Source organism: Harpia harpyja, chromosome Z (genome assembly GCF_026419915.1).
Source record: "Harpia harpyja isolate bHarHar1 chromosome Z, bHarHar1 primary haplotype, whole genome shotgun sequence".
Lineage (NCBI taxonomy): Eukaryota > Metazoa > Chordata > Aves > Accipitriformes > Accipitridae > Harpia > Harpia harpyja.
The window spans coordinates 12604310-12676398 of NC_068969.1; the positions used below are offsets into that span (position 1 = coordinate 12604310).

A 72089-nucleotide genomic window follows, 5' to 3' on the forward strand; every position below is an offset into this window, starting at 1 on the left:
CCAGCAGACTTCTGGAAATGCAGACCGGGCAGTGAAAAAGCTCTGAACCTGCTTTGATCTTTTGCAATTGAAAGCCGAGGTGGCTACAACTGCTGGGGCCATTGGGTTGTGTAGGGATGGAAAAGGCAAGATCCAGAACCACCAGTGAGCCCAGGCTTTGGGCCTTGCCATATGTGCGATGTTGTTCAGTGTCCCTTTACCTGTGTAACTACTCCAGCAGCTGTGATCCCGGGCTGGGTATGGCAGCAAGTAGCCAGACCTTCAGTGTCCTAACAGGAGAGAGTGAAAAGTCTGGAGAAATTGGGAGCCAGAGAGGGTGCAGAAACGATGGGTATCTCCTGGTGGGACAGAGAACTGAGCCAAACCTGCGCTTTCCTCCCATTTTCTTCTGGGCAGCAATGAACTTCTGCTACAATGTGCATTTTCCCCTGTTGCTATGGAGTGATGGTTCTGCTCAGTTTTCACATTCAGAACATCAAAGAAGATGGAGATGGAAAAGGTTTTGCAACAGTCTATTAGATTATGTATTTCCTCCCGTTACCTCTACAGGCCCCCCAATATTGTTTAATGATAATTATTGTGCTCCTGAAATTGCTGAAGCTTAATTACCATCTACTTGGTAATCATGTTGTGAGATACACCAATACTTTATAAGGCCATCATTTATGAACTAGAGGTACTTGCTGTTAAACATCAGGGCTACTTCAGACAGTCATTACCAACATAACACAGCAATTGCTCTCGCCTGAGCCTAAAGGCCATCATTGTTGTTACATTCAGAAGCAAACTGGCCCAAACTCTGAAGTTGGATCCAGTTTTAACTTTAAGTGTGCTAGAAATGCTTAGACCTGGGCATTTAGCATAGACCACAAAACAAAGATGGGATCCCCTTTCTGGAGTCAGAGGTGGCTCTCCTCCACAGGCAGGAGCATTCAGAGAACATGGCACCCATCCCTGCACCCTGGGCAGTCACTGTTTGCTCCCAACTACTGGCAAATGTCTTGAACCTCCATTCTCTTAAACTCCTCCTGAGGGAAAGAGAAATGGCCAGTTCTCACTTGCAGATCAGATGGATGCATAGGATATTTATTTACTCATCTTCAATGTCCCAAATGTCTGCCCTCACGCAGACTGTCCTTCCAGCCACAAGCCAGTCTGCTCACAGCTCCTCAGTGTTTCACCCAGATGCGCCAATGGAAAACACGCTTTACCTTAGAGGCTAAGCTCTCCTCTTCTTCCCAAGCTTAGGGAGGCAAAACCTATTCCTGTTCTAAATCCAGCATTGATCAGTAGCTGGGACTTAATCATCCTGTCCCTCCACTCCCCTGCCCAAGTTATTCACTCTTGCTATGCCACTATTAAGTCCACGACAGAGGCAATAGGTGCACTTTTCAGCCCCCACGAAGCAAGAGCTCAATGCTCCCTTTTTGCTTTCCATGTTCCAGTTTCATGTGTAGTAGTGATAATCTCTGTCGCTTTGTTGGATCCTCACAATAAATGGCTTCTCAGATTGATTAAAACTTCTCCACTTGGCTCGGGCTGTGCATCGATTTTAGCTGCTGCTTCTTGCTTTGTGTACAGCACATCATAGAAATCAGAGATGGAAAAGACCTATTAGGTATCAACTTAAATGTCTGAGTCTCCCCACCTCCATTCAGTCCCTCGGGGGCTGGCAGGAGATTATTCATTACAATGTCTTTGTGGCAACTTTTTCCAATCCCTTCTCAAATGGCCCAGGGACTGTGCCTGCCAGTCCTTCCCATGCAAGACCCAGCCACATCTAATTATGGTACTGCCATTAGCAGGGAAGCTAGCTCCCTGGTTCCTGGCCCGTTGCTCCTCTCTGCTCAGTACAGAATGTCTCTCTGGAGCCCTCTAAATAAAGATGCTTCCTTGGGGCTCTCTCATCTCAAAGGAAGACACAAATAAGCCAGGCTTTGAAGTTAATGGGTGTTTCTCTTACTCTCAAGCAGGATGCCTAGGTTCATATAAAGAACATCGCTACCCTCCCTTTCCTTTTACACTAGCCTTTTGAGAGCCAGTTTTCCTGCAGAGGTGAATGAGTGGGTTTAGAGGGTTTATCCTTGTTGAAGATGGGACTGTTGACACCAATCCACCCTCCAATCTTGATTTCACCAGAGCAATTCCTCTCTGATGCTGTCTGATTGCAGGTATTTCCATTATCTGAATACTTGGGAGCTTGAACCCTTTTAAACCACTGACTTAAAGGTTGTTCTCCTATTTTCTGCCTTCCAGCCTGATCCTCGGCCACTTCAGCAGGATGGACCTCTCAGAGGAGTCACAGGGACTCTTAAGAGGGAAGCAGGGTGGGCTGTGCCTCTGTGCTGACCATATCTTATCACGCACACTCACATCAGAGACCTCCCTGCAGCCTATTAATTTATGGGGGAATACTTTCAAGCATAGTGTAATAGGATAGGAGAAGTAATCCTACAGAAGAAGTCAATAAACATCTGCTGGTTTAGTTTCCCAAGACAGCTCACAGGATGGTTGGCATTGTGCAGAGAGGACTGCAGTGCATGGCTGGGAGCAGGAGGTGCGGGTGGGGCATCCAGTTGTTGGCTGCACAATAAACCCCATTCTTTGACTAAAAGGCAGGAAGAAGGGATAAGGCAGCTGGCAGACAACTTTTACACCTCCCTATTCCCCAAAGTGTTGAGCAGCTCTTGGCTTGGCCCAGAATATTTTCCATGTCTATTGCCAGCAATGTGCAGAACAATGGAGAAACATCCCTTGTTTTCTGTTTCTCTTTTGAAAAAATAAAGAGTTTCTGTGGACACATTAAATGGGCTGGATTCAGCCAGCACAAATTCCACCCAAGCTCCATTATCTCATGTTACCCACCGGCTGGCTCTAAGCCTGCAGAGGCACGTAGCCAAGAGAAAACAGGCACTGGCTGTGTCCACATCAGGGGGGACAAGTATCTTCTGCAGTGAGACCTACATCCCTGACTGTTCACCTTGGAGATCTACCAGAAGCAACTGTGGCTCCTGCACAGCCTGGGACCCAGGTTTCCTTCCTAAGGACAGTGTGGTGCTGGGATGAGGGGGGCACCAGGCTGGCTCTGGATGTGGATTCAGGAGGCGGCTGGGGTCTACCCTCAAGATCAGGCTCACGGAGAGCACTGCAGAGCCACAGAGACTGGGGTGGATGTGGGATAGAGAGAGAAAACCAGTTCAGTGGTGTAACCAATTTGTACAAGGAGAAGCAATTCCCTAGAAAGGCAAGGGGCTGTGGTTGGAGAGATAGCAGGCAAGCATTCTCCCAAGGCTATTTATTCATCTTATTTCCAGACTAATACTCAGACCTTCATGCTTGCTGTGCTTGCTGCCTTTCTGAAGTCAGCTCTATTAAAATCAGTGCTTGTGTGTATTGAAATAGAAGAGGGGGAGGGGAGGGGGAGGGGAATGGTCATATTTTTTTTGTGGGCATACTTTGTGTTTCACCCGCACCCACTGCCCTTACTATTGCAACCCTTCCCTCTAAAATCCTGCCACACTAAGTTGCTCAAAGCCCTAAGCACCATAGCCAATTCCTTCACATGAAAACTACACCAGCTTCAACAAAGGTAGCAGACCTGAATGAATGGATGAATGAATGTGCACCATTCTTTGCTTTACCAGGGACAGTTGCAGAACCAGCTCCAGCCATTTAAAAAGCCTCTTTGCAGCTGCTGAGAAGGGAGTTCTCAGTGCATTTGAGGAGGGGCTAGTAATGCTGCCTGCCTTCAGCTCCCCTGTGCTGGTAAGCTGCACACAAAAGCAATGTGAACCCAGGAAAAGCATAGGTTTGGCAGACACTTCAACAGAATTCCTGGCCGTTTGCTCCGCTGTGCCAACATGAGAGCAAAACCTTTCCTTATCTCACAGTGCATGGATTTGTGTGTGTGCTATGAAACCACTGTGTTCAGGTGCAGCCCATTATTGCTTGAAAAGTTTGAAGTTTGGTAAAATTTCCTCAAGCCTTTCTTTTAGGCCATGTCTACATAGCTTAGTTAGAAATTGGGCTGTTGGCTGGTAACTTGTTTACTGATGATAGTTTCCACAAACAACTACAGATTTTACAAGTATTCTTATCATTTCAGAAACACCCACCCTGTTCCCCATTAGATATTTCCACCTCCGGCTATACAAAGGGTTGATATGATGCTCAGCACAACAGAGGGTGGTGAAATTGCTGGTGAGGAGAGAGGATTGAGCCAACCAGGGCATGCAAGGTGGAAATGAGAGAGACTTTGGGGCGGATCGGCCATTGACAAAATGGGGTGGACGCTTCTGGTAGGTGGTGGGAGCTGGGAATCATTTTTGTTCACTGTTCTTTCTTTTCATTAGCTACAGGCTACACCCACATGAGAAAAATCAATAAATTAGACTGCATCTGGGAGATAGGAGACTTGGTAGCTCTGCCAGTCACTGGCTGGCTGTGTGACCCAAGGCACTCAGCCATAACAAATTTCTCTTCTGCTTTCCTATAAGAAAGAAGGCAGAGGGAGGCTATAAAGCATGTTGGGATCTACAGATGAAAAACAGTAGCAGATCAGAGCTGGACTTGGTCTCTCTGATAATACATCAACAATGATTATAGTTACTTCAAAGGTTTTCTACTGGTTCACAGACAATCTTAATTTTTGTTTGCCTCTTTTTTCATCATTTGTCCAAAATAACTTTCTTTTAGATAGTGGTGTTTCCACCCAAGTAATTTTCTAGCTTTGTATTGTGTTTTCTTAAGTAGGTTTAAAAAAAAAAAGAAATGCCATTGTTACCTACCTGGCTTATTGGGAGAGTTGGAAATTTTAGATTCACTGCACAGATTCCCTGTCCCAAAGGTATCTGGTTATTGACAGCAGTAGGGTTATCATCTTTACTGGGAGCCTCTGATGTTACTTCTCTCCTGTTTCAATCGTTTCCCTAAAGAGCTTTAGACTCCTCTTCTCCCACCCAGCTCCTCAAGGGCTCTGCTCTCCTTTTCCCCCATCCTTGTCCTCTCCCTTTTACAGTCTTAGGGCCAAGAGACTAAGCCACACTCAAACTCAAATTTTAGATATTTTAGCAGCTGAGCTACAAGACATTCCCACCAAAGGTTTGCACATTAAGACTTCGCTGAGATTTTTCCCAGTGTGTGTGAATTTATATCAGACCATACCCTTCCACCAACCCCTGTCAAAACTTGAAGTCTACTCTCCAAAATCATGGGGAATAAGAGCCTGGGTTTGAGATTGGTTTTGGGTTTGCATTCAAATCCACACACAGGCCCCAGTTCTCGCTGTGTCAAGATAGTTACCATCCTGTGGTGGACACCACACAGATAAATCGGTGAGGCCCCTTCCTAGGATTGAAGAGCATTAATAAACCTTTATGCCTCTATGAGATCTTCAGGTGGAGCATGATATATATATAAAGTGAGAAGACTTGTTCCAACAGCTAATACAGACAGAGCGTGTAGGAAAAGTTGTTGAAGGTCTGTGTTTGATCTTCAGTAATAAGTACAGAAGAGTACTTTTCTCCTAGCTGGACCTAGCGCTACTTTCATGAAATTCAGTTCATTACAGTTTAGATATGAAGACCTACTGGAAGATCAAATTTTGCATATAATGCCCTAGTCTGACAGTAATGTATTTGACATATAGTTAAACCAAAAGGTTAAGGAAAAGCTCCAATTTCTAGGTAACCATTCAGCAATAAAAATAATAATTTAGTGGGTTTGGACAGGGTATTTTTTCCTTTTCATTCACTTGGCTCTAAAGCAGCCTCAGCTTAAGAAATTAAATTTGACAGGCGATTAGTCCATAATGTGGTGCAATCACTTCTGCTATTTGAAGGAAAAATTGAAAACAGACTAGATGTTTAACTTTGAAATGTCTGTTTCAGATGTGATGGGCAGGAACTTTAGGTTTTTGGCATCAAGAGATAGGTGACTTGCAGAACAGGCTGATCCCATGCCCACAGGCAAGATAGGCTAGGTGAGGCTAGCAGTGAATATACAGAGGTAACCAGCATGGGTTTGCTTTACCTACTGGGAAGTTTATTGGTATTTCACTGTTTGGTAAGTGAACTCACATTCTTCAGAATAGATGACAAAGTTCAAGTCTCCCACTTTTATTATTCTGTAGTAAGTTGTTCTTCTGCCCCAAATGTTTATTTTACAGCACAGTCTGAGATGGGCATGTGGGGAATTAGATCTTGAATTGTGGCTTATATACGTGTTCCCAAACTGCTCCATTACAAGTTTGAAGTTTGCATCTGAGCTCCTGTGCCTATGAATTAAAAAGGGAAGTGATGGAGGTAGCTACAAAATTATTTCAGACTTGCTTTCCAGGTATCCTGCTGCTTTGGAGTATTGCTCTGCTGGCTGTGAAATGCCCTTGCTGCAATGCAGAATTGACACCACAGGCTGCAGAGAGCCATCCCCAACACATCCCAGTCTCTCTTTTCTCTCTGTCCCTTTTCTCGTGGGCAAATGATTTTTGCACTCTGTTTCTTGATGACTGTAATTCACAGAGAAATTCCTCAGCACCACATATATTTGTGAATGGGGAAATGTGGTGCACTGCGTGTGATGAGGAAGACAGGGTGTCTTCTGGCACAGGGATTAAACATGGTGCAATAAAACATTCGTTCGCAGCAAGGACTGTTCACAGGGTAGTGGGGACAAAGAGATCCCAGAGCACCCAGCTCTCCTGCTGGACTCCTGGGCTATTTTTAAAGGCTTCAGCCATGGATATTCACCCTCAGACTGGGAATTCGTGGTTCAGATGTCAGATGAATCTTCCCAGCCAAATCAGACAAAGGCTTAGGTGTGGATGCGGCCCAGTTAGCTTCATGAAGCGTGAGTTGGCCTGTTGGGAAGAGCAGCCAGTGCTCTCCACTGCAAAGGCTTTCTGTGAAGCAATATGAAGCTGTTTTCAATGTAAAGTCATCCATCAGGAGCACTTCTGGGGAAGTTCAGGTCAGGGAAGCATCAAATGGCAACCAGCACATGTGATATCTTTCGTCACATGGATGAAATCCATGAACTTGGAGAGAGCTCAACAGTAACAACACCCCTTATCTTTTAAATGAGTAGAGCTCTTATCACTTCAGACACTCAGGCCAAGTAGAAGCTGGACTGGATCTTCACTTCTCAGAGTTTTCCGAGTTTCCTCCCTTTTGGCTGGAAAACACCCAGGAAGGGAGACAAGAGCTTTTCACTGTGCTAGGACCAAATCCAGATAGGAGCAGCAGGGACTATTTTATTGCTTTCAGTCAAAAATTGTCCCTCCCTGCTCTGCTGTCTGTGCAACAGGCTAAAAGCAGCCTGCAGTCTCCAGTGCCCTCCTGGAGCGACTGCATTGCTGTGCATAGAAATATTCTCTATCTATAGCATTAATTCCTCGCTGCATAGAAAAGAGAGTATTTCATGTTTGGTATAAATTGTTAACTTAGTGACAATCTGGATATAGTTAACAGCCTGGGATAAGTCAGGATTTTTTTCTTCCCTTGCCAGCTTTCACTAGGAAACACTGATAACACTAAGGGCCTTTCTTATCATTTGTATTTTGACAAACCCATTTTGTGTGCTCCTCAAACGCCACTTCTGAGTTGTTAACCCATCTCAGGCAGTCGATGCAACAACAGTAGGGAAAAGATAAACATACTGATACTCACTGCCGAGGTAAATCCCCTCTATCCCCACATGTCCAGCCCCCACCCAGGCCCCAGCTCATACCTCCAGCCCCCTTTGCAGTTGCCTCTTCAGCTGAAGGGTGCAAAGGAAGCCCAGCTGCAAAGCATGCAAAAACACATTCAGGATGCAAACTTAGATGTGTTCTTCTGCTGATCAGCTCCAAGAAAGATTGAACCTCTGCCTTCATTGGTCATAGTGGGATGAGACAGTCAAAGCCTTATTCTCCGTAGGCTGGATCATGTAAGCAAAGGTTCATCCACACATGGCGCTGCCACCCCACACAGCTGGCAGGAACTGGACTGCTGCCAAAAAGCTTTGCACTACTTAGGAAGAGAAAAGGAGGTGCAGGCTAGGCTTTGCTTGGCTATGGTTACAAACACCAGCTCTAAATTATCTACGTACCTCACCTGTGAGAGAATAGGTTCCTGACAGAGGCAGGAGCAGATATGGTTCACCTGTAGACCCCAGGGTACCCACCCAACACCTGAGTCCCAACCACCTGTATGAGAAAGCATAAATTAACCTCATTTTCCAGCTGGACCTGTCCTAAGGTGCCCTTGCAGGGGACATTGTACCTTGAGCAGATTGATGCTCCTATTAGACAGATGGGAAGTGAGGGGACAGTCTGATGAGCTCTTTAACTTTTACTGACTTCCCTACACCAATCTCTTAGCTATTTTAATTTCCCTTTGAAGGCAATAAAGGGAGGGCTTTTCGCTCACCAGGCTCATCTGAAATATCTCAGTGAAGTGACTGATTCTCTGTCTTAATATTCTCTGTGACTGCTGGTTCTGGTGGCTAGTTTCTGACTTCCATGCCTCTTGGGTTTCTTTCTTTTTAGTAAATGTGAGTGTTTCTTGGTTATTTTTTGTGCTTGTTTCTCCTCTAGCACAACAGACAGACAGATGGCTGTGACTATTTTGCTAGGCCAAAGCATTCTTGGCTGGATTCCCCCGATGAGTAATGTGGTGATAACTTAGTGGTGTTTCCTTGCTACTCCAATGGTAAGCAGGGAGAGAAAATAAGAGGGATTTATGAAGGGGTAGAGGAAGGGAAAAGTCAGATAATGACAAGGTTGGGGAAATATTAACAGCAAGGAAGACTTTTGGCAGGGTTTTTCCTTGAGTATCCTCAGCTGGGCTCATCCTAGCTTCTGGGAAGTTTTAAAACAATGGGGCGGGGGAAGGAAACAACACTCAGCAGACAAACATGTCCAGAATTTTCTTTCTTTTTACAAATGTCATTAAAAATTGGGAATGTAAAAGCAGCTAGAGATGACATTTCAAAGGGGGCTGGGGGTGGAGAGAAACTGCAAGGTAAACAGGACAGTTTCTATCTTCCCCCTACCTCCAGCCTGTGTGCAGGGAAAGATAACAGCAGCAGGAGAAAGCAAAGTCTGCCATGGAATTTAGCTCTTCTTTTTTCCCTTGTAACAGGGAGAGAGGGAGAGACTGCATGTGTTTCTGAGGCATCTCTGTCTGCTTTGAACCTTATCAACAGGGACTGTGCAATGCAGTTTCTCTGTCTCCCTCTCTTCTTCTAACTTTTGAAGCAAAACACTTACGTGCAAGGAATGTCAGAGCATCTGACAGCCAGAAAGATAGAGGAGAAAGCCAAGGAGTAGGGAGGAGGGGTCTATTGGTTCCCCTCCTCCTCCTCTTTTTTTATTTTCTTTCTCTGTTTTCTTTCTTTGATTAAAGAAAGGAGGAAAGAAGAGAACAGTGTAGAGATGTCTTCCCCACCCCTCCCTCAAGAAGTCTCAAGAGCATGGCCTGTGTTGAGTCAAGCAGATTGTTAAGGGAGAATGGCTGTCAATGGGATCTCAAAGATGCAATTCTTTTTTTAGGAATAAAGGAAAGAGAAAAGGCCTCTTGTCATGGCTGTTCGCTGTTTATGAAATGTTTTGCCTGTGTGAGACCTACAGGGAATCTGGGAGTGTGCTGAACCTGTTGATCTCCCACATTCCCTTTGGAAGGGATCGCTTGCCATGGACATTTGCAAGTAGAGACAGACCCTGTATGCATCACTGCTCACTGTTTTTCAGGTTTATATACTCTATTAATAGGTGTTCAGATAGGTTCCTTAATGTGGCAGATAGGTGTAAAATAGGCAAGGAAGGAGAGGTTAGATTTTGCAGGGGAGCCGTAAGATGGTGGGCACATCTGAAAGGCAGGCCAGAAATAGGAGTTTAGAGTAGGAGTTGAGCTATGCTGAAAATCTGGTCCAGCGCTTCTATTAAAGAAAGGATTCTTGGTATCTTGCACGACGCTTTCATTGTGCCCTGGCAGAGGTTGAATGAGTTAGGCAGAGGTTCAAATCAAAATCCCAGACCTGTACTTGGAAGAAGCTTGGAGCCAGATCTGAGCTTTTGCAGATGGTCCCTCTATATATAATGAGGTCAATCAAAACATCTGATCTCAATACCCTTGAACTTCTGGAGGGGGCATGAGTTTGAGCCCAGGAATATGGGATCATCTGGACTGTGCAGTGGTCTCTGCCAATTGCTTTTCTTTCCTGGCAGGCTTGATGGGTCCCAGCTGTACTGCTGAGTCTCCTTTAGAAGATGCTTTAGGTATAAACCTAAAGAAAAGGAGCCTTTCTGGACAGCCTTCTTTCCCCTAGGTGCTTTGTAACTCATGCTTCTTTACAGGGGAGGAACAAAACATAAAAGGAGTGGATGACTTGTTGAGCATCTCTTATTTTAATTATTAAAGAGGGGGTGAGAAGCATTGAAAGGACTGCCCTTTCTTGAAGCCCAGTTTCCACATGTGTGAAACTGGGCAATGGAAAGTGCATCTCTTCTGAGTTCAGCCAGGCTCAGGGTCACCAAAAATCCAAACACCTGGTTTTGTTCCTCTTTTAACCTGACAGCTCATTCTGCTCAGGAATTGCTACATGATAATAGTGAGGAAGGTGTAAAAAGTGTCAGGGTTAAATGAGGATTGTGCCTGCGTGAGCGGGTGAAATTGCTGGCACCAGTGGTCCTACAGGTCAGCTGCTACATGATGGGACTGAACATCCAATCTAGTTTATCAGCCATCTCCTGAAAGATGACAAAATATACTACTGGGCTTGCACTGCTGTTATTAGAGAGCAACATGTGTATAGAATAGATAAGACAAGGTAGGAGGAGTTTGAAAGATGAGGAGTATTACTTCCACTAAAACAATGCAACCCTGGAAGATTACAGCCCCCTCCCGTGACAGAGCAGAGAAGGGAAGGAAACTCACATCCAAGATGGTGAGGGAGACACCGTCCACCAGCAGGTTAGCAGAGAAGACATGGATATGGCATGGGTCTCATGGGATTGAAGGCGGGCAGAAGGGGAGATTCGGAGCAAGGGAATGGGGTGGTTGCTGCAGAGTGCCCTATCAGGCAGTGCTTGCTGCGGGCATACAAAAGCAGGTGGCTTCTTTTTTCTGTGGGAAGGAGTGAGAAAAGTGTTTTCAATCCTTCAGTGGGTACTATGCTCCCGTTGGGTCATTTGGAGTCTATTTATGGTATTGCTTACACTGCATCACAGCTTTCAGTCAATCTGTGTCCCCAAATGCTGTTCAGAGAAAACAAAGGAATTCAAGAGCAGAGGGTGTTTGGAGTGACGAAGCGGGAGGGCATGAACTGCATGCTACGTTCAGCTGTGAGACAGCTAGAAATGGAGGGAGGCAGGAATTGGGGAGGGGAAGGACCCGATCAAATGGAGGTGTGTGGGGAGACCAGCTGTTAGGCCAAGATGGAAGGGGAACAAAGCCAGCTCAAGTCCCAGCCAGAGGCTCATCTCAGGCCAGGTTTCGAGAGAAACCCATTTCTCCATTCTGCTTTTTCACCTGGCTCTGCTGCCCTGTGCAGATCTCTGATTGCTCTTGTTTTATTCAGCTGTTCAGGCACATGCATCTGGACTCGGCCTTTGCTGTTAATGATTTGCAGTAGCACAGATGGCTCCTGCTCGAACTGGTACTAATTGGGCTGGTGCCTCGCTCAGCTGCTGTCCCAGCACTCCCCATGCTGCACACACTGCCTTGAGGCGCATAACTTTTCACTGCATCCAAACCCGTCCTCCTCAGAGCAGCAGCCATCAGAGAGTCAGGGCTATCTGACGTCCGTGCTCACTCGGTCACTCCTGGAAGGCTTGCTCCTCCAGCCAGCAAAAATGCTTATCTCCTTGGGAGCAGGGCAGTCTGCGGTCTTCGATTGTGCAGGTGGCAGAGGAACAGAGGAGGCTGCTGCAGCCTGTCCGTGCTCATTACCAGGCTCACCCCTCTCTCTCCAGGGCCAGCCTCTCTCCGGCTGTGGGAGAAGGAAGAATAAAATCCTCTCCCCATTGAGCCCAGACTTCCCATTCACTCTGTTTACTGGGCTGCTCTTTTCTTGGAGGAGGGGTCTAGCAAAAAAAAAAGGTCTAAGAGATGAACACCAGGATGGGGGATCAACAGACTCGAGTAAAGGAAAATACAGGTGCTAGAAATGTCTTTCAAAGAGGAAGAAGGGTAGCAAGTTGCCTACAGATAAATTTAGGATGGCAGTTAGGAGGTTCTGGTCATTAGATCCGCCATGTTATGGCACCACCTCCTTTTCAAAAGATACAGTGAGGTCAAGGGCTTACAGACGTGTTGAATGACCTAGTGTTTTCAGTAACGAGTCTGGGGCTTGATAGTTCAGGAAGCCCTTTCCAATTAAAATCCTCTGAAAACTAACAGTGTGTCAGAAAGGTCCAAGAATATCTTACTAGGAATATCTTTAGATCACATGAAATCCGGATGGGCCTGGAATCCACCATGCCTTGCAGGGCTTTCCACAGGGAGCCTCCACGGAGCAGCTGCTAGGTAAACGCTGCAGTTTAGCATCATGTTGCTTGGAGGTCTGGCTGTGAGCCAGGCTGGCTTTTACCTGGACATAGGCTGGTTGCACACCAGACCGTGTCCATTAAGGTGCACTTGGTATGTTTGCTAGCACAGCAGCTGTCCCCTGCGGTCAGTGTACCTAAAATAGAAGACTTCTTAATCCAGACATACTGTGTATTGTAAATTCAGCAGCATTCCAGGTGCATCTAGGCAGGATGCATCTGCTAAGCGTGGTGCAGTGATTTTAAAAGATCACTAGATTTTGCTTGTGCTAAAACCCATGTGTTCTTTTGCATTTTCTTTTCCCGGTAAGCCAAGTGTAAACAGAAATAATACTTGGGATCTTCTAATTGTTGTAGCAGGTAATCTGTCTGCAAAAGTAATATTTGTGACAGATTTTCTCAGGAAGTGAAAGGGAAAGTACAGAGTCCCCCCTGAAATGAATTGACTCTAGGTGAGGAATTGAAACACTAAATTAATGTGACATCAGGCACTTCAGAATGGCCGTGGATCTACCAAAAAAATAAATAGGGTAAAATTCCTGTAGGACCAATAGAGACCAAACATACCAGATCCAGTGTTACCCAGGACTGTGCGTAACCTAGCTAATATTTACTTTGCTAGCAGCCATGTGTGAAAACAGATTTTTTCACAAGTATTTCAGAATTTGATCCCAGCTGATACCTTGGTTTTTGTGGTGAAAATCATTGTTTACAAAGAAAAATGTCCCCAGGCCTGCAACAGGGAGACAAGTTTTCTGTCTGCAGAAAGTGTTGAAACAAGATACAGAAGCAAACACCAGGGACACTATTCACTACACAAACAAACTCCCCTTCCAACACCTTTGAAAGATGTGGGAGCAGTAACACATGGCAACATGACTCATAATAATACTGCTTACTACGGTGCCTTTCATTGGGAAAATAAAATGAACATGTTAAACGTTTATTTTGCTCTTTATATCAAATTACCTGTTGCTACTTGACTGTTCTGAGCTACAACAAAGACAAAAGCCTTCTTTATACAGTGCAAACAGTGAAGCATCTGACATAATCAAATGATCTCTTACCTGCCCTTGAAGTTTGGGGTTAGTCAGACGGGGCAATGGGAAGAGACTGTCATAGGAGGGGCCCAGGGCACAACTACAGTGATGGAGACATGGGAAGGCTGGAGAGCCTTAGCTCTGAGCGATGCTATGAAATATCCTACCTCTTTCTGCTCCTCTGCTCTCTCCAAAATAGATAACAAGAAACAGAGCAGTCCTACTGAACAGGTCAAATGAGCTTTTGAGTTCTCCCTTTCCCCTGAATCAACAAACCTGCCGTGTGGGTAATTAGTCTGCCAGTCTCATCCTGGTAGCGCTGCCTTTGGAGTGTGACATATTCAAAGAGGTCACAAGCTCATTCTTTCCCCCATCCTCCCTCTACCTTTTTTTTTGTGTCCCTGTTCTTCTGGTTTTTTTAATGATGCCCTCCTCCAGCACAAATTGACTCTGGCGGTAATTTGTCATGTCACCTTCAGTAAAATTTTGAACAAAATTGCAGAAGATTCATGGGGGAGCAAAAGCGCCACATCTTTTATGTATTTCAGATGGTAAAGTATAAATCAAAAAGCCCAGGGACCTGTTTGCAGGGAGGCAACAAGAAAAAAAAACATAAACCATAGTAAGTAAAGTTAGACTGTCTCTGTCTGATCCTGCACTGACAAATCTGGGATTTAATTTTTAATTGTTCAGGGACATATCGTATTTATGTCAGAGTGAATACAGTTGATAAAATGGATCTGAGAGAGACCCAGCCTCCAAGCTCCTCCCATCACACTCCTCTTCCTCACTTATAAGTCAGGGTGAAAGTTAAACCCTAAGGGACATGGTGAAAGGCTTCATGCTGAGAGAGAGGGGCTTGGGGTTAGGACCTGATGTTATAACTGCTTAAAGGGGTTGGTCATTCTTGTCCTTGGAGGAAATGACCTCTCTTGGATGATTTAGGCCTTGTGGTTAAGGGTCTGGAGTAAGTCTGGGTAAATTCAGGTTCAAGTCTCAGCTCTTCTGCAAGCCTTTTTTGTGGGAATGATTCACCTGCTCTGCCTTGACAGTTTGAAGCCATTCTAAAACTGAGCAGTTAAATCCCATCAGAAATGAATGGGAACTGGCTGAGCAGTTTCTTCAAACTCACCTTTGCAGTCTGAGGGCGATGCCTCTCCCAACAAACCTGGGCTGATGCTCACCTTCCCACCATCATTTGCCCTGTTGGTTTTGATAGCAAAAGCTTTGGGAAGGGGATTGCCTCATCCCTCGTTCCCATGCAGCCTCCAGTCCCTGTGACCTTGATGTGTTGTTACAGTAAGAACAACATTAATGAGATGTGAAGGGATGGGGAGGGCTGACCGCACGCAGCCAGTAGGGCATTCGGTCTGTGTGTATTACCTGCCTGTATATCCATATCTGCATTGCATCTGTTGCCTGTAACCAAACAGCTCAAGGATTTTGCAGGCCAGCTGAGTCTGCCTCTGATCCCCTCCTCCACGCCAGGTGATTTTACGTTACAGGCACAAACCATAATATCCTCCTTTTTTTTTTTTTAATGCATGATCGATTTATTTTAAAAGTACACACAGCTATATAGTAGGAGAGATTAAACAACAGTGTAGAAAAGGATCTCCTGTGGGGAAATCTGATTATACCCTTTTAGGGGGGTTTTCTTGTTGAGAGTCAGCCTGCATATTCCCACACTGTACTTGAAGGTCAGTCATTGTCTTATGCTGCTTCCTACAACAAAATTGAGAGGAGTATGATGAGATCTCATAGTCACAAGAGAGCTCATTTGTTCAGCAAATCCAGCCGTGACCCTTTCTAATGTTTTCTTTTCCTTCTTTCCCTCTCTTCTGCTGGCTTGTTTTTAGCTGAATGCTTCCACTAAAACCTCCCTATCAATATTCAGGGATGATTTCTGAAGTTTGGATAAAGTCTATCAAATCCAACAGAGACCAAAGTGCCAGGCATATTTGTAGAGTCTAAACAGCTATCACAGTCTATGGGATCAAAGACTTCGGGTTGCTTCTGCTTCTTCTTCGGTGGGAGAGGTATCATTGTGAATTCTTTATTTTACCAACTACATTTGAATGTGATAGCAAGCTCACATGTGAAGCTCAAACCTGGGTCCAGCTCTGCAAATGTTAGCATTGTAATTTGTCTCCAGGAGTTGGGAGCAGCCCACAGGGAAAATGAGCATGCTGTGCTGTTGCCTGGATTCGGTCCTGATGTCGGTTCAGATGCTGACAGAGAATGGACCCTGCAGCTAATTAAAAGTGCTCTGGTTGCAGGTTTCCTTACAAGTGTCTTCGCCATGTGAAAGGCAGAGCTAAAGCTTTTAAATGTATTTATACATATATGGACATGGAATCTGTGTATGCAGACATTGCAAAATTGTTGGAAGTTTGGAGAGGGAAGACTTTAAATTCACAGGTTTGTAATCTTTCATGATTGTTCTCCAAGCGATATTTCTGTCTGCCTTCTGCTTAATGAATTAGCAAAGCTAAGAGAGTAGCATGAACTTTCAGAAGATATACTTCAGTGCCCCTTATGGCTGATCTGGAAATGATGCTCATTATAGCACTATATGAGCAGGATAGGTAACACAAAGATGTCAGGAAGGGCTGCAGGCTAAAGCAGCTAACCAAAGGTTCCTTTTAAACATTTTATTCATCCCAGGGTTGGCATTAATAGCACCATTAATTTTGTATTTTTATTTAATTTCCAGGGATTGTGCCAAATAAGTACCATGTAGCTTTCCGTGAAAACAGTATCAGGCCACTCTGAGATCTATCAAGATGCCCATGTGCATGACAAATGGGGAGCAAAGGCTGCTTCAGGAGTTTTCCCCTTTCCAGGCTGGGAGGACCAGAGCTCCGGGGACCTGCCAGTGCCTGAGCCGTAGCAAATCTCCCTCCTGCCCATGGCACCAGGCACAGGAGGTGAAGCCTGGGCTGGCATGGGAGCATTTAAGGGAAGGCAAATGAAATTTTTCCATTCCTGGAGGTCACCCACACTCATTCCCCAGTGTGCACTTGCCTATAAAGGACATGGAGCGTGGGCATAGACAGCCAAAATAAACAGTGCTGCACTAAGGGGGATTCTGAAGCTGTTAGTACCAGGCCAGGTTATATGCAGTGGGTCTAACTATCTAAATATATTTACTGGAGGTGAGGGGAATGATGGTGCCAGGAAGGGGGGGATGGGTGGGAAAAATTGTTTCAGTAATTACAATGAAGTGATCGAAAAAGTCCTGGAAACGTGAACCCTGCTTTACACTGCCTCCCTCCCTCTCCCCCCCCAAGTTTCATTAGCTTTTACAAAGGAGCGCTGGGGAGATTATTTATCTTTGATCATTCCGGGATCAATCTGCAAATGTACAAACGCACTTAAAATCAGCATTTGCCAACTGTTAAGCTCCACGTTACACCCTGTTTTTTAAAGGCCTCAGGAAGATGCAAAAGGGAGACAAAGAGGAGATGGATGACTTCAGCAAGGCATTTAAGAAATTGTTTGAAGAGAGCAGCTGCCCCCCATCCTGATTAGCTGTGTAGCTCTCTGTCAGCTTGATTTCAAAAGCAGGTAAGGGTGCAGGAAAGGAGGAGAGAAAAAGACTGCAGAAGGGAGACAGACAGACAGACAGCAGCAGCAATGCTGATTTTTCTCACCCTGTTTATTCAGATGGCTTGTTAGGGACTGTTTTATTCCTGGTGCTGTTTCACACCTTATTTATTTACTTTTCCGTATTTTTGTACCCTTCCTAATTCCACAGGTTCAAGATGCCTGTTTTCCGCAGCCAGCTAATGCTTTCAGAGCAGATAATCTGGGGATTCTCTGTGTTTGATATAGTTACCACACTGCTGCTCAACTCCCATGGTGTGCCTCAAATATTTATTTAAAAAAGAAAAAAAAAACCCAAACCCTCCCCAATCTATTTCCTCCGCAGTCTTCGCTGCTGAAGCTTCTCACGTCACCTTCCATGGGGAACTTGCGGGATGCTGATCTTTTTGTTTATTCATTTACTTTTGGCAGAATCACTCTAACTGCCTCCAAAGAAGAGGGCGAAGACATTTGAGAAAGTAATTTGTAAACATTTATCAAGGCTCTGCCCAGGCGGGCAGGCACAGTCTTTACTTGGGAGCTGCTGTGTGCTGCATGGGTGATGAACAGCCACGTCCCACCCCAGAGCTGGCCGCACTCTGGCGATCCAGCTAATACCTGCATTTTACTTGCCTGGGGCTGCCTCTGTTTTTGCAGAGGACAGGGCAAAGATCCACCTTCAACAAAGGCTTTTTAAAGTGAGACTTATAAAAAGTATGCCAGGAACTTGGTTTCCTTACCTTCAACCAGGGGAGAGAAAACTGAGGAAAATGGCTCCGTATTTGAATTGCTGCTTCTTTATGAATCACTAAATATTGAGCACAAAAATTTGACAATTTGAGAAATTTTCTCTTCCAGGATTTGGGTTTTTCCTTCCTGACTGACTGAAAGGTGTGCTTAAAAATTAGACATATTACCATGCATCTTACAATGGCCAGGACAATTCTGGAAAACAGACCTTTTCCCAGTATTGGAAGGAAGGCTCCAGGACACTATGCCACCCCAGATTTTAGGAATGGCATATGAGACAAGGAACTGTGTGTCTCTTGCCTAGGACACTGTTATTTCCCCTGTCCCACCCCCTCCAAGACACAGCCCCTGGTAGCATGGTTGCTTCCAGAACAGGAGCAGAAAACAGGCTTCTGCCTCCAACCTGTGCGGACATTGATGTGAGACCCAGTACAAAGGCATAGTTCTTGTTCCCTGGAGAGGATGAGGTTGCTTTTTAGATTTATTAGCCTGGATATACTTTCCCGGCTAGGTTTGCTTGCTCTCCCTCCTGCACAAGCTCTTGGAAAACAGCGTTTTCCAAGCAGCAACTCCCAGACCTGCAGAGATTCCCTTGGCTGGCGTGGGCAGCACACAAGCTCTGCTCAGAGAGTCTCCTCCGTGGTAGTTTAAGCTCTCTTTGCACTGTCCTGCCATCCCTCTGCTAGAAAATGGGTCTGAACCCACAGGACATCGGCCATGCACCTGTGATTGCTTTTTCCTGCTGGTCTCGAAGAGAAAAAAGCATATAGAGAAGCACTGCTGCAGGTAACAGGGACCCCGTGGTTTCCATCAGCTGGTGGCAATGCTGATGACAGGTATAGAAAAGGAAATTATATTTAACAAAAAGGAGTATTGCCTTCTGCATGAGACCTTCCCCCTCTCTTCACTCCCTTTCTGTTTACTGCTGCAGGGATGTAGTGACCGACCGCGCAGCACTGACCTTCCCTCTGCTGCCCGGCTGCTGTGTGGGACTGGAGCAGCCGTGGGGCTGGAGCTGCCGTGGGGCTGGAGCTGCCGTGGGGCTGGCTCTTCTCCCTGTGCAGTGAGAGAGTGAGGCATGTTCCACTGAAGGCACACTTGTGTCCAGTCCCTGTAAGAGGACAACCTCCACTTCTGAGCAGACGGGTAAATTTTATCTCTAGACTCTACAAGAACATCAGGGCGTCTGCCAGAGATTTTCAGCTGATCTCTGTATTCTTGTTTCAATGTTATTACTTTTTTTTTTTCCTTTCTTTACCCCAACTCATTTCACTGGCACTTTTACCAACATTTCCTACATTTTTCAAGACATGATAGTCTGGCTTTCTGATGACCTATCGCAAGACAAAGTTGGGCTGCTTATCAGTGAAAGGTACCTTGTCAACTGACTCAGGAGCAGTGTTATATTTAAATGGAAGCAGATGAAAAGCCATAGGGAATAGAAACGTCCGCTGCAAAGGTATTAAAGAAGAGACTGTTGTGTGAACAGGGATATGGGGGGAGGTGAAGTTGTAGTCTTTAGAGTTAGCTGTGGGCTTAGTGTATAACTTATTCTGTCTAACACTTGCCGTGAAATATCCTAACAATACTCAGGCACTAGTGGTAGCAGAGATATTATCACTTGGGGAGACAACAGAAATGGCCTTATCATTTTGACAATGGCTTTTTTCCCTTATTATCGCTAAGTAACAATATCTCTATTTCACTGCCACTACTCAGCCATTGTTTTTTTGATAAATAGGGTCCTTTTTGTGATTTCTTTTTTCCCCACTTGTATTTTATCCTCTGTGCGTGTGTGCATGTGAGCAGATTTTAAAAAAAGATGTTCCACCTGATGGTACAATATTAAAGACTACACCTCTTAAAAGCCAAGGAAGCTGTCAGAAGGGATATCTACATGAATGTATAGCTTGATTGGTGTCTAAGGGACTTGTGGTGCACCTAGGCTCAAAGAATGTCCATTCTTCCTGTGGGGTCCCCACACCCCTGAATAAAACCTGGGAGTATATAAGAGCTGGAGTGTGTAAGAGATGTAAGGACCCATTTGTCAGTAGGAATGTCATATTGCATTAGAAAATGCCTATAACAAAATCTGCATGCTTTGACGTGCGGTTTGTCCTCAGATGCTCATGTAAAGGCACCATCTCCAGCACAGCTATATCTCTTGCAAATGCAATAGATTGTGTTCTCCTCACTGTGGTCCCAAAATGCCTCAACTGATGGGGCCACATCCCATCTTTCTTCCAGCCCCGTTCCAGACCTGAAAAACCTGCACGGACTGAGCAGCAGTTAGACTGGGTGTATATAGTTCTATTAGATATGGTATATAGTGACGTCTGGATGTATTCACATTTGAGTCAGCTGAACATTTTTCCTCACTTATCCTCTATTCTCTTTCCATTCCTTTCTCATGCCCATCCCTATGGTGTCTGAGCACTGCTGTCTACCTGACTTACCACCATTGTTATGGATCATCATCTGCTGGGCTATGAGTGTGCTCTGCCATTATCCACTCATCATCCACAGGCTCTGTCTGGATACTTCTTTCTGCTGATACCATCGGCTGCCACTGTCTATTCTGCACACAATAGAGAACCTTCCTATCTGAGCCCATTGCTATGGTTACAGGCATCCTGCGGGCGGTGGGATCAACAGGAGCCATAAATGAAGGTACTACTGCGGTATTTGCATAAAGACTCCCTACCTGCTGTGGAACGGCCACGTTCTCCAAAATAACTCCCACGAGTTTCTGTCACTGCCGTTGCAAATTTGTATGGACGGGCTGAGACATCAGGACTCAATTTATGCTTTCTTGGCTTGGACTCATAGGGAGAACACTTTTTATGGAGGAGGAGAGAAAATTTACCTTAGAAGATGACAGTACTCACCTCCCTTAGATATGAAATAATAAGGAGGAAGGTCAGTATTTACTCTCTCCCCACCTTTGCACACCCGGCTTTGCAGAGAGCCTCAAAGCACTTCAACCAGCAACAGGCTAAGCTACTTGTTAGCCCCAAATGCCCAAGCACCAGGGAAGTGAGTCATCTATCATACACATGCTCCATCACTTCCATTGCAGTACTAAATGATGCGCTCAAAACCTGCCACTAAATGGAGAGAAAATGTGACCAGCCTAACTGCTATCAGAAAGTTAAATGCTTAAAATAATGTCACTGGAGGATCGAAGAGGAAAGAACGGGAGGTAAAGTAGGCTATTTTCCTCATCTGTGTTATTTTTTTTCCCCAAACAGAGGAGGCGCATAGTGAAATTAACCTCTACTCCTTTGATTTTTCCCTCTCCCTCTCTCTTGTGCACACACATTCTCTCTCTCTCTTTTAAGGCTTATATATTATGATTTGATGCAGGAGGATTTTTCATTAGCAGATGTGAATAAGGCTTTAATACAAATCAGTCCAGAGAGTCTTTTGACAGGATTTTTAAATAGTGTCCCTTGTCTCCCTGATGCAGCTGCATGCTATCTTGTTCCCATGCTGACCTCTCTGTCTTTCCTCATTAAAGAACAAGTCCAGGCTGCTGAGCCCTCTCTCTTTTTGGAGATCTTCACTGCTTTGTCTCACGCACAGTCACTCCTGCTGCTGACCGACAGCTCCTCACCCCCAGTAATTTCTGCACTGCATTAATTTCTCATTAATCTACATCATGATTTATGAGTCTGAAATGATGGAAGACTTCTAGAGGAGCGCTTCTCATTTGGCCTGCTGGCTTTTCTCCCTTGCCCCTTCACCTGCCTTCTTCAAAAGCAAATAGGCCTCTTCTCCCACACTGCCTGTCTGCAGAGCATTGTTTCTGCAGATGGTCCAAACGGGGAGAAACAGGTTAAGCATGGTGCTTTCTTGCTGCTTTCCTTATAAATGATTTGAGCAAATAAATGCTAGGGAGAAAAAGGACCCACTTTCCTTTTCTAAAGACCTTTAGTAGCTGCTCTCCAAGTCTGTGACTGTGCTGTGGCTCTGACTGCTGCTGAATTTGGTAGCCCCAGGGGGTTGCTGCCAAAGCCTCTGTGGAGTTTGGAGAGGTTTCAGCATGGAAACCTTCAACCACCCTCCAGGGATCAATCGCATTAGGAAGAGGGATGGTGACTCCTGGCAGTGCAGAGAGCTGGACCTTCAGGCCACGGGTGGATGAACCGCTGGACAATTTGAGGGCACGTTGCTATAAGGCTGTTTTAGTCTAGTTCAGGGCAATGGGGAAAAGAGTAAATCTGCACACTCCCTGTACTTATTTCATGGGACTCTGTAATAGCCCTGCATCAAAATTATCTTTCCTTCTGTTTTCATGAGTATGTGTAAAAGAGAATGGAAAATTACTCAGTTTTAGTAAGTCATCAGCACTTTGTGTGCTTCCCCCAAACCCCTGAATTTGTAGAATTTGAGGCTATAAATAGAAACGGGATTTCCTCTTCTCTTCTGGTTATTGGTACACTGCTCTGGTCCTCAGGAGAGTCAGAAAACACAAAGAGGTGAAAAATGTTTTGTTTAGCAGACAAGAGAAGAAAATGCTGAATGCACTGGGCAAGACTGAATAAATGCAGCATATGGTTATGGCAGCAGTGGGAAAGTGAATAAAGGAGTCAGGAGGGATGGAAGAAGCAATGGGTGGAGGTTGATTACAAAATCCTTTGTGCTCTGCCTTGACTCCTCTGGTCCACTGCTCAGTAAAGTCAATGGAAATATTGCTATTGACTTCCTGGCAGTGCATTCAAGTTTCAGACAATTAAGCCATGCTAAATTTCAGACAGAAATACTTCTCACAACACAATAGCCCAGGAATCATAAGCCTGATGATCCCACCAAAAAAGAATAAAAACTACCTGAACTTTTCCATTGCAGGAAGAGGTTTACTTTCAAGTAAGTTTAGGAAAAGAGGATTTGTCTTGAATCTTTATTTTCCTGGTGTCTTCCAAAATCACGATATTCACAAATTGATGCAGATCTTCTCACATACAGCGTGTGAAGCTGGTTCTAGCTCTCAGTCTGCCAGCCTGCCAAAGAGATGATTTACAAAAGCAGTGGTGACCAGGCCTCGCAATAAAGCTTAGTTGCTACTGCATGAATATGTAGATGAATATGTAGTTACTCTGACAGCAACAGGGAAAGCTGTTTCTTTGGGGGCTGGAAATAGAAGGGGGAAATTGCTCAGCTTTTTAGCCATTGTTTTAAATTGATATTTAGAAGAGCAATTTCTGTGCTGCTTGGAAAAGAGGAGAGTGAAAAAGAAAGAACTTTGTGTAAAAATCTTTCCGATTCTACTTTGTTAATCTTTTAAATCTTTTGAATTTGGGTAGCATGGCTCAAAAGGGAAAATCAGAAATTGTCTCTATGTAAATAGAGCTTTTACAGAGAGCACAAAAGCTTGGGGTGGGAAGAGGGTAAAAATATTTTAATAGGTAACCTTTTATTCGGCAAAATATGTATTACTTCCTATTATGATAAACAGTTGGCATATTTGAGATGAAAATGTTTATACATATACATTACAATTACATATTCATTTGACTTTATATTACATACACAACTCAATTTGAATAAATGTCTGAAGCCAAAGGAATAAATTAGGATTGGTGCCGAGTGCTTTCTTTGCCCTTCCCCATTGTGTTTGCAAGATTTGCATTTTATAGTTGCACATTAACAAATATGCATATTTCATTATGGTTTTGGATTAAAAGGTTATCATCTCCGTTACCCATTAGTAATAAACAAACACAGGCTTTCCATGTGAATTTATCCCTGGCTCAGCTGTTTGCTGATTAGGTTGTTGTCGCTGGGTTTCCTTGTTTTCTCCTTGTGGAGAATCCCTAAAGCGGTTTCTAAAGTGCTTATTGTCCTCTGGGGAGCAGTGAATGAGAAAAGGAGGCAGGCGAAGAAGAGCCAGAGGCATCCTAAGGTGGTGAAAAGACAGGAAGGTAGGGCCAGGACCAATTTGCAGTCAGGTTAGGAGCTTAGTTTCGTCCCCACAGTCCAAGCCCTGTGGCAAAAAAAGATCCTTGGAAAACCTGGTTGAAGGCTGTGCAGGGTCAGATATCCTCAGAAACCTGCTGATGGGCAGGAAGCAATGAAGTGATCACCCCAGTGTCCAAAAGATGGCAAGTTCAAATCAGGCTGTTCCTCCTGTGCCGGTGTGAGCCAAACCCCCTGAATCTGCACATAGGGAGACCTTGGACCTGGAGAACTTGGCACCTGGCATCAGCTGGGAGGGGGGAAGAAGGCGTCACATTTTTACTGGCACCCACTGGTGTGAACCCCAATGGGGATATGCATGTGGCACATTGTTCCAGCAGACATTCACCCAAGGTTGAAGCAAATTGGACTAAACCTAGCAGCTTGAAGTCTCAGCAGCTCTTGTTCCTTGACAACCTCATCACAGCATCTTAGTTCAACCTGTTTTGCCAAAACCCCCTTATTGATCAGTTCTGTGTTTGCAGGCGCTTGTAGGGTGGAGGTAACAAGGGATCAGGGCTGAAGGATCCCTGGTTGTCCGAGCTGGGGCCCAGGCAGTTATCACCACTCTGGAGTAAACAGCACAGATGCTGGGGGAGATTTTTTTAGAGTAGCTGAATTTTGAGGAGGCTTTGCATTCAGCATCCAAAAAATAGCAAGGACCCATTTCTACAGGCAGCAGGTACAGGAGGCTGCCCTGTGGAGTCAACATTGGAGGAAGGCTGTCACCTCCCAGAAGGGAGCGTCAATGTCTTAAAGCCAGGTGCTATTTGCCAAGCTGATGCTGGGGCTGGATCAGTGTCCTCTTGTAATAGAGCTGTGCATGCCATAGGATTATAGTCTTTGGCTCTAACTATTCACCTACAGCAAATAAGCTCCGCGTGTAAAAGCCAATGGAATTTTAATGGATTTTTATTTTCACTTTATTGGATTTTCCTTTCCTTGTCTTTTTAATACAACTTTGCTAGAGTCAGTGGGTGTGAATGCCTCAAAAGAAGCCATTTGGTTTTATTTTTCCTCTTCTTCAGGGGAAAGGAAAATGAAAAGATTCCGTGGCTCTTCAGCAGAAGAAATAAAAATAGAGAATCCCTGTGGGGCTATCCACACAGCTCCTAGGATTCTACTTCGGGGTCGTCTGATGTGCCCTGCTGTTGTCACCTTGGTGCTGCTGCCCTCTGTTTACTCCCTAACCCTCTCTGCAGGTCCTTTGCTGTCCCAGACCTGCTTTCCAGGTGGCATCGTGAGCATAATTGCCCAAAGCTGTCCCCTGCTTAGGTCAGGTCTGGACACTCCTTACCAATGCCCTTGAGGATCCCTTTCCAACTGCTAAAACAAGGAGCCCCGCTTGCTGGTGTTTCTGAGCAGTCACCCCATGCTGGCACACCAGCCCGGTGTGCACTCTACAGACTTCCACGCAGCTCATTGCAATCCTAACACCTTCCAAGTTTTCAGCTCTGTTCCCTGCGGAGAGAGAACCACCTCTCTGATCTACCCAGAAGCAGGGCAACACCCGTCCTCATGTATTGTCTATTCATTAAATCCCAGTTTAGCTTATGCCCAAAATGCAGATTTTTATTTTGCTAAGGCAGAAACATTGGATCAGTTTTCCTTCCATTCTTCCTGATCCTCCCTGCACCCATCATGAGCATCCACTGCTTCCTCCCAGCTCTCGGTCTAGGTGGCAGCTCCAACATGGGAGTAAGCTCTGGGACAGCAGATGTATCTCTCCTGCTGCAGGAACTGCCGATCTTTCTCGGAGGCAGTGCTTTGATGAGCTGCCTGCTCTTTTCCATCCCTGCTATCCCACCTGGAAGCAGGTCTATGATGATAAGCCAACCAAGTGAAAGAATACTAAAGGTCAAGGTGATAGTAGAGCATGTTAACAAAATTTGCTCACTAAAATGGGATTTTAATAATTCTAATGCTCAGAACAAAGGTTGCAAGGAAGGTTGGCAGTACCACAGTGGGAGACTAGATTGCCCCAGCAATTCAAATGGGATAAAGACCTTTTTGCATTCAGCTCCCTAAGTCATTTCCAAATTGACACTAACCGCCATCCGTCAGCACCAAAGGGTGTTTGGGGTGGCCTGTGGAAAGTCTATCAGGGTTCTTACATTGGGGTCCCACCAAAAAATTGTCTCACACACTGCTTTTGCATGTGTAGCCTTAGCAGAGAGATCAGTGCTTGATCTGTCGGTCCTTGAAGGATTTTTTTTCAGCTGCTACACTGCCAAGCTATTTGTGATAGTGATGTGATGTCTGTGATAAGTACACAGCAGTCTCCTACAAAACGGTCTGAAGGTGGTAATTCAGTTCACCTAGGCCACCAAACAACCATCAGATAATTGTAAATTTGGAGTGGAACTAAATAAGCTATGCATAGCTGCAAGGCTTCATTTCTAGCTACTAATCCTCTTAAATTATTGAGTCACCCTGTAAACTATTAGCTAAGTATTTTGAAGAAGAGCCACTGCTGTGTGTAGCCTCATGTAACTCTACAGACTTCAGGCAGAATCTAACTCTGTATAGCAATAAATTGATACACTCGCATAACATACCTAAACTTCAAGTTCATGCTTGAAACTCGGAGACCCCATGCAAAACATTGCTGCAGCACTGCAAAGCCGGACATTTTCATGGAACTGAAAAAGCTCAGTGGTTTGCACAGATTATTTCTTTGGACAGGTGCCTTCTAAAGATACTGTCTCTACTTTATGAACATATAAAGCAGCTCTGATCCATAGCAATGAGAAATCTTCTGTAGTCATTTTCTGCAGCAGTTGGCCATTCATAAAGGATTTTTCAGAGCTTTTGCACATGAATGCCATCATGTTGGAGTTGGTCAAATTATCCACTAAAAATTATTTCTGCAAATGATTTAGCTCCTTTAGCAGTTTTCTCTTTGCCAGACTATCTGCAAGCAGATCATGAGTTTTATTAAAGTGTTGATTACTTGCAGTTTCGCAACTGTTCAAACTGTAGTCAGTGCAGCCAAATTTAAATGCTGCTGCATCTACAAATGGCTTGCAATGAGTAAGAGCTATTTCTGATTTACTACTCATGCTGTACATGTGGTCATCCATGTTGCACAGTCTTGTTTCTACTGCTGGGATGGGTGGGAGGGACCTGCTAAAAGGAAAGAATTCCTTTTTATTCAAAAAATGTCTGAGGCATGTGGAAGTGCTCAGCTAATCCATTGTGCGAGTAATAAATAGGAGCTGTTCAAAAAACCTTCAAGTACACTTCCAGGAGGAATACTCCCAGCTACTTAACAGCACCGGTATCTCTGAAGCTCATTTATCCCCACTAATATTCTTGAAATAAACACTCAAGTGTTCATGAATAAACGTACCCTTTCTGACTGATGTGAATCCATTCGTGGCTATACATTATTCCGAATGAATACTGTAATTCACTCTAATTTATACAAGGAAGAGGAAATTGATGGAGGAAATAATGAGATTTGGGGTAATGTAAGCACCGTCAGCAGTCTCGTGAAAGACTATTGTGACATCTTCAGGCTGGAAACCATTTTCTGAGGCTGAGTTGCCCGTGGCTGACACAAGGCTGAAGGCATACTGGCGGCTGTGTCTATCATATGTGGGGGTCATTAGTACTTAGTGCTTATAGCCATAGATGTTGATGATGAACCAATCTGGTGGCAGCCACGCTGGGCAACAGGAGGTGGCATCTCACGTCATACACTTCTGGAGACACCTTCATATCCCTCTAGGAGCTGTGGATGCCTACGGGTGGGATAATATAACTTCTTTTGTGGTGTTCAGTAAGCATCCAGTGCCAAGTCTGACTGTGGCGTGCTGCATTCCTGTTCCAGGTGAGGTGAAGGGTTCCCCACTGCTGCAATATGGCAGAGTAAAATCACCTGGCTTCTTCTTTTTACAGAGACTGTCACACCAAGAGCTCTTTTTTTCTTCCTCTCCATCAGATACTTTGAATAAATCAGATTTTCAAAAGAGTTCAATGCTTTGATTTAAGAATTACAACAGGAGGGAGATATGAAACCACCTCAGAAGTGCTAGGTACTGAACAGCCTCAATCTGACCCTTGGGCTTTAACTTAAAGCGAAGCTCACTTCTTTTTCCTGCTTGAGCCCTCCATGTGTGGCAAGTAACAGAAAAGACACTTTCTGTCCAACAGAACCAGCAACTGAAAAGTGCAAAATATAATAGGCAGAAAGAATTTCTTCATACCAACAAACATTTTCCCGCATGGTAGGAAATGCAGTCAGGCTAGGTAAGATAAAAAAGGAAGGCAAAGAGTGGATAAGCATCAGTCTAATGGTAACAATACAATGTTCTCAGATAATAGAAAGATATGACAGCAAACAGTGAAAGGATGAGCAAGATAGTTCTGAGAAGGTGCAGTAATATACAGAGGATGATATGTCAGGAAAACATCTATGAAGACAGGAGCTATTTCTGGGCCACATAAAGTCAACAGGCTGCTCTGTAACCAAGTCCTTCTTTGGGGACTTCAAAATGTTTTGCACTTATTTGCAGTAATTCTGAATGTTTTTCTCCCTTGCTCAATCACAGGAAAGCAAGCTTAAAACAGAAGAGACGCACAATTGCCCGGCTTCTCTGCCACAGCATCCCTTTCACATTTACCCTCTTGCCACGGGAAGGATGTCAGCTGTGGCTGTACATTTAGGTTTCAGCAGGGCCCCAATGGCATCACCTTGGCAGTGCTGTGCAAGGACAGCGCTGGCCGAAAAGCCAGCAGAAGCTGTGAGCTCTACTGGGCAGCTCCCTGTAAATACACAGTCAAGGATTTACTAGAATTGGATTTGCCCTTTTTCCCCATGCATGATTTGTTCATTCAAGATACTTCTCTTCAGTTTTTGCATAGGTGTAAAACTCTTCCAGAAACTTCAGCTCAGCCAATATCCTGGTGGTACCACACAAAGGTCTATGGGGTGAGATAGTAATAGACAGGAGAAGATGTAAGAGTAAAAAGGGGTTTTGTAAGAGTCAAGTGGGTCATCAACTCCAGCATCCACTTTGCCAAATCGATCCATCTCTGGGTTTGTGTTGTTCTCCACCACGGCTGTTTCCGAGCACCTTTAAGTGGAACTTACTTAATAACAAAAGTACAGGACCCTTTAGACTGCTTGGATTTTTTGCCTATTTTGGGGCAGAAATCTCTGTCGAGGGTAAAGTTTATTGGTCTTTAAGGATGGATTTTCTCTTTCTTTCTTTTTTCTGCCTTTCAGGTACCCAAGCTTTGGGAATAATATGTGCATCGGGGAGGAATCAGCATTCCAAAAATCATTCTTGTACTGGGAAGGCATTTTTCCTCCCTTCCAATCTCTACCATTTAAAAAAACGACATTAAATTGTAACATGAACTTGTATAAGCTGTGATGGAGCAATGCTAATTTCCCAATTTCCACCATGCAGGGGGAGATAAGGGGGCTTGCAATTGCATGTTCATGTTAAAATGATAAGGCACAAGCCTGGCAGCTAGACCTGAAAACCACATGGGGAAGGGGCAGGGGGGGAAAGAAAGAAGCAGCTGCCGACAGGCTCATGTCCTGCTTTCTCTGCTTTTTATTTTTGGAGTACATTGGGATAGCCTTCGATGTTTGCTCTGTTGACACATGTTGGCTGCCCAGGGTAGCTGTAATAGGCCCCTGTGGGAGGTGTATAATTGAGATATACAGGCATTCTGCATATTAACAGTAAGCACTTGTCCTGCCTTGAAAAAAAGCCAAAATAATCTCTCTTCCTTTGCCTTTCCTTTTCTGCCTCTTGCCTCTGGGCAACCACATGGATTGATTTGCTTGAAGGCAGGCAGAGGTGGGGGCAGGTGGCACAGAGCTGCTGGGGTGAGACAGGTGGATGGCTAAAGGGACAGTGGGCTACCAGAGGGGGTTAAAAGAGTGGTAGAGGCATCCAGTTGCTGGAATGACAGTTTAGTATCATATGTCAATTAATGCCATACTTACAGGAATTTTACAATTTGGTGGACGAAGATGACAAACTCCGATGCTGTTTTTCCTTGTCCCTTTTTCACTAACCTGCTTTTTATACTGACCAGAGATGTACCATCACCTCTCCCTATCAGCCAGTGAATCACCTCCTTTTTAATCCACTTACTTCCTAACGCTGCTTGCTCCTATCTCATCCTCCACTCCTGGGCCTTTTGTCTAAGGTGGTGTCATATTTTTCCTGAGCTTTGACCCATTTATGCTGTCCAGGTTCCTTCAGGTTTGAGCACTTCTACAATTTCTAACCCTTCTGGACAAGAAGACCTCATATTATTAAGACATTATTGCTGTTGCAAGCCCAATTGAGAAATTTGGAAGAGCAGAAAATGCAGAACAGCTGCACGGAGACAGGGCAGTGAGGAGGAATACATGCCATAACCAGATATCTTAGAATCAGCATTTTGAGTTGAAGCTGGAAGTTTGGGAAACTTTAGTCAACATCAGTTTATCCATGGTTTTGTCAAAAGCTGGCTGCTGCCTTGCCAGTGCCCATCTCATATGCAGTCCTATTTTAGTAATCTTTTGATCATGCACTGTGCTTTAGGGCATCGCAGCTTGTCTGGGCATAGGTCTTTGCTGAAGATTGGTGTTCTCACACTGCGATTATTTAAGCTGTGGGACCCAGGAGTCCCCCAAGTTCCCTGGGAAGCTCAGTTTGCAAAGGTATGTGGGAAAGGAGGAAACCAGCGTTGGGTGCCCTAAAAGGTCCCCTGCTCTGGATGAGTGGGAGGTCAGGACTGGGAGGGCACAGACCTCAGTGCCCCTCCCCACAGCATGAGCACAGCTACTGCTTGTTGTGATAACACTCAGATATTCAAGCCTCAGTCCTCCAAATCCTCTTTTTGTCTTCGTTCTAGAGAACTGGCTTCCAGTTCCAAATTGCTTTTGACATTTCCTTCACCATTTCCATCTTCTGTCAAAGCCAGACTAGAGTTGCTTTACACCCTATTTTCAATGTCTCGGGGTCCAAGATGAGCTTAAATCTGTAACCATATTGAGCTGGTGGCTTTGTGTTTTTTTGTACTGTATTTGCCAACCTCCATGCTTCCCTGAGCGTAGAGGCTGGCACCAAACCAAACCTCCCTCCAAACGCACTCCGAGTTCATATCTGAGCAATGAGGTCCAAATCAGGATCCAGTTTCCAACACCTGTAGCTTTTCCAGAAGAGATTGCCCAAAATGCCAGGCTGGGTGAGATCTGGATTCTAGCATTGCATCTGAATCCCATCTCAAGGGAAAACAAAACAAAGCAAAGCAACATCTTGTTTCTTGTAAAAATCCCTTGCAAGGAATAAAAACAGCTATGCTTTCCAGGTACTCTAAGACTATTTCTGCTAGGCAATACTTCTCTCTGCAGCCTTTCATTTAATATCACAGCCCCTGCCTGCCTTCCTTCACCAGCCTGATTCATAACTCAAACCACCTATGAAAACATAGTGCATGTTTTTATGATCACCTTGTGTTTTCCAAGATCTGCCCAGGGTGCTTAAAAATAGTCCTGACTCCTCTGTTCAGCCTCATCTCCCAGTTATAATGAGCACACGAAGAGCAGCTGTAATACGGCAATGATGGTGGGTTCCTCCTGTGGGCTGGATGCTCTCATCTGGCCTCTTCAGAGAACACTCTGGCTTGGCAGGGCTTTTGCCAGGGACGCAAATGCATGAAGAAGACAAGCAGCTTGGTGAGGTCATTTCTTGTTGGGCTCTGCCTGCTGCTACAGCGGCTGCTGCTGCTTTCAACTCAGCCTGACAAAATCCTTTGGCTCCTGTATTCCTTCCTGCTCATATAATCTGCAAATTAAAATAGGAAGGTGGTGCAAGAGGGTGAGCAAGGATCTTCAGAGAAATTGGGGGAGCTTTGGACGTGCTTAGGTATACAGACTACTTAGTCCCCATCCAAGGGGCTGAAGGGTGTCCCTTTGCTGTAGGCACTTCATGCCTGTCATGGTGTTTGATGTTCCTAAGAGAGCTACAGATGCTTCAAGGCAGTGCTGGCTATTTGCTCTGTGGGTCTGCATGGTCTCCCTGGGCATGTGATGTGGCAGCCACGTGGTAGAGCTGTTTAAATGTAGTCTTGTGAGAGAGACTCTTCCCACACACCCAGTAAGCTGCCTTTGCCTGGGGTGGGACCAAACCATCCTTCATATTCACCCCTCTGATGTCTGGAGATGTGTTTTCTCACGCTCTTTGCAAGACCTCTCTCTTCTCATTTAAATCCTTGCTTCCACTTCCCAGATTTCTGAGCACAGCAGCATCCTCCTTGGGATGCTGCAGCCCCCTGCCCTTGAGCAGATATCCATGCAGCTTATGGCAGCACCCAGGCATTCATTCAGCTTGCCAGAAGTACACAGCAAAGGCCCTTGAATAGCTTCTTCCAGAGTAATGCCCCTTGGGAGACAAAGTACCAGTTTGTACTCTTATCCCTTGGGTCTCCATAGCGTGTGGGAGATGGGCTCAACTACCATATTTTTTAGCCACAAGGACACTACTGCCAGCCTGGGTGCTGTGAACATACATATCACAGCACAGTACTGCAACAGACTTCCTCAAAATCTCTGTATTTTGCATCTGCAGCAGCCTGAATCTCCCTAACCACCTGCACTAGCTCTTGGAGAACAGCTGGCTCTCCTGCTCTCTGGGGCAAAAGCAACTCCTTGACCATAAAGTGAAAGAACACAAATTTTATTTGGAGGCTGAGGCTTCCTTCCAAATGCGTTGCCTTTGCTGCTGTCCCTGGCCCCTCAAGGGCCTCTCCATGCTCATCGATAGCTACTTACCAACTTCCTTGGACTCCAACAGTTCCCAGCTCAGCCTTAGATAAGCAGCTGCCTCTTCTGGATTTTGGCCCAAGTTTTGTTGATTGCCAGAGCAGGTATCCCTCCAGGGTCTCCTCACCTCCCCATCCAAATTAAGCCTAAACATGCTTTAAGTCTCTCCCCTGGGATTCCTGTTCTTTGCTCTCAGTCTTTGCCTCCTTAAAATGCCTGCCAATGTCTTCAGGCATCTCCTCATGTTTCGAGCAGCTCTGGCTCTGGGCCATGCTGCAGGCTGGCCTGGCAACCCTTGCAGCAAAGTGGCTTCTTATCCTTCCATATGGATTATAATGAGGACCCCCGTCTTGCCCAGGCCCATCCCCTGCCTCTTCTGCCTCCCTGTCCACCACCTTATCGATGGGATAGGACAGAGCCTGCCAAAAGTCATGGCTGTAGAGAGCTGAGACCATCTTGTGGTCCCTGCTTTTGTGCTGCTTATCTTGCTGTCTCAGCTTGTCTTTGCTTCTCACCCCCTCTCTCCTCCCTGTGTTCTGGCTTCTGCAGCAACTGATGGGGAATGACAAAGGGCTACAAACCTGCCAGTGGCATGAAGAGGGTAGGACCGATCAGTTACTTCCTCGAACACTAAATATGCTCAAGACCATCAAATGAAGCTAACAGGAGTCAGGCTCAAAGCAAACAAAAAAGGGGTATTCTTCATGCAACAGGTTGTTTGGCAGTGAAGCTCCCTGTTAAGAGATGTTGTGAGTACTATCAGATAGGTGGGCTTCAGGAGAAACTGGCTAAGGGCATGAAAGAGAGATCACATCTGGCTCAGGATAACCCTGGGGTGAAAACGGCTGGGGGACTATTAAGGGGAAATGTCACATGTACTTATTGTTCCTTAAGCATCTCCTTATTCCCACTGCTAGAGACCAGGTGCTGGGCTAGGGGGAACTGAGCCAGCACAGCTACTCCCAGGCTTCATCTCAGCATCCTGAAATGCTAAAGATACTGCCACTATTACAGCACACCTTTATTAAGTGGCAACTCTGAAAATGAAACCTGCATTGTAGGAAGTGGATATAATCCAAGCGTAATAGTCTTTCTACTTGCCCTGGAACAGACTTGGCCAAATCCAACCTGCAGAGACTCCCCACTTCCAAACTGTCCCACCATCACCCAGTTCTCAAGAGTGGCTTGTGGTCAGGGAGCTGTAAGCAGCCAGCGGAGCACTGGACTTTCAGGAGTCAAATAGCAATGAGAAGGCAGTAACAGCAATGCAGCATTTCTTCTAGAACCAAAACCATATTTGCGTGCTAAGAAGAAGAAAACCCTGTAAGTCTAAATGTAGCAGTGCCATCTGCTGACCTATGCAATAACAGGAACGTAAGCCTCTAAAAGTCAGGACCTACAGAAGGAGTGTATCCATCCTTCCCTTCGTAGCTAGTGTGCAGAGCCTAATCCTTGCAAAACACCCATGGATTTGGGGGTTTGGCTCTAGGAGCTCTGTCATCAGGGCATAAAAGGATCAGATCCTCAGCTGGTGTGAACTGGCAGGGGTCTCCTGAAAGAGCATGTATTTTATGGCAGACAGTGCTGTGCTCCCCCTGCACATGCAGTAGTGGCCCTGCATGCTGCAGCACTGAAAGAATCCCTAGCAGCTCTGAGCGCACTTCCTTAAAAAGTGGAGGGATTTGTATCCTCCAGTCTGTCCTGGGAGCTTTGTGCTGTTTAGTTTAGATATTGCATTTTCTTCGTGTTCTGTTTTGGATAGACCAAGGGTTTCTTTTGTTGTTGTTGATGATACTGCGGGTGAGTGTTTTAAGACTTACACTGGGGAGAGGGGGAGGTGCCGATAAGATCTAGATTGCAAGCACAGAGCAGATTTTGACACCAGTCATCAGGCAGGAAGAAGTTTGGGGTAGAAATACAACCTGCAGCATCCCTCTGCCCATCTTCAAAGGAAGCAAAAAGCTCCCCTTGAGATGGAGGAGAAATCTGCCAGTCGGCAGTGAGGGTTGGTATCTGCCATCTCATCGACGGCTGGAGGTGATCCCCAATTGCTCAGGACCTTGCAGATTCTTTAACTGGTGCAGAAACTGAGTGAGACCTTTTCTCTCTCTTCTCCAATTCCATCAGCTGAACAGATCTTTCCATGGTAACAGATCTTTCCATGATAATCTTCCACCTGCTTGGATGATCGTTTTGCTTTGCTTTTCAGAAGAGGTTCCCTTTTGTAGGCAGAAGTTCAGATGATACCTCTGAGTCAGAGAGCAGGATCTGCCCTCCCTTTCCCAGATGCTGAGTGGTTTGTTACTTTGAATTGCTGTTGTGGACAACAGGAGTGGAAGACAGCTGGCTTACTTGCATTTCTATGGCATGCTCATCTTTTTAGGTCCATCAGGAAAGGAGAGGCAGGTGCAGATTGAACTGACACCCGTCAATCATTTGCTCTCTCTTTAATGAAACATGCATAGGCTGTCACTGAGTGTACTCTTGTTCTGTTTTATGGACTCTTTGCTCCAAGAAGCTCTGGGTGTGCAGAAGAACTGCTGTAACACAGGAGAGAGGACCACTGCTAGATGTCTGCCTGGGACACTGCAGCACCAAAAAAGTCTGAAAGAGGCACTTTCTAGGTTTCCCCCAGCCAAACCTCTTGTTCTGGGTCGACCCATCATCTCCTACATAGAGCAGAGGCTGAGGCTGCTCTGCGGATGTCCCTGTTTTGTCTCTTACTGCCATGTTAAAGAAGGGCAGCTTCAGACCAACTTGTGTTCCCCACCCTCGACTACATCTCTTTGGCCTCCTACTACCAATATTCTCCGTTCCTCAGCCCCAGCACTGAGAGAGCATGTGGCATTCAATGGGGAACACACCCAATATAAGCCCCTACAGCTTCTGCTCCCCATTTGCACCCCTGGGTTTCTGCTGACACCCCTGCTGCTGTTGACACCCCCTCCTTTCCTCCTGCCCCTGAGCACAGCACCATTTGTCTGTGATGGAACCCTTTCCTGAGATGGTGGCTTTGTCCCACTGCCCTTTCTGTCAAAAAAGTAATTTGGCCAGCTCTTCATGAAAAGCCCTTTATAAATTATCACAGAGGCTCCCACAACAGACTTATCAAATCAATGTCCTTCCCTACACTAACTGTGCCTAGCCATAAAAAAAATCCCTAAAGGATGTTCTCTAATCCACTCGAATCAGAGTCTCCACTACAGGTGATAAAGGCATGTTCAACCACTTGCTCTCACAAAAGAGGCCCGCAACCTCTTTGTTAGCCCTAGAAAAGAGTAACTTTTGCTCCTGGGGATACAGGACTGTAGAGATGGCAGGAGCCAGCCTCCCCCCACGTGCCTCCCCATAGCGCTGAATGCTGTGCTCACTGTATAGCTGCTTTGATGGAGGATGTTGGTGCTTTCTCTGCTGGAACGGTGGCCCTTCTTCCCAGGAAATGGGAGCAGCACTGTTGGAGCGGTGGCTTTGATTTTCATTGCCTGTCTGGTTCATTACCAATTGGGTAATGACTGACAATAGGCCAATCAGATCTCCAATATCACTATGTCAGCTTCATAATTAATACTACTGCAAACTAAGCTTATTGTGATTTAATTAGTAATGCTGTAATAATGCTACCGCCTGGGCTTAAGGTTACTAATTTATATAAATAGCTATGTTAATGTTTTGAAGCACCAAGTATTAATTGCATCAGTCTCGGTGTTAGACTCTGGTTGGCTAATGGCAGCTGCAAACCTCAACAACTCTTAGTGTTGTGGGGAAAAAAAATATTTTTGATCTTTTGCCTGTTGTTTTTAACTAGGCAAGAGGCAGTCACGGACAAGGCTGGAGGGATTTGGATAATATGGGCCAGGGAGCACTATTTGAGATTCAAATCCCTTTTTGCTTGGATCTGTTATTTTTCTTTTTCCTTTCCACCACAAGCATCTCCCCCTCCCCTTCCCTCTCCTCCCTCCTTCCTTTTAAATATATAAATAAATCTGAGCTGCTTGCATCGACAGTTCCAATTTGCCACAATTGGAAGTTGCACACATGAGAGATCTCTGTGCAGCCAGCTCGCATTTTATTTTCAAATCTAGAATTAAAAGGAAAGAAGGGGAAAAAAAAGAGGGCCATGGGAGCACAAGGAGGATTTGCATACATCAGAGCTCTACATGAGCTAGGACCTAAGCTCTTTCTCTGGGCTTGAATAAACTACTAGAAGGAAAAGGGAACAAGAAAAAAGGAAAATTGAGTCACAAAAAATCCTGACCCTTTCTCTGGGCTTGATGGAGGCTCATCTCCCTGCAGTGGGGCTGGTGACAGATCCCTCTGTTGGACTAGCAAGAAGTGTCTGAGATGGAGGGAAGAATAATGTAAACTGACACTGGACTGGAAATGGGTCTTGTGCTGGCGTCCACTAGATCTGGGAACAAACATTAGACTCATAAACACTAGAGGTGGAGGAAGACACGGCACCAGAAGGAGATGGATCTAAGTAGGTACTTAAATTGGTATTCTTACCCTAGTTCTCTGTCCTTTTCCTCATACTCCTTCTTAGCCTTGCACACACAGTCCTCAGTTTTCTTATAGATGACAAACGTGTCCACAGGCACAAGCAGAAACACCTGAGGATGCCTGCTTACTGGGAGTGGTTCAACAGCAGCAGCGTGGAGCTCAGCATGGACTAACGCACACAGCAAGATATTTTCTCTGCTGTGACTGCAGTGTAGACATACCCACAGCAAGACGAATGCCTGATTTCCTAGCGCACCTCTCCAGCGTGTCACCTGTGAATGAGGGGATATATCACCAAAGGTAATGGACTGCTCTGGGGCAAAAGAGTTGGTGACTGCCTGTAGCTACCAATGCTGTCCTGGAGTCTGGGAAGCTGAACTTCTCATGAGGCAACTCCTAACACCCATTTTCTGTCAGTATTTTAAGACAAATCAAACTGTTAAAAATGAAGTCAAAACTTGCTTTAGTTAATCTTCATTGTTTTCTTCTGACTGGGTTTTCTAGGTCAGCAGAATCTCTTTACACCTCATGTAGGGGAGGGTCTGCTCAGATTTATGAGGAAGTACAAAAATGGGTATTTTCCCTTTCCTCAGGCCTCCCCCTGACTGCTTGACAGTGGGTCAGGGCTAGGTGCCCCTCCATGGAAGACTACTACCGCTGCTCTGTGCATGACCTGGGGATGGACTGGAAGATGGTAGTCCAGATCACAACTTAGTCTAGGATGGAGCACACGGAGGAGGTCTCTGCCAGCTGTGAAAAGACAGATGAGGGAAATACCCCTCTGGTACTGACGGCTGTGGGAGGTGGGATAGTTGTTCAATAATTTTGCTTCAGAAAGTCCTGAGCAGTCATGGTCCCACAGACTCACAGTTGTGGTCCTACAGGCACTTTAGGGCATGCTAAAGTGGGTCCACTCTTTGGAACAGACCTGAGTTTATCGAAACGGAAAATACCTTCCAGTTTATCCCATTTTTCCCAGGGATCTTCCCCACTCTTTCGTGCCTGAGTGAGTGATTACCAGGAACACAACCAGCAACAACCATATAGTTCTCTGCAAGGAGATGTGGGGGTTTATCCAAACACAGGCTCCCAGGCTGGCACAGTAATTTCCAAAGATGGTTACCCTTTCCGCCTGTTTGCAAAAGAAGTGACAGAGATGCTGAAAAATCCTGGAACTGGCAGACGAGCAAAATCTATGGCAAATACAGCTGCTAAGTAGTCTGAGGTAACTGAAATGAACTGCACTTCCAATCATGCTCCAGCTATGACTGTACTCTAAGAAGCAGAGTCTGTGATAAATATAACTTGGCTGAATGCAAGAATTTAGATTTTGCGTTAGATATTGAATTCACTATCTCTACATGTGTCTATATCCAGAGGCTGTATGTGCCCTTATCTCATCTATATCCAAAACGCTTTTAATTTCATTGATGCTGACACTTAACTCTTGAATTACTTCTTCTCTTTTTGAAGAAGATCCACTAGCAAGCCAAGCCATACAGGAACATCACAAAAATGTGACAATGTTAGGAACAGGACCCCCTTCAGGGAAAATCAGTTTGCATAAAGTCATGAAATATAGATTTATTCATTTTTAATGTATTTTTCTTGCTTCTTTCTCCTTACAAAATTCAGGCCAGCTGGTAGGATTGACAGTAATGACTCCCAGTGAGCTGGACTCTAATCAGCTCAGCTGGAATAGACTGAAGGACTTCTGGAAATCTAAACCACTCCAGCAAAATGGATTTATCTTCTCAATTAGTCACAGATGCTAGTGGGATCCACCAGGTGCTCTACCGAATAGCCCCATGTGGCATAGCTTGTAGAAATCTTCCATTGCTGCAGCCCAGTCATGACTTTGTCTTCTTCAGAAAAATGTAGTCAGAAATGAGGAAGAAAACACGTCTTTCAAAGCTGTCAGCGAAGTGAGTGATTAGATTTCCCCTTCCTAGTTCACATTGGTCAGGGTTTGAAATCCCCATCTGTGTGAGCAGGTCATCAAACGTCTTGGCCAACAAGACCAACTCAGCACTTCGTACTGACCTTCGTTACCCAGATTAGAAAGGAAACTAGCACACCATATGCCAGACATAAAAGTCTCCAGCAATTCTCTTTACAGCACTACACTCCTGGGTTTGGATCCCAGCCAGATTGTGCTCTTTGAAACTTATAAATTGCTTTCATCTCCCAGACAAGGTAAAATCAAATTGGTGTAAGCGATGTCGCACTGTTGATGAAGATGCAGACACGAAGTTAACTCTAACACGGACTGAGCACACCATATGAGAAACATCTTAATAAGCACAGCTGCTTCTTTTGGTTGGCCTTGGGAAAAAAAACCCAAACCACCACTGTTTCTGAAAGCTGCAGTAACATTAAAGGAAATGGGTCTTTCTTCATGCAGACTCTGGGTCTGAGTTGTGCAGCCTTTCCTAGCATGCCCATGAATGGTGAAGTATGAATTGGGACACATGGCAGTTTATAAATGGTGGTGCTATGCTGAGCTATGCATGTGTCTTAGAGTCCTTTGCTTTTGATGTATTTATGGCCACTAATCTCTCTCTGGCTACAGTCCCTGCCCAAGCTCTATTTCAATCTTCTGTCCATACAGGACTCATTTTATCAGGTTTTCCCATCTGTAGCTGTAACGATAATTGACTGTTACAAGTCTGTCGGCTCTGGAATTCAGCCCTTGAAAGGAGCATTCCTCACCCAGAGACGGGGATGGGTTAGCTGAAAGCAGTTGGATTTGCTTTCCTCATTATACTTTTAGTAGACTGAATGGTAGTGTTCCCTCCATCCCTAATTTTTGTGATGCTGTATGGTTTACCATACTTTCCCCGGCTTTTTCAACCCTTCCTCAAGGGCCTAGAGTGTTCCCTGGAGCTCTCCTTCCTTTTGCACTGCAATGTATCTGTCCCAAAAGACATCTGACAAACCCTCTCCCTCCCCTTCCCCTGCTCTACCCACTCCTCCTCTTCTTTTTGTGGGGACCTAGTTTTCATCTGGGGTTCAGAAACGTTTCTATGCAGCATCCATAAGTGTGATGGTTCCAGGTGCTAACATCAGACAGGGTCGTCTTCCCCTGCACAGAGACTTTCTTTGTGCCCATGGTGTCTATCCCTGGGGCCTCATGAGAGATGAACCCTTATGGGGTGCTCCCTTCAGTGGGGGACTGTGGTCTCTCTGTCCAATGTGGGCACTGATATCTGTAAATCCTGCAGGAACTTTGTACCACTCAGAATTTCAGCTGTCTGTCAAGTTTGAATGAAATTGGCCAACTGGTTCAAAAGTTATTGGAGGGGAACTGACAGACAGAATGATTGCCGAGGAAATCAGGCTAAAAATATTAACTTCCTGAGATAGCAACTTTGTTCTTTCAGAATTATCAGCATAAAGTATATGTATACTGCTTAGCCCAGGCTTCTTCCTACCTTTCCACTGCTTCTTTTCCTTTGCTTTACTGAGGTATTTCTAGAGGGTTGGAGATATGAACCCATCTCCCTTCCTTTGCTTAGCTCCAGAAATTCAGCAGGCTTCGCAGAGCAGAGGGGGGGATCTGTGTTTTGTATCTCAAAAAGAAGGGGAAATGACTGGGTTATCCTAGCGCTTATACCAAGGATATTTGCTTATGCATTCCCCGTGGGGAATGGGAATTTGAATTGCCCAGTGAAACAGAAGAAAAACACTCCTCCCCCTCATAGTTTACATTGAGCTTTTTTCCATGAGAGGGGGAAAGACTCAAAGTGAACCTGGCCTTGCTACTGTGGGAAATGATCTGGACTAATGACTAAGGGACACTTGTCTCCCAGCTGGAGGGGTTTTGTGGTGCAGCATGAGTTTTACCGAGGGTGGATTGATACAGGAGGATGAGGAGCCAAGAGGGCAGGACTCTGTGCCCTACCCTGTCTCCATTGTCCCTGATCAGAGTAGTTTGGGTCACAGGGGACACCAGGAGAGGAGGGGACAGGCCATGCATCGCCCCCCTTCCCTCCATCAGCACCAGTCCCAGGTTTCACAGCCCTTTTTCAAACACATTTTTCCATCAGATTCACTCTGTGGGCAATAAAAATGCCAGATGTGGGAGAGGACATGTGAAGGGGGCAGTGGGGCAGGAGAGCATGGGGACAGCAGCAGTGGCAGGAAGAAGAGGAAAGAGAGGGGGACAGAGAGGGAGCACATACAGAGAAAGAAACTCTGTAAAAAGCAGTAAGTTCCTCTTCATATTGGCACAGCAATGTTTGCAGCATGGCTTAGCATGCCTCCTCCTGTTAAATAAATATTGTGACAGTTCTAATCCTAGTGAGCAGGGACGTAACCAGAACTTGGATTTTCACTGAGGGCAAACAGTAATGGGTACACTTTAAGTATTTCAAATAAGGGTCTAATTTAGATCTATGAAGACAGTGCGATTTGTTAAATAAATATCAAGCTCATCTGGTACCAGGCCAGTTGTTGTGGTTAAGCAAGATATATCTAGCTAGTGGTTATTTAACTAAATGATGGGTGAACATGCCCAGGCAGACTGCAAAATGCTTTCTAACTGGCAGAAAGAGAGAAAGAAAGAAAGAGTGAGACAAAGAAAAAGGAAGAGAGAGAGGAAAAAAAGAGAAAAATAGGAAAACAGAAAAAGAAAGGATAGCGAAAGAAAGACCTCTTTTCCTTTTATATATGCCCTCTCTAGGAACTTTGAAAACTATCAAAGAAGACAGCTGCAGCCTGGCAAGGGAATTAGATATTTAATTGCTAAAAAGAAAATGACAAATGCTGGTTCATAACTAACATGCTACAACCATCTTATGAAATGTTAATTGGAATACCTTACACTTCCCATATACCTTTAATGAATTAATGGGGATGCCATTCTCTATTTACAGGCCAGTTAAATTCATCGGCAACTCCATTTACTCTTGTATATACTATTACACTTCAGATGGCAGTTACATAATCAATATGCTGTCCTTTCATAAATCTAAATGAAGAAAATCCTGGGGGTCCTTTGGAGAAGCACAGAATGGCTTATAAAGAGTTTGTTACTTTTCTATGTGAAACTCTCCAACCCATTCCTGTGTGTAATCTCAGTACTTTGGATTTTGAGGTTTGGTGGCCTTTTCAGGTTTTTTTGTTTGGAGTTTTTTGCTTGTTTTGTTGGGGTTTATTTACTAAGAAAAATATAGAAAGGGATGGGATGTATTATAGGGAAATATCTTTAAAAAAAGCAGATGGCTTGACTTCATAAAAACGTATATTTGTATCACATGGCATGTTGTATTACTTCCCTGCTGGATCTGGTTCCATGGGATTTTCTTATTGGTGACAGAGTTGGGCAAGTTTGTTTGTAATCAGGTTTGATATTTCTGGGGTAATCTTTGGAGACATCAGTTAGGAGCTTGGTGGAAGGTAACATCAGCTATATTAGACAGGTTGCCTTAAAAATAAAGTGGTGGCTTTAGGATCAAGAAAACTATAAGAGATTCAGTTCATACATACTACAGGATAAGCAGTTTCTGGCTACCTATATGGAGAAATAAGGGCATTGGGATACTGGAAATGGCATGGCTTAACAGGACAAGAATTTGGTTGGGCTATGGAGCTTTTACCCCCTATGTATCTTATTATATCCATCAGCAGCTGATATTGCTTAAAGGCCAAGCAAAACTCTAGCATATGTCCCTTTGCAGATGGTCTTTGGCCTGTGTCTAATGAACTGCTGGCCTTTGTCTAGCTTCCAGCATGAAGCTGCCCATTTCATCAAAGCCAACAACATTCACATTGCCTGGCAGCATAGCTGAAAGCCTGCAGAGGCCAAGGACTGAATGGGATACAAAAGGTGAACTATTCTTACAGCTGAAATATGCTCTTGAGGAGTGAGTCGGGAACCTTGTCTTACCCCTGCACCTTCTCTTCAGAAATGGCTCTCCTTCTAGACTTTCAATTTAACACTCTTCTGTGTTTGAAGGAGACCTAACTGTAGACTTACCCAATATTCCCCTAGCTTCTGGCCCTGTAGAGTTTGATATGAAGTTCCTGCCCTGCAAGCTAATTCCTGCCTCCAGTGGACTGGCCAAATGGTCTACCATGCAGGTAGTACACATTCATGTACTGCTCATGCTTCACACTATTTCCTCACCCCCACATCCCATCCTTACAAGTCGCAGAATTATCCTTCCAGCTAGTGAGGATCCTGAGGAGAACATTCTTCATTGATCTCTGGTTTTGAGGCCTCCAGATGATGGAGGCCTCAAAGATGGTGGTGGCTCAGAGTAACGCAAGGATAACCCACACATCTGGCTAATTTTTAAGGAAAGTGATATGGCCCATCCTTCTTTCCATTTCATGCAGCTCTTTCATTTTTTCTGGCTACACTACAGAGAAGTTTCTGGCTGCATGTTACTCCATGGATCTCTCCATCAGCTGCTCTTCACACACCAAAAAGTCCCTTTGTCACCCTGGATAAAGTAATACTCCCCAACCATTTCCCACACCTAGGCAGTATTACTCCCTGTCCCTTCAATATCTTTGGACACTGTTAGGAAGCCCATATTTAGTGGTACCATCTGCTCCTCTTTCCACCCACTGAACTTCACATGTGATCCTCCTTATAATTTGCTGCCCCAACACCTGTTTTCTGTGACTCTTCTCTTTTTGAGGAAGATTTGCTTCTAGCTTAAAAGCTTCTCCTTCTTGTGCCCACAGTTTATAAATAGACTGCCACCACTGTTGGGCATGACCTTCAGCTTTCCTTCAACCTTTTAGAGACTTTCCATAAAGAAGCACAAAGCACTTCTCATCCCTCTGTGCCTCTTCTCCCCCTCTTCAGCAAAGGATGAGAATTAAACCTGCATCTGCTAAACTGACCAGCAGCACATGTCAAAAAAATAAATGCCCTGATCCTTGGCAGGTAATGAAGAAATAGATAATAATGCAAATAATTCTCCCGTGGCTATTGCTGGGAGTTTGTTTGCATCCATCTATCTCCAGCTTGTCATGTTGCCATTAGTACTGCTCATAATACAGATGTTAACAAGGGCAAAAGGGCGATCTGTCGGTCTCCTGTAGTCACCTGTGATGCTGTCAGCCTGCAAGTTAGCTGTCAGACAGAGTTTACTCCAGGGATAGTGACCAGTCTGACATACAGAAAGAGGGAGGGCAGAGGAGGAAAAGTGTGAGAACATAAGCTCAAGGAAGCAAGTGAGAATTTACCGTGCCTGGACCAAGGTGTTTGTGTTTTCTTTTGCACTTGCCTGTCATGTATTTGCTTCAATGCAAAGCTCATGCCAGATGCATCAGACTCCAGCCCAGCTAAATGGTGCTGAGAGCCAAACTTCATAAGGCAGTGTCCTAGTTTCAGCTGGGTCAGAGTTAACTGTCTTCCTAGTAGCTGGTACGGTGCTATGTTTTGAGTTCAGTATGTGAAGAATGTTGGTAACACACTGATGTTTTCAGTTGTTGCTAAGTAGTGTTTACACTAAAGTCAAGGATTTTTCAGCTTCTCATGCCCAGCCAGCGAGAAAGCTGGAGGGGCACAAGGAGTTGGCACAGGACACAGCCAGGGCACCTGACTCAAACTGGCCAACGGTGTATTCCATACCATGGGACGTCCCATCTAGTATAGGAACGGGGAAGTGGGGGCGGGGAATCGTCGCTCGGGAACTGGCTGGGTGTCGGTCGGCGGGTGGTGAGCAATTGCACTGCGCATCATTTGTACATTCCAATCCTTTCATTATTGCTGTTGTCATTTTATTAGTGTTATCATTATCATTATTAGTTTATTCTTTTCTGTTCTATTAAACCGTTCTTATCTCAACCCGCGGGTTTTGCTTCTTTTTCCCGATTTTCTCCCCCATCCCACTGGGGGGGGGGGGGGGAGTGAGTAAGAGGCTGCGTGGTGTTTAGTTGCTGGCTGGGGTTAAACCACGACAGGCAGCTTGGGCTGGGCGATTGTGCTGCCTAAACCCCAGGATGATTTTGCACTGCAAAGGTCGTGTTTTCCCATCTGCAGACCCAACTTAGCTCTTTTAGGAGATGTGAGGTATATAGCACTGATACAAAGTTGTCCCAGGACCCCCAACACAGTTACTATTGCTAGTATAAAGGCAGGGCACAAGGTAACTGCCTGGCAATCTCAGTGACACCTCCATAAGGAAGTGGCCCAGCACAGTCTGATGGTACCAATGTCAGTGGGTTGCCCAGGTAGTCTGCTGAAGCTCAGTCTGGCTTAGACCCCTCTTCACAACAGGGAGCATTATGGATGTGTTGTCATCTCCTGGATGTGAACCACACATCAATCTCTCTTTTCCTTGGCTTTTCACTGTGTATGGTGTCTGTCTTGCAGCCCTGGGCTATCTGGACACTTGGGACATGGCTCCTTTTATCAGAAGGGTTGACTCTCTATCTCAAAATAACCCATTATGAAGTCTCTCATTTGGAGCTGGAACTGAAAAGAGGAAAATTGAGACACAGCCTAGAATTTCCCACAAGTGTTTGCATCCTGGCTTTTTGTTCAACAAGCTAAAAAGGAAGCCCAGGTTTTTGTTTTGAATGCACTATGCTGTAGTCAATTTTATTTTTGTCTTACCTCTGTCAACAAAGCTTAGTACAAGTGATCCCAGTTGCCTGCTGGAAATGACAGGAAGGGAAAGGGGTGTGGGAACACACAGCGATATGGACATAATGGAGCAGAGAATGGTGCTGAGTGAGAAATTTCACCTTTCACTGTGGGGAGATGGGAAGAGGGGAACACTGCTCCACAAGCAGAGGATGTGCCTGGTTTCACTATATGCATATACATTACATGCTTTTGGCGAGAGGAAAACTAAACAATTTCCCCAAATTTGGATTATACTAGAAGTATACATCACACTTCTCCAGAAATGTGCGCACTGATGTGGTTCAAAACACATACGCAGATACTCCTTTGGTAATCATTTAGTGTACTAGACCTTGCATTAAAATCCTGGCAGAGGTCACCAGCAAAAATGAATTTGCTCAACTTGCCATAGTCATTAGTCCATACCAATTCTGGCTGAGAGTACAAGTGAAAATGAATCTACAGTTGTCCTGCTCATCATTTCTCCATACCAGCAAACTGTTGTGCCATTTGGAGCAATTTACTGTGATTGGTATCCATTGCTTCAAAACTACTCAGGAGAGGAGCAGTGAGGGATGTTGTGGATCATGATTATAGGGGTCTTGGATGGGCTGACATACCTACATGTGCTCTTGAAGTGGGACACAACCACAAGTGGCTCCATGAAAAAGGAAAGCTGGCCAGAACAGAGTGGAGGTTTAATAGCCATGATGTGAGAAGAACAACAAAATAGTGTTGCAGAAGGTGCCAGGTGCATGAGGGAGCTGTGCACTGGTCAGCACTTTGGGGAAAAAGCGTACGCAGCATCTGGTTTTGCTGTGCATGCTTTGGGGCTGCACATTCTTTGATTTTAATGAGTCACCCACCTGCTGAACAGTCACCTTATGTCACCTGAATCTGTCATGTGTGGTGCTGGTTTTTACACATGCTGAGCACTGAAGCAGCACGTCCACGGTGAGGCAGAGTCCTGAATCATATGGCCTGGCTGCAGGATGCCCTTTTGCAAATGGCAGAGGAAATCAGCCCTCGAAAACAACCCCCTTCCAAGCCTGCTGTTCACTTGGCTACAACGTTTGCCATTGCTTGGCTGTAGATTACAGGTTCAGCAGCATGCTAAACAGCCAACATTATGTTTCTGCCAAGGAACAAGGCTCCCGACTACTGAAAACTCCCAGGGGCTCACTGGAGCTGTTGCTAAGCACAAGGGAAACCTGGTTAGCAAAGTCAACTCCAGGCTTTTCCGAGTGTGCCTCAAATTTTCTGCTCCACCAGTCCCTCTGCTTTTGGACACCATCCTCACAATGCAGAAGGCGCTTTCTAACAGGCACAAGGATGCCAGGCCAAGTCTATCTCAGCAAACAATGGCCTTTATAAAGTGCTGCTGCTTTTGGATGCTGTTGGAGCACATCTCTGCAATGATTTTAAGAAACTGGGTCAAAGTTTCTCCTCTTCCTGCTGTCAGCTAGTTGGAGACCTGGAGAAATACCGGACAATCAAATCACATCAGATGCATAGCCTGAATCAGCCCCTGCTGACTTAAGAACCCCAGATATGATGTACATAAGATCTCCTCCACTTCTGCCAAACCGCACAATAACATGTTGGGGAAAGACACGTCCTAGTCAAAAAAGGCTGGGATCTGTGTTGACATTCTGCATTACTTTTGCAATATAACACAGTGCAGAAGAGGTATCAAAAGCAGCCTCCGAAGGGATAACTGGGCATAAACCTGTCAGAAAAATTAAAGAGCCGTAGACCCCTGCACCAATACATAACCCATGCTAGTTGTATTATAGAAGGCCCTAAATAATGGCATCCTTTTTAGCTACTTCCTGTTTCTGGACTGCATCTGGCCCTGCTTTATTTAAACTATTATATATGTGTTGTTCAAGGAACAGGATTATGGAAGAAAACTAGCAGTGGTTTGAGCCTTGCTTTCCAGGCAGTGTTCTGGGTTTCCTTAATCACTGAGGGCTGATGTGACTGTCCATAAAAGAGAGGGGTTGTTTCTGTTTTAGTTTTGCCGCTAAAAAGCTAACAAAAAATGTGTTCAGGCTGCAATCCAAGGCCACAGTGAGCTCTCTTTCAGACAGAAATACACAGTGAGTTACACCATCCCTTGAGTGTCTTTGGTGACATCTCTGGAAGATAAGAAATCCTCAGAGAGTAGCAGAATCATGATCACCATTAATTAAAGCTCATCGGAAGAAAGTCTTGATTTTCTAGAGCAGAGTCTTGAAAATTTTCCTGGTAAATGTGACCAGGAGCAGTTTCAACTTGATTCTCATGCAAACTCAACTGGAAATGATTACAGCCAAATAATAGCATTAAAGTGGAAGGAAATTACTGCATTGATTGCTTGACCTGAAGAACAATAATGGTCCTTGTCTATTACAACTGATTTTCCATAACATTAGTGTTACACAGAAAAACTCAGATTAAATCCAGGAAGCTGAAAGTAAGACTGAGAATTAGCACACTACCATGGTGAGGGCTCCAATCCCTTTGCACAAGAACGATCCATGTGAGCAAGGGTGGTCACATTTTTGCAAGAAGCAGAAATGTTATCTGCATCCCCCAAATATGTGTGTGTTCAATGGAGAGACTTTTAGGCCAGTTGCTGGGACAGGAGTGAGGAACTGGTCCCCCACAAGGAAGCCAACCTTCAACTGTGAAAGATGCTGCAGAAAAGAATCAAAATAATCTTTTTATCCCTCCAGAAAAAGAACAATAATCACCTCATGTTTTGTTCCTGGAAAACCGGCATTTTAAAGGGAATTGCTTTACATAGGAACTGTTCTGTGCAAGCTCTTGGTTTGCATTTTATTGTGACCCGCTTAGAGGTAATCCCATGTGACATGTCCCATGGTGTTATTCCTAGATTAGTCTAGACCCATTTTCAGGGGAATGTGCCGCAACTGGAAGGGATCTACAGAAAAGCAGGAGTGAGAGAATTCAGCTCCCAACTGAAAAGTAATTATTGCCATTTTTTCCCCTATATACTTCAGTGAGTCCTGGTGATTCAAACACCCAGTGTCCCAGCAGCTGGCACAGAGATACAAGGCTTCAGTCCTTGCCTTTCCGAATACTGGCTTTGCTTTCCCCTCCCGTCTCCTGTATCCTCAGACGAAATTGTGTAAAGGGCCAGTTTTAGCCTCATAGCTGCTTAGAAATCACTACTAAGCAACAGCACTGCTCATTTGTATGAATGAAGTGTAGGGGAGTGTTGGTCACATCCCAAAGACTAAGCAGGACTGCTTGATGCCCTGAAGGGAAACAAATTGTTGATTAAAATCCAGTTCCTGTTTGGCAGGCAGGAACTACAAACATGATGATAAGGACAACTCCTGGGTGGCAGTCTCAGCCAAGGAAAGGTTACTCCAAAAAAGACTTTTTTTTAATCCCTAAAAAAGATATTGGCAGGCAACTGGCAGGATAGCTTTGCTGCATGTGTTGAATGTAAGATTTTTACCCTGGGGAGTCATGCCCCATGGTCAAGACGAGATTCAGCCCAGGACCAGTGTCAGACCAGTAGCTAGACTGGGGTCCTCAGGAGACCAACTCCTCAGTTCAATCTTCCAGTGTACAGCTCTTTCCCTGCTTAGACTCTCCTCTTCAGTTCATCATCTATAATGTTCCTTATCTAATGAGGAGTTAGAGGATAAATACATTGAAGAAGTCCATCAGTGCTGGCTTATCTGAGCGTGTCTGCTGCAGATGCCCCACAGTCCCAGTGGAGCGTGCGTTGTCAGGGAATTAGCCTCTAGCTTGCCCACTTTTGTACCCACAAGCATGGGTTGACCATAACTGCCATCAGACAGTTTCTCTGCTGAGAAAACACACTCTGTCTATAGGTTTGTACATCAGCTGGGGATCTGGGGGAAGATGCTTCAAATCAGAAAGGCTTCAAGGGGCTCTAAGGTATGCAGGTTTCCAATCCCTGCATGCACTCTGCCCATATCCTTGCTTGGGAGGGCAGTGGGGACTACTGTGGTGCTCAGAAGCTGTTTAAGATGTGCTGCCTCGCTCCATATTTGCTCTTGCCTGCAGCAAAGAAAGGGTGGGCATTCATAACTGCGCTGGCGTGCAGGTCTTGGAGAAATCATTAATAACAAGTTCCTGAACTTTGGGTAAATGATTTTTACTGCTGCTGTGGGTTTTTTTCCTCCCTTTTTAAAGCATTCGTCTGCAGTACTGTGTGCACCAGCAGATTGCAGGGGTGGGTCCCGACAGCTGGCGTGCTTCAGATCTCATGTGGCAACTGCACGCCTTGAGTCCCCACGTGCCACGCAGCCACCCTCCTTCCCGGTCTCTCTGCCATTGACTCTCGCTCAAGCTGTTATTTGTGTCTTCAGCGCACAGCTGGTTGGTTTTGAACATAGGGGTGGGAGGGGAAGGTGGAAGGGGCAGTGTAGCTGCAGAGCGAGCAGTCCATCACTCCTCCAGGATGCATGGCCCGAGTGAAAACAGGGAAATTAATAAGATGTACAGCATTGAGAGCTGCTCCTTTTTATCTGGGCACTGTTCATTGCAGGAAGCATCTTCTCCTCAGCCTCTTGTGGGCAGCTAGTAGCACAAAGCCCGCAGTCAAAAGGGTTTGTCCTCCTGCCATGCCAGCATGACAAGGCCACGTGTGTCAGGATGAATGCAATGGGATTGCAGATCCCTAAGGAGGACACATGTGGCTTTGGGAACTGGCTTGTGTTTTGTCAGACAAATACAACACATGGTGGGTGGGGATGTCTTGAATTTGCAGCAGTGGGTTGACTGACCCATGTCCATGCCTCTTTCATCCACCTCCTTGAGAACGCTTGCATGAAGGGTGCAGCAAAGAGGTACTTGCATCTAAATGTGAGTACCCAGAATCCTCTTCTTGTGCTTGGACATGTTCAGCTTTTGGAAAATGAAGTTTTGTTTCTACACATAAAATAAATATCATGAGACTTCATTGACCAGTAACACACTGTGAATTACAAGACAGCTGTATCCTCAGGGTGGCCTATAAGCTGAAATATGCTTCTATATAAAGCTCATCCTTTACAATTAAAGCACAAAATGGTACAAGCCAAATGACTATCCACAAACAATTTGTGAACACACACACACAAATGCTTAATGACTTGTTACTGAAACAAGTAAAAAACAGAAGAGGCAAGCAAGTCCCCCAGAAAGCAGTTAAAATCAACACTTTTTGTTCTGTTTCAAGTTTTCTTGACAGCATGATTCCCCCCTTTATAGCACCCTCCCTCTGCTGTGCTGAGTTCCTGGGAACACTGGCTGATTCTTTTGTGCCACCACCTCTGTCTCTCTCAGATGCTGTGAAGATGCTGCATTTGTGGGGGGTCCCGAGCTACTGCCCACAAAACTCAGGGAGAAACCTGGTGGTGGAGGAACACATTACACACTTGGAAGGCTGCTGGATTCCACGCCAGAGCACATAAACAGCAATTCATGAGTCAACAAGGATGTTCTCCAAGCCCATAAAAGCCTGAAGTGCTCTCAGTATCATCCCCATGCAGCTGGAGAGGCTCTTGACCTGGGTGAGACCTTCAGTGTGGAATGTAACCGAAAGGCAGAAATTTCAGCCCTCATCTGCAGTGACAGCTCAGGAAGAAAGAAACCACTGGGAGATAAAGAGAGAAGGAAGGGGAAAGAAAAGGTAAAAGGGTAGAAGTGGAAGGGAAGAAACCTAGGGCTTCTTTAATGGACCCAAACATCAATAATACTAACCACTCCGGCTGTGAAAGGCTGCCGGTTAAAAAACACACAAGTTGATAGTCACTGCCCATAATCCAGCGGATACACATGCCCACCAAACCTGGTGCTGAGTCCCTTCAGATACCAAGGAGTAACGGTATCACCGAGTCTGAATTTCTCTCTCTTCTTTATGCAGCTTCTGCACAGGAAAACAACACACCATGTCTCCATGTTCCTGCATCACTTTTGATAATGTGCTAGCATATGCAGATCTTGTCTACTCTAAGCCATTCTTCCATGCAAATTCTTCTTGGGCAGAAGACCTTGAGAAAAAAAGCAGGAGCCTGGGAAAATTTTCCATCTGCATCCTTATGTAATGGTTGTTTGCAAAGATGGGTAACTGAGGTCCGTTGTCCACTCCCCACCCCAGGCAGGCAGGAGATCGATGGCTGTGTTTTAGTTTGCTGTTCCTTCCATATTCCCCCCCACACTTCAGTAACTCTCCCTATTTTTATACTAAAATGTTGGCAAATACATAAATATCTCCTGTCACCAGGAAGCCGTGTCCATTTGGTTCTGTCCGCAAACACTGCGCTCCCATCCTCGCCCTCTACAATGTACCACTTTCATGGGCCCTGGGGGAGGAGCTGGGAGTCACAACTCATAAATTCCCATCATGCCAGGCAAACGCTTTCACATCATTCAAAAGGAAAATCTGCTTCCCTGAAATAAATAACAGGATGTAAAGAGAGTCCACGGGTAAGACAATGGGGACACTTGTAAATCATTGTGCATTGGAAATGAGGCTGGGGAATTTGGAAACCCTGCATCGCTTCGTAAAGAAGGCAACACAGAGAAGTTCATGCACATGAGAAGAACAACACTCTTCTGCCTCTCTCAGCAGCTAAAATCTTAACTGAAAATGTATGTGCGGCCAGTGAGGAGAATGACAGTGTGAAATACAGGATTCAGCGTGAGGTGAAGAACAGAGGCTCTGGAGGGAAATGGCTTTGGAGAGACACAGAGGGTCTTGAGGGAAAGCTGGCATGAACGGCTGCTTGCCATGTGCCAAGTTTAGTACATGGACTGGTGAGTGTATGACTAACGTCATCATGAGAAGGAAAGAAGTCACCGGGGGGTCGTACAGTTAAAAAAAAAAGGGAGTTTTGCCCATCACCATAGCTAGTACATCTCCCAGATTTGGTCATATCTTTCTCATCATCTTTGCTACTGCTTCATACACTCCTGCTCTTACCTTTTCACCTCCAGCCCTTTTTTAGCTAGATGAGGTGATGGTAGCATTAAAAATATGGCTGTTTTCTCACAGTGTGGGGAGACACCAGCCAGCCACAGAGGTCTGACCTGACAGAGTGACATTGCGCAAGGAAGGCTACAGAAAATGCAGTCACTGAGAGGTAGAGAAGGGGTAAGAGGTGGTTGGCAGACTCTGGAGGGAACCAGCATGCCCATCTAGGCTTGGTAGTTGGTAGTAGTGAGAACTGGGAGCTCTGTAAGCCTCAACCAGATCTAGTTATTTTTTACAAGAGTGGATAAAAGCCTTATAAGGTGGGCTGGGCATTTCCCTGTGAAGAGGCCTTGAATCTACTTCCAATCTTTCTCTCTCCCTCCTCTTCTGTTGCAGCAGTCAAAAGAGGACCCTGCATAGAAAACTGTTTGTTATGAAGCAACCTCTGTGTATTGCCTAAAGCAATCAGCCAGCAGCTTCCCTTTGTGAGGAGGAAAGTGGGCTTTTTCTTTTTCTCCCACAGGTAATCATCCCTTTCAACGCTTTCTTTTCCATTTTGAGCTGTCCCCTTCCTTGCCTCCTGAAGCAGTGTGCACGTCACAGAAGCCCCAAGTAATGGAGAGGGAAGGGTGAAAGTCCTGGGTTCCCACCAAGGACCAGGAGAGCCAGGTAGCAGGGCTGGCATGCTCCACTTCATGGTGCTTTACACTGAAGGAGTTAAGGCCCATCCTTAAGTACCCCTTTGCTTTAGCAGGAAAAACAGTCTTGGGAATAACACATTAGTTTTAACTCCTTATTCTCAGTGGCTCTTCCTTTTCACGGTCTGACTCTGGCTTTGCTCTTTGCAAAGTTGCTGCTTCTCTCAACGTTTGTCCTGTGGGTGTACTCAGAGGCTGTAATCAGGATTTAAGGCCTTTGCAGTCTTAGGCACAGAACAGGTAGAACAAAGACGACGGCCTCTGCCCCAGAGATTTTAGCACTGGAAAGTGAGCTATAGCTGGCAGTTGTGAAATCAAGTTGTCCTACCAGTATTACCCCATGGTCAACCCACTCCCCATCATTCAGAAGTTGGAAGATGATGCCTTGGATGAATGAAAAGTGAAGGGCAGTATCTTTTTCCTCCCAAGAATCTCTTGTACATGTCAACATTTTGGCAAAGCTGGACATGACAGACCCCCTTACCTGTCCCTCAGGAGTTTGACTGCAGCTTCCACATTGCTCCTTGGGATCCCCAGACCTCACTCAGCCCACGTGATGAGGCCACAAATAATCCCAGGCATCTTCTTTTCTCATGTGCAAGGATCGTGCATTCTCAGAGACAGGTAGGCACTAGCTTTTGTTGCACGTGTGATCTCGCACATGGGCACTAACAAAGTGAACGTGAGCATGAGTGTTTTGAGACTTCATAAAAATAAACCCAGATGGCATTAAATAAACTGTGTTGGAGGGATGTTAAGCATGACTTATCTACACTCCTTACAGTGAGCAGTGGGAGGACCGGAAACAAAACCCAGGAATCCTGCTCCCTCGTCATCTCTCTCATCTTGCTAGTAGCACTTGCTGCCTTGTTTGTGGATGCCTTCCCTCAGCCCCACTGTGGGGACATCAGGAAGAAAGGCATCTGTTATGTTCAGAGTCTCTTTGTCTTGAGCAGGGCATTAGAGATAGGTGCATCCCCTGAGCACTGTTTCTGTCAGGGTGAGCAGTGGGCATGCTATTTCTCTGTTTGCTTTTGTGTTGGGACTTGAGGGTGGGGACCTGGGGAGGAGGAAAGGAAAATGTTGTTCTATTTTTCAAGCAAGCTTGAGGAGCGTGGTGGAAAAAGGACTGTTCTCTCCTTCATTGAGAAGTTTGGTCATGGAGGGCTGACTGTCCTTGTTTCCTAAATGTATATGGTGCCCTCAGGGAGTGTCTGGTTTTGATTAGATAGTGTCTTGTGGAGAGTTCTTGATTCTGGGCTATATGACTGTGAAAGAAGAGTGTGTGACTCCTTCCCTCCCCCGTGAACCATGAATGAATAGCACCTCTGCCCAGGCAGGAGAGAGGGGCCCTCAGGCCAGCTGGGAATGTGCATTTATTATAAAGCAATGAAGTAGCAAAGATACCAGGAGACAGAAAGGATTTCTCAATTTTGTTTTGCTTTTTCAATTCTGCCATTCGCCCCCCCTTAAAATGGAGGAATATTGCATGTCCATGGGAAGGTTCCCAGAGCAGCAGGTTCTCTAGGAAGAGATGCTCTCTGGAGACAGTATTGTGCATTAGGGTTTAATTTGGGACTGCAGGAGACCCATGGGGTCCTAGAGAAAGAAACCGACATTTCCCACTGCCATACACGGTCCCTGCTCAGGTGCACAGGGAGACCTGCTGCTCTGAGGCTGGGGTTCCTGCAAACAACAGCGAGGAAAAATCACCAGCAGGGATGCCATCTTCAGTCTCCTACAAGCCACGTGCAGAACTAAAAGTGTCAAGCCCAGGGCTGGCAGGTGATTTCACTAAGAATGGTCATTGGAAACTCAGCTTGGGACTTGGAAAAAATCAAGCCCTGCTTTTTCCATACCTTACGCTATCAATAGAGGTTGTGCAGTCTGGAAGATAACAGGATCACTTGCCTTTGCACTCTGTGGAGCTGAGGTGATGAGTAAACACTCATTTTTACTGGGAATAGGGAGCAAACATGACTTAGAAATAAGCAGGAATTAGCACGTGCAGTTAGATGCCTTTTTTAACAAGGTCATGTTATTAATTATGATGGTGTTTCAGTAGTGCTTTAGCTACGTGTTGATAAACAAGCCTGCGTTTGTAGACCTAAAGACATTTCAACACTGTCCCTTTTTATTCAAGGAGTTCAAGCTTGCAAGGAAAATTGGGGAATGAAGGACAAGAAAGGGCACTCTCCCATACACATACACCCTTTTTTTTTTCCTCTGTGGGAAACAAAGATTTCCTCTGTGTGGCTTTGTATCTGTGTATGTTCCTATCTGATGCATTCACCTTGAGGAGTTTTTGCACAGAGTAGCACTGACACTCATTATCCGAGTGGGTGAGTTGAGGAGTTCTCTCTCCAGGGATGCCCTGAGGGAGGACAGACTCTCTCTAAAGTGAAGCTCCCCTCTTTTCGAGGATTTTTGCAAGTGCTAGTTAAACACCTGAAGGCCTGGCTGACTCTCCTGGATAGAGACTGCAGAGCAGATACTGCAGCTGAAGCATTGTTAATTCATCAGCAAGGAAGAACCTAATTGTTTGTTGCTCTGGCGACTGTCATGATGACTATGCAAATACATTTTTCCCTCCCTCTCCCCAAGTTCTGTGCCCTTTGATAGTCCCTAAGGACTTTTCTTATTTAAGTTCAGCTGCTCTTCATTTGCATGAGTCATCGCACTGGATGACAAGGCGAGAGAAAAAGAGTGTGAGAGCACAACCTGTCAGACAAAAAAGGAGGCCTCAGTCCTCTGAAAGATGCTTGTTTCTGAACCACTCACCAAGACCCTTCTTAAGAGATATAGCACAGATGAGATGCTGCCCAGTAATTTCCCTCGACATGTCTCTCAGGCTGCTGTAAGATGCATGAGGGCTCAGTGGGTTTCCCACAGAGGTGCAGGCATCTGCTGCCAGATTTGAATCTTTCCATGGTGAACTCTGCAAACCAGGGGAACCAAGTGCTCCCCATTTTCTCCAAGAGAGGAACAAGGGAGCACCAAATGAGGCAAGCACTCAGCAGGCACAGAGTGAGTACAAGGGTGTTGTTCTCAGCCCAGTGTGTGGATAAGCTGTGGAAATCCTTCCCATGGGAAATTCCAAACACTCGAAATTTGCGTAGGTTCAGGGAGGGTACGAGCATGTTCATGGAAGAGGAGTCCACCTCCGTTATTAACCAGGAAAACATTGTATCTCTGGCTCAATACATCCCTGAATCATGAAGAGCTGGAGGACAGGAAATTATTTGGATATGTATCACCGTATCCCTGCTCAACTCCTGTATTAATCTCTATGTTCTCCTTGAAAGCTGGGAGTGGTAAGCAAGCCTAGCACCAGGGAGAAGTGCTCAGCACTTGGAGGATAGAGCTCAAAACTGAAAATGCCTCAAGCCTGGGCTAGTTAGCCCTGGGGATCTTCTGCTTCAGGAAATCCAAGTTTTGAGTCTTATGAATGGACAGAAGAAGTATTTGCAAACACCCAGAGCCTTTATGTGATAAATATTACCTCAAATTAGTTGGCCAGATTAAAGAAGACGTAGACAGATAGCTGATATTACCTCTGAATATAGCAGGCAGAGCTGGAATCATTAAAATAAATGTCCTCCCAAGGTTCCAGCTTTATTTATTATTATCGTTATCAGTATTATTACAGTGTCTAAATGTATCCTGGGCTCCAGGGTACCACAGAGAATGATAACCCTGCCAAAATGGCCATCCATACTACTGGCTGGAAACAGATAGGGTGGAGAGGAGTTGTAGCGAGCAAAGAGAGCAGGCTGCAACAGACCCCCTAACACCAGTGCTAAAATAAGCACTGCTGTCCCCAGGTGGACATGAGTCACAGGTTGTACCTGCCAGCATTCAGGGCACAATTCAACGGGAACTGGTGTCCTCCACTCCAGGAGGATGTCCTGGTGCCCACTGATTTATACCAGTATGTGCAACCTCTTAATGCAAGGAAGAAGTAAAGGCAGTGCAGCCTGGCATGCCTTGGTGCACACATGGCCCGGGCATAAAGACATCCAAAACCCAACTCCAAATTAAAGATTTGCCCACTCTTGCTCTCTATGGGGCCTCCTCTCCTGCCAGAGCATTAATGCAAAATAAAAAAGGAATGGATAGTGTGGGGAGTCTCACAACTCCCATCCAACTTCTCTGCAACAAACAGCAAGGCAGGTGCTACAGAAAAAGATGCTTTCCAATTTAGTTATAATAATGTTGTGTCAATCATGAAAATGCTAAGCTGTATGTAATGATTTCCGTATGAAAAACATGTATCCTTTATAATGTGTACTTATGTACCTACTTGATAATATGCATTTCTATTGATCTATATACATAATTATGTTAGTATAAACCCCTTAAACATATGCCTGCAATCTTATTAAAACAAAGAATCTGACTTGAAAACTGAGCTAATTTAACCTGGAACCTGTGGAGAGAAAAAGAACGGAGTCCCCCCCTCCCAGTCCTTTTAATTGTGCTTGAAAGATCAAAAGTTCCCTGAAATACTAAAAGCTAAGTAAAAAACTATGGCAAAACGGGGAGAATTGTTTTACACCAAGTTATTTGTTCACTCTTTTCCAGTAAGCACTGGCTGATATTAAAGCACATCTGATGGTGTCTGAAAAATTCTGCAAAGCTTTCTCCTTAATCCCTGAGCTGCTTCTGGATCATATGTCTTCTGCAGCGCTCCTGCTTTATTAATAAGACTGTCACAATTACAGGGCTGGCTGCAGACTTCCCCAGGGTCTTTCTGAGCAGATCCCTCCCAGCAAACCCTGGATGTTTCTTTCTCTCCCCAAGGTGCCACTACCTCTCATTCCTACAGTGCCTTCTAATTTTGCCATACTTGCCCATTCAGAGAGTTCATTTCAGCATAGGAATGAGGCATTAAATGAGAAGAACAGGAGGCTGAATGAATAAGAAGGTCTAATCATGTGTCTGCCAAGCCTAGATGCTGGCCAACCCTATCAGTTACTTGGACTTGCTGAGCTACCTTTGAGGTGCTCTCCTCCAAAGCCTTGGTTTCGGTCGATCTTTCTTAGCCATCTTTTTACCTCACCCTCAATCTGATGGTCTTTTAAGATAGCCACCACCTCTGGCCCTAGTTGCTGCTAGGTCCAGGCACCAGGCAAGCTGAGCAGGGCTATGCGTAGACATCAAAGTGAATGGCTCTTTCATCATCTCTTGAACACCTGCAGAGAAAGGTCTTTTGGGGTTCACAGCTTGCTTCCTAGGTGAAATTCCAAACAGTCCTTACTGAGCTAATGTAGTGTGTGCATATAGCCAATACAATAGACACAGTCAAGATGCACACATTACAAATCCTCCTCCCTGCAGTGGAATTTTGGGGAGTGAAAAGTTTCAGTGAACTTCAGGAGGGATTTTAATTGAATGCTGAGTTTCTCCAACAGGTATTTCAAGGAAAATTGATGGTAGTTTTGCCTTTCCAGCCACTGGCCTTGCTTTGAGGTGCCAGTGAGTTTATTACTAATTTAAACATTCTCCCAACTTGCAAGAGAGTTAAATATTGAACTCCTCTCCCACGCCTTCCAATGCTCTACCTATGGCTTCAGGTCATCAAGGAAGTACCTTTATAAGGGACAGTTAATTACACATTTTTCAGGTATTTACAACAGGTTGAAAATTATCTCAAGGCTTGATCCAAGATAGCCATAAACACAATGGGCTTTGAATTAATGCCCTTCTGATGAAGGTGCAGCTATTGGCTGCGCCTTTTCTTTCTAACCAGAACAAGCAATTAGGAAACCTTCGTGTTGCACTACATATTCCTTTACTGCCAGTTGCCTGCTTGTAGCCATTACCCAGAGGAAAGCAAGGGGTGAAACAGCTAAATTAGAACCTTCTTTAACTGTATTTTTTATCTTGATTCATCTTAGTATTTAGAAATTTTACAAGTGCTTTTTATTAAAATAAGAAGGCTAATGAAAGATGTCTGAGTGGGTCAATTAACCCGAGTATGAACAGGTCATTAGCAACAATGGAGAATTGTACAGGCAGTCATACCCGACAAGCATGGAAACTGGCCAAATGAATCGGATGAGGAGATTGATCATTTTAAAACAAACATAATTTGCTTGATTTGTTTTCTTCTGCCTCTCTAATAGCGAAATTGCTTTGAAGACAAATAGTAGACCCTGTTCATGATCTTACATTTACAATAGTCATTGTCTTATAATCCTTAGACTGGACTGTGTGATATCAGTGTGTGTGCAAATAACACGAGACAACTTCATTAGCCTGGGCTGATATTTTGGGGAAAAGACTGCTCATGTCCGGTGTGGTTAGAGAGGTATCAATTGCCCCTTGCACTTCTGAGCTACTCATTTGACTGGATATGTTCCTCTTCTAATTTAGACCATGACAGTGGCTGGTCTAGGCTGCAAGGTCTTTCCTATGGGTCTTCACACTACCCAGAGACTCTGTAGTATTACAGACTTCTTTTTCTACACCTATCCTTTATGATCTCTTTAACCACAGCAGGAAGCTTCTCCATATTAGAGTTCAGTTTGTGGCTGCCAGCAAATCCCAGAGCAATGAAGACCACTGCAAAACTTGCTGAGTCCCTTTCCAAGTGCCAGATGGGTCCCGTCTTCTACCTACCTCCTCCCCTATTACCATGAAGGAGCTTAAACATTAAAAAAAGGACCCTCTAATAAAACCGCTGGCTGTACAAGGGTTTCTCTCCTTGGAGAGAGGAACCTGTGGCAGATGCTTAGTCATGTCATGCAAGGTACTGGTGGAAGAGGGTGAGGAGGACAACAGGGTTGTGGAGACTTTCTGTTGGGTTGTCCTGAAGATAGGCATGCTCACCTGACCCCATGTGAGCCTGCGGGCACCCCAGGCCGGTCCAGAGCCCTTGTCCTCAAATCCTCCTGGCTTATTAGCATGCCACGGGGCATGTTCAGATCTGCTGTCCACATGCTGCCAGCAAGATGGCTCTGCGAACAGGATGCTGGCAGGAGGCAAAATGCATACTGCTTTCAGCCTTTGTAAAGGCTGCTTTTTCAGAGAGCAACAGACAGCCTGCAGGAACCCTCGGAGAACAGAGTAGAACAGATATGACAAGGGAAAAATTTGGGGATGCAAGTCTGAAACAACAGTTTCTTTTTTTAATCTACCTTTCATGGCTTACCAAGGGAAAGCAAAGAGCCTATCAAGGACACACAGCCAGCCTCTCTCTCTCTTTCACTGTCAAATTTGTTGCCTCATTTGGGATTTAGAAACAAATGATTTTTTTTTTTTTCTTCTAAATGAATTAAGCTATCTGGGGATGGATGATGGATTCAGGAGATACAGGGTAGGTTACGAGCATGCTCTGTTGCTTCCCTGTGGGACACCTGTACTCATGAATCTGCAGACATTGACCCAATTACTAAGCCAGCACCTGGATACAAACTCCCTGTGACCATGTCACCAACTTGCTGTATTCATTGTATTTTGTTCAGGGACCTTTGCGTTTTAGTGCCTTTTTATGCTAAGTTGGCACAGGTAAGTGAACTCCATTTTCTGAGAAATTCGCTTCATCCTTTGAGATGTCCTTGTTTTTCTTTTACTCATTTGAAGCAGGTCCCCTCCTCTCCGTCCTCCTCCTCCCCTCGTCTCCCAGGATGACCTGCTAATTTAAATGAAAAGAGATTGCAGCAACATTCTCTCTGTCATTGTAAACTCAGGAAGGCTTTCCCCCTTCATTGAGGACAAAAATTCAGGACAAAAAGCCTTATTTACTCATCCCGTCCTCCCCTCTCACCACAGGCTACTCCCTCAGTGCCATGATGTTTTCTCCAGTCTAGTTTTAAATGTCCTTTTTTTCTTTTTTCTGCGGAGCGACACATCTCCAGTTTCACAGACGTGTTCTGTAGTGTTTTCAGACATTCAGGATAAATTTTCCTTTGAATTAGTGTCCATGGTCTTAAATTAGGCTTCTTATTAATTTGCTCTGTAAAATTATACTCATTGTTCGAATTTGATGAAGCTTTCTTGCATTAGATCCACTTGTGGAGATAAACGTGGAGCATAGTGTAACAGTCATTTACAGTGGGAGCAAAAGGATTTAGCCCAAGGTCTACAAAGGTATTTATGGTGCTATCTCCTACTTAGATAGCTAATTTGCTATAGATTTTTACTCCTTAATTAGAAATTGAGAGCACTAATAGTTTCTGCTTCTGTTCTTAAATGTTCGTCCTAGCCACTAGGTACATTTTCAGAATTACAAGCTTGTGGCGTGGGAAAGACAATACACTGTCAGGAACCCTTCAGTTTATCAGTAAAACCCAGTTTCTGGGTAAATTCTGGGTAAAATGTGCATTCGAGGTATTTTCAAGAGGAACTAACTTTGCAAGGAGCTGGGAGTAGCTTCTCAGAGCTGCCTAAGTCCTAAATTTCACTGGCTCTACTGGAAGGTAAGGTCTTCAGAGGCCTGAGTCTTCCCTCCTGTCTTGTTGAGGAAACCTTATTGATCTACATGTGGTCCTGGTAGATTTGATGAAGACCCAGTAGCTACAGCCGTGTGCCTGACAAACAGTTGTGTTTATCTGCAGCCTTGAGTGAAAGAGAAGGAAAATACACAAACTGTGGACTCCCTTTCTCCTTTTCTGCATGAGAGAGCCCCAGATTAGTAATCACATTAGGAAGGACAACAATTCCTCCAGGAATTGAAACACTTTCAGTATAGGACACAAGGGCAAAAGGTCTTTATTGGAGAAGAAAATACCTCATGCACTTGGGCTGCAGGTTTTATGTGATGTCTAGAAAAACGACAGTAAAATTGGCACCTCCTTGCTCAAGAGGTCCCCAGTGAACATTCAAGACATATCTTGTTTGCAAACACAAATGGATTTTTACTCCTGTTTTCCCTGAGGAGATCGCAGAGCTATGGCAGAGTGAGCTGTATTCTCTTCTGGCTCGTGCATCATCATCAAATCTGTCGGCTAATTTCCATTTGAAGAATCGTTGTTGCCAGTACAGAGGCAAGAGCCAGCCTGAATTCTCCTCCAGTCAGGGGTAGAGTTGGATGAGTTGGCATTTAGAAAGATCATCTTTCTGTGTGGTGAGCAGAGACCCGTGGAAGGGGAATAAATATTGGATCCATTGGAGGTCATCACTAGAAAGTTGCCTCCCTGACTACTGCTGTGCTTTAATCTTATGGAGAGGGACAGTGTCATTATGTTTTGTTTTGGTTTTTTTTTTAATGTGTGCTTGCTTGCTTCCACCTTGGAGTCTGAAAACATGGAAGCTCTCAAATGCTCATTAGTATGTGGCACCTGAGAGTCAACTTGTATCATTTCTTCAGCTGTTCTGAAAGAAACAGCAAAACAGAAAAAAAAGAGGACTTTCTCCTTTTCTTCTTGTCTTCCCTCTGGGTCTACCTCAGAATCCTTGGAAGAGGTTTTAGTCCCAGGGGCTGCCAGGCAGCCTTGCTACCTGAGAAACACCACCACCAAACTCCCAGGAAATGGGGAGGATAAGAAATCAGAAGCTATTTGCAATATCTTATCTTTCAGTGAGAACAGACCCAGAACTTGCCTTCAGACCCAAAAGAGAGCAACACCCTCACCCATCCTTAACTGAATGATGATGATGATGGGGTTTTTAAATTTTTTTTTCTTGTCTTTCCTTCCTGTGCAATACAGGATTCCTCTTTATCTTCCTCACTTCCTTCCTATTAAATTCCCTTTTCTTCTACTAGCCTTACATCCTCCAAAGAGGAAGAGCATTGTGAAACAAGGTCAGCTCAGCAAAGGATTTTGAAACACTCTCTTTTTCAAGGAGAACCACAGAAGTAATTTTTAAGGCTACCATGGGGACTGGATTTTTTACAACACATCCTGTTTTGTTCCCATTTTCTGCTTCTTATTCTAATATTTGCAGTGAGAGCAGAGCTGACACCAAATATTAATGCCTGAGATGGCAAAGTGATCTCAGACTGGCCATTCATAAGGGTTTTCAATGCATCTTTAAAATGGCTTCCAGCTCAGCTTTTCAGGGGCTTAAAGAGACTTGCATCTGGCAGAAATTTTGCTACTTTAACTTACTCCTTTACTGCTTTGGGTGATGTTGTACCATATTTCTGGATGCCTGATGGTCCACTGCCAGTAGCCTGGACAAGGTCCAGACGTTCCCTTGTCGCGCAGCTCCTGCATGCAGGTGCTGGACCCACTGCTCTGCTCTCTGCATGGGAGATGCATCACACAGACAACTTCTGGCTGGGTGGGGGATCTGCTTTTCACTGGCCTGGTTCATACTTGGCTCTGCTGTAAAGCTCAGGAACAGCTAGGTCATGCCTGAAATCAGCCCCTTGGCTGCAGAAGAGACCCAGGTACAAGCTACCCTGCAACAAAATAAGCAGAATAGCTGCATGCCCATATGAAAGGACTCCCCTCAAAATGTTTCCTCTAAGATCAAGCACAGTTTATCAGTTCAGGATTGGAATCATCCTCTCCCAGGAGGGCTGAGCTCTTCCTCAGCACTGAAAGGGCAACCCCCTATCATCTAATAGGCCATTTTCATTGCTGTGTGTGCATTTGACAGATCTGGTCAAATTATGAAGCCCTTTCTTTGTGAGAAAGAGTATAACAATCACAGATAATAGGAATCGTGCACACTTAAATCCCTGCTTATGCTAAAGGATTGCCCCAGGAAGGGAAAATGTCTGACCCACTTTCATTACAGCCTTTTGAAAGACGATGCTGTGCCTCCTGCAGACAGTAACTTTGCAATGCCAATAATGGGCAGTTTGTGCACAGTACGTGTAAGTAAACAGAGTGACATCTCATCTGCTGTGCGTGCACTCCAACGAAACCACCTCACCATGCTCTTGATGCTTTTGGCCAATTGTGCCACTGCCTGCAAACATCACCAAGATGCTGAGCATCAAGCTGTGTGCGTGGGAACCTCCCTGGACACAGCCGTGCTCTGGAATGAGGGAGCTGTAAGGTTGTGTGGACCCACTTGTATCTCGAGCACCACCTCAGAACTAGCAGCTCTGAATATTTGATTTTATTTAGCAACAACTTTAGTTTCACCCTGTGAAAGGAATGGGGTGGAAAAGACCAAAAATCCCCAGGAATAGCCCCTTGCAAGCATTAAGAGCATTCCTTAGCAGCATGCAAAAGGGATGCAACTCTTCTGACAGCACTCAGGTTAAGCTGATTGCCACTGGTTGTGAATCTGGTCCTTGTTTTTTGGTTATTTCTAGTAGTTGCACGCAGGTAGCCAAGTCTACATGGAGGTTATTTATCTGCAGGAAGAGAGGAAATAGCACAGTGCTCTTGGAAAATGGGCCAATTCCATGGTATTTTGTCTCTGAGCAGAGCAAGATGGCTCAGGGGAAGGTGTTAGTCAATTAAAGATAATCTAATTAAAAACATAAAATAAAATCCAACCAGCATTTTCTCCTGCCTGCCCTTCCCCCAGAGAAGGGAGGCACTGAAAGAGGCAAGGATGCTTTTCCTGCTGCCACACAGGGTAGAGGCAGAGGGGACATTTGAGGGAGTATTTCCTCAGTCCTCATCATTACCAGAGTCTTTTGTATTCATTTTTGAGTATAAAAAGCCCAGGTTAAAAAGAAATCTCCTCCTCTGCAACCTGTTCACAACTGGTAATATCCCCCAGATTCCCTCTGCTCCTCACTGAAGCTTTTAGTACCTCTTGTTACCAGATGGCATCAGGCTGGCATTTGTCTAGTTAAAATGGATGCTGGAAGCAGCACCGAAAAGCACATTGTTTGGGACTGTCATTATTTGCATTTCTGGCTTGGCAGGTACCCAGCTGGGACCACTCCCACACAGGCACCTCACACCAAGGTACCCAACCTGAGGGATCAATCTTTGGAGACGCGATGAAGAAGAGGAGGTGGCTGATTTTTTTTTTCCCAAGAACCCTTCTAGATCATGGCAAAACCTGCTCTGCTTCCCTCTCCCAGGCTGACCTGGTTCCCTAAGACGTCTGAAATGGGAAAGTATCCACCAAAGGGAAGTGCATGGTGGTGTTGCAGAGGGGATGCTCCCTGAGGGCGTGGGTGGGAGCTCATCAGGCTGCCCAGGGTGTCAGTGTGTCAGGGTGCAGGTCGAGGTGTCAGCCTGCAGACGATCACCCTGAACACGGGGTAGACGCAAAGCTAAAGCTTGGGGGGGGGAATAAATGATAACTTAATATCTGAGAAGTAAGTGTTGGTAATTAGTCTGCAACACTTTGATCATTAATGCATGCAATCAAATTATCATCAGGAACGCTTTTCCACCAGCTTCCCCTCCCTTTCCCCCGCTTCTTTCTCTTTATTTTAAGGGCTGGCACACGGCAAAAGCTGACAGCAACAGCCCCACCGTGCAGCCAGGAGGCTTTCAAAGGAAGCTGCTGCTCCCTAGTGTTTGAAGGATTCAGAGCTGGAGCCAAAAACACAGGCAAGAAAGAGCGAGTCCCCAAAGAAAGGCCGAGCAATAAACTAATGGGCCCAGGCAGTTTTCTATCCCAAGCCCCAGTTCTTTGTTATCTGCTTCGCTATTGATTGCAATCCCCATGGATACAGCTCAGGTTTTCCTGCTTTGAGTTCTTAAGTGAAATTAAAAGCATGCGGTTCATTACTCAGTGCTCTCCTCTCTTCCTCTGATCTTCTGGCTACTATCCAGGCACTGCTGGCCAATTACACCCCTGGGAATAACCTGCCTTTTTTTTTTTCCCTTCATGTTTCTACATACTCTGCATCTTCAGGTAGATGGAGGAAGAGACCACACCAGGCACTCTGCGAACTCTACCTTTCAACAGTGTGGTAAATAAGAATCGATTAGCGTTCCTGCTCTCCAGCCAAAGCTGGAGTTTAGTACCAACTTTTTGTGAAACCTGCATGGATTTATATACATTTGCATGCACATGTGAATACGCATGTGCCAGGGTGGCAGCTCTGCAGGGGCTCAGATTTTGGCAGAAATGGTTGGAGGATTTTGGTAACAGAATTTTTGTTGGGTAAATGCCAGTTCATCAAAATGGCTTTTCTTTTTTTTTTAATGGATGTTCATCAGCTTTGGTACTGGGAATTTCTAAGACAGGGAAAGAAGAGAGGTAAGGGTTACATAAGACTTTTAAAGGGGCATGTGTGTTGTGTCCAAGACTGGGCTTTTTAGCTAAACCAGAAAGTGCAAATGCACAATTCACTACAAGTTGAGCAGTGGCTGCTACCCCGAAACCTCTTCTTGGGAAGCCATGGGGAAAAGCGAGAAGCAAGAGGTCAGTAGCACGATGGACTTTGTCAAAGTTAGAGAAAATCTTCCTCTGGACCCTGCCACCTAAAACATTCCAGGTCATCCTGAATATCGCCAGCACTGTTGGTGATAGGATCTCCTTTGACAGCCATATCTTAAAGGGAGGGCAAATGAATGCATTAAGATCTCTCTGGATATTTTATCCAGCCATCTATCAGGCTCTTCCAAATAGTATTTTGTCTGTAGAGTTTGACATCAAAGACATGGAAAGTCAATGGGTTGACTTCCTTTTTACTCCCAGAACTAGAGGTCAAATAATGCTTGATTACACAGTATAAATCTATACATACACTGTTGATAGGTGTAATAATAATAGGTAAGTGGCAGGAAATGCTGGTGGAGGGTGTGCTGAAATTCAGGCCACTTATCTAGGCTTTCAGCACGGCCTGAAGCGGGACCTACATTTAAGATTTTTGGCAAGCCTGAAATACTTCTTTTCATTACATAATTGGCCTGTAACTCTAATGATGATAGTGGAGCTGCTCCAGATTTATACTAATGTAACTGACAGCAGATTTTTGGCTCTGAGTCTGTAAGAAAAAGCTTGCCATAAATTCAGTATTCAGACTGTCCTTTGTAGTTTCTCTTTTTTCTCAGGGAGGAAGCAAGTGCTTCTCTCTTTTCAGATTAATTCCATTCTGTAATATTTTCTTATGGTTACTGAGAGTTTGCTTCTGTTCAGCTGACCTATTTAAGTTAGGTGAGCATGAGTAGAGAACACATTCATCCCATATATAACAATGGAGTTGTTACACATGCACTGTTCCCAGAATAGCTCCCCCCGAAAATTACTACTTGGCTTGTTTTATGGGCTTTCACTAGAGAGGCTAAAATTGACTCAAGTTTGAAGAACGTCTATTTAAGTATCTTTTAAATTGTGAATGCTTAAAAGAGGGGATTTTTGAGCATGAGCTGGGGGATTTTTTATTTTAACATTACATTTAATAGTGTCTTTGGCATTTAATGGGAGGGGGTGTATGTGGCATATCTGTGTGTGTATGTTTGTATCTAGAGAGAGATAACTCATGTGGAATGAAAATCCATTTAGCAGAAAAATGAGATCTCTTGAGTGTTTGTATTTTCTGCTGGAACTAGAAAACACTGGTACTATAAAAAAATAAGACACGGAATGATCTAAACCAATAAGATATGATTTTATGCCAAGATGTGAGAATGGATCTATATCTTTATCAGGTTTCTCTCACTCGAGAGATGAAAATCACATGGAAGCTTGTTAGAAATTCTCTCTATATGGTATATCTTTCAGAAATACATTGTAATGATGTCTGACAGTTTCAAAAGTGAATTACAGGCTCAGGAGTAGTTTCTGCCCCCTCCCATGTATAAATGCCACAGCCCAGCCAGGCCCATCTACACGTGTGCATGGACATGCACAGCAAAGCAAAACACACAGACATCCCAACAGGTTGCCTCCAGGCCTCTGTGCAAGTGCAAGATGCAGGATCAGGGTCACTCAAACTTTTCCTCGATTCAGAGCAGATTGCCGAGAGCCTGTGATGACTCAGCCTTGCATTGGGCTGTTTTCCCACCTTTTAAACTCAGGCTTCAAAATTCAGTGAACTGACTCTTGAACTGGTGGGACAATGAACACTACGGAGGGGCTGGAGTCCTGCGCAGACCTGCCGTTGTCTGAGTGGCATGCGCTACTGGCTCCTTTTCCCATTGTCAAGTGCATAATAGCTAGTCCTCCTCTGGATGCAGAAATCCCCTGTGTTCAGCAGGGAGGAAAAAAAAAAACCAGGATACCTTTTCCTGGGTAACTGGGGAAGCTGCAACCTCTGTCTCTTGATTTGCCGCCTCCTTTCTTTCCCTCTCACTTTTACTGTGTCTTGGGCGGATGTGTTTGCTATTATAAAGTCTATTGAAACATAAACATATACTTTTAAAATAGCATTTCACTCTGACAATACTCCTGGAGAGAGCTGAGAATATTATGGTGGAGATAATGTACTCCAGACAATAAGAGAAGACAGGAGCGGGAAGCTTATCTCCTAGAACCCCTATTGCCTATTTAAACAATAATCCCCTTCAAAATGATGTTTTTCTGTGTACGCTTAAAATGCATGATATTCAGCATGTTCATGTGGCTTTTAATAGCCTGGATAATTTTCCATACAATTAATTCCCTGAATATATTCATTTTTTCTTCTGCAACTTGTAACGTGGGTTGCTCCTGTACGGGTGCAGGCTAACCCCTTCTGGGGCGGCTGCTTCCCGAGCCAGGCGGCACACCACTGCGGAGGTGCTCAGCGGGGATGGGCACCGCCTGCTTGAGATGGGTGTGTGGCTCTGCAAAGCCTTATGCAGCTACCATTTCTTTTCTCAAGACAGATTTTAAGGTTTTATTTTTCTTCCCTGCTTTGATTTTGGTGGTAGTGGAATCACACGGATTTTGTCTCTGAAAGCAACGCTAAGCCCAGATGCAGAAAGAAAGGGCTAAGTGACAACCGATGAGCAGCCGAGGGAGGCGGGGGGAGATGTCCTTGATTGCAGAGCTGTGCCGTGATGCTCTGGAAGCTGTGAAGAGCCAGAGTTGTTGATGAGAGCCAGGAGAGCGTTCCCAAGGGAGAAGCGTGCAGGAACCCAACCCATGCCATCCCCCCAAAGAGCTGCAGGGTAGGGGGAGTCGCTCAGGCTGGAAATAAGGGCAGGTATAGACAGATGTATTTCCCCTGCTAAACTTCAGTGCTTCCAGGCAGCCTAAAAGGACCCTTAAAACAGGGACTATGCTTAGCCCCACTGCTAGGGACAAAGCAAGCAGATCATTTCCCATTTACTCTGGCGACATGGACACCCACAGTCATGGAAAAGCACTTTTGCCTACCTGTATATGGGCTGTCCGGCCACTGAGGGAGTGGGAGCTCAGGGTTACAGCACAGGAAAGGCCCACAAGGCAGATCTTCATCTGGGTGTAAATCAGCATTATCTCTTCCAGGGAGAACAATGCCAGCTCAGTTTACACCCGCTGAGGATCTAATTGGCATTTGGCTCTGGCTGCAAAATTAGAATTGCTTCATCATTGTGCTTCTGATCCTGTATCACGGGAATCAATGAGGAATTTGATTACAGGCTCCTATTGGGATTCTCAGCCCAGCCTGGGGATGTTAATCATCAAAGTTGTGACTGAGGGGTACACAGAATTGGCTGGGAAATTCAGATCACTTTTCAAAAGGAAAGTGGAAGCCAAGCGTATGCAGTCTGGGAGAGTTTAATTACGGCTGAAATTTAACTTGGAAAAGAAAACAGTCCTGAGAGTTGATGCTGTTTTGTCACTGACTTGTGCTCAAGCTCACTTCCTTTCCTTTCTTCAGCTATGATGTGGGTATGGTGGACATAACAACTACCCCCTGGAAGAGGAGAGAGATGCTGGTGTGGTTATTCATCTTCTGGCACATTGTGGCTTTAGATCTAGTGAAATCTCATCTGCCCCTGCCTGGGAAGATGCAGATACATCATGTTACTGGCCAGTCCCACTTTTCCACCAGCTTTACTCGCAGACACTCCTGGCCAGTCAACCCACTCTAAAGGTATATAAACCATATGAACTATTCATTCCAGCCAGGCTTGAGTTGGGCATGAGCCTGCACCCACTGGTGCTGCTGGGCTCAGGAATGCATTGCTTCCCTTTCACAGCAGCTGGTGCTGGCCTGCTGTCAGTGCAAGAATCACACAGATGGAAATATCATGTATTCTGCATGGAGTGGGTAGTCTGGGGGAGGGATTGCACCCCACAGCCCTCTACTAGCTGGCATCTGTGTTTGAACCCACCCATTAGGCTCAACTGAATTACTAAAAGCTCATTTTGCATTGAAAGACCATGACACAGATGAGCAATGACTTTGGGTCATGACCCATTGATGATAGAAGTGAATCAACACACCAGAGATGAACAATGAGAGATTATTAACTCAGTGTTTAATGCAGAGTGCCCAAACTCAGGATTTCCCTCTGGCTCTGTACTGATTAGTCTGTGACCTCGGGAAAACCTCATGGCATCTCAGAGTCTCAGTTTCCTCACCTGCAATGTAGTGATAAGACTCACTGCAACCTTTCATTGCTGATGAAGAACTGATCTTAGTGGGCTTGGAGCACATGAGCTAAAAAACCCCAAAACATTAAGTGGAAAGATCTGCTGTTGGTTGCTGTCCCTCAGACCCCGTGGGGTTAACCAGGGTCATATGATCAATGAATATGAAATCTGTCCCTAAGTGTGGGTGGTTTTATTTGTTTTCATGAATGACTCTCCAACCTGTTTCCAAACTCATGAAATACCTTCTACTGCTAAGAAAACAAAAAACCCCAATGTATTTCTCTGTGCCAGCAGCAGACTCATAAGCAGACCAGCAAATAAGATATGTGCTTCTAAGGACTGTCTCATGGATATACGAGTTACGTGCTTTTCCATCATTTTGTTGATTAATAGGCATAATATCGTGTCTGATCACTGCAGTAAGTATACTGTGAAAGATAACCACTGAAGACATCTAATTGTTTTCCCTTTGGGTTTTTTGGGGGGGGTAATGCTTTAAAATAATGGCCCTAATCATTATTAATTCCTTTGGTGTTCACTGGAATAGCATCAATCACAACTAACTCATTTGCTATTAATGTGGATGTCACAGATACTTCTGTAGGGTTTCTTTCTGCTAGAATTCAGTGTTCATTAGCTGAAGCAGGTTTTTCTCCCCATTGTTCCTGGAGGGTTTTGAGAAATCTCTTGCTGGGGGGCAGGCATCAGGGTGTGTGTTCAGCTCATCTGGTGTGCAAAAAGATAGGTGGTCTTTTAAATGCAATGACCCTTGGTTTCCCTCTCTGGCACAGAACTGACCCTTCTTGCTCATCCACTCTGCATACGCTGCTCTGGTCATCAAAGATTAAAGACAGATTCCCACACTCTCTGAAACTGTCAGGAGACCCCCAGTTTTTCTTCACACACTCTCCAAACCAGCTTATAGAAGAGAAAAAAACCAAAGTTTTAATTTGCCATGCTGACAAGCCCAGGATTTTAAGATTAAGCTGTGTGTCTAATGATGCTAATTAAGGAAATCTCTGAAGATCTAGCTGTGATCATAACAAATAACAATAAGGTCCCCAATTTCCCTCTGAAAAAGGCATTGCGAAAGGTATGAAATAAATTTCTGGGGCAGTTGCAGCCATTGCAAGATTCCCAGTTATGGAGAAGTTCTGCTGGTCCTCCAGCTCTTGCTGCTCACATCGCCATTGTGGATTTGCTTTTCTTTTTTTTTTTTTTTTTTTCCTGGATGGTACCAGCTGCAGGCTAGACTTTGGCCTGCCCTCCCCTCTTGGGAGTCCTCTTGAAGGAGATGCGTTAAGGGGAAAACACATCCTTGCTAGTGTTTTCCAGCAACCTAGAGCACTGCCTGATGTGGGCATAGAGCTCCCCACAGCATTTTTGAGTTACCTG

General features: G+C 45.0%; 1 long non-coding RNA gene across 4 annotated transcripts; it reads left to right on the forward strand.

Moving 5' to 3' along the window:
* Nucleotides 1-10783: 10783 nt before the first annotated feature.
* Nucleotides 10784-51979, forward strand: LOC128137509 (uncharacterized). 4 transcript variants are annotated; one of them, XR_008233711.1, is made up of 5 exons: nt 10784-10949; nt 15423-15602; nt 15843-15984; nt 16280-17133; nt 17584-26905. It is a non-coding gene; the product is annotated as an uncharacterized LOC128137509 (long non-coding RNA). The 4 variants fall into 4 exon arrangements; XR_008233713.1 differs by lacking the exons at nt 15843-15984; nt 17584-26905 and adding an exon at nt 51039-51979; XR_008233710.1 differs by lacking the exon at nt 15843-15984.
* Nucleotides 51980-72089: the final 20110 nt, after the last annotated feature.